Raw genomic sequence first — 71,798 nt, forward strand, 5'->3', positions numbered from 1 at the left:
CAAGCTTCTGGAAAATCCTCTCCTACCAGAAAGTACAGAAACTTTCAAACCTCAAACACAACTTGCCAACTGGTACAACCATCTTGGGGAGGAATGTGGCAACCTGGAAAGTAAGATTCACATCCCCGGGAACATAGGGATTCGACTGCTATGTATAGACTCTAAACGTTTGGCATCGCAGTTTTGACTGCAACCCACGCTATTTTAAATAGAATTTGCATGGCAACTCAGCACACACACATGTGTACGTGGACAGATGTAAGCACATCCCCATGCATACGCGCAAATCTTTGCATGCTTGTAAATGGACGATGCTGGGGAGGAAGAATTTTCTCTGCCCTTCAAGATCCTTCTAGTTGGGCTAAGAATCAAATGGACATGAGACAGATGAACCAGAGAAAATCAAAATTAGTTTCATTCCTACGGGAAGCCAGAGACTGGAAACTCCAAAAAGACAACAGGAGGCTAACGTGAGCTAAGGAGAGGGGCAAGGCCTGAGGATACAAAGGGAAGGAAGGAAGGCATAAAGGAGGTATTTGGGAAACAAAGGTTGCCTTATTATGCAGATACGTTTCTTGTAAAGACGAATCTCTGTTAATAGCTCTCTTCCTGGTGCAAGCTGGCATTTGAGTGGGAGGTAAAGGAGCTTTTTCTTCGATCTGCTTAGTTTCCATTGCTTTTAACTTCCATTGCTTTAAGTCTTTACGCCAAAGTGGCCCGTCTTGGGGCTGCTTGCTCTTATCCCTACAACATTTACAGTGTGGTCTCAGAACTGGACTCATTCCTTCTCACTGTGGAAGTGCAGCCCACCGACATCTGGCCTGCAGGGACATCCGCCCTAGACCACACTGATGCATTACTTCAGTGACACGGTGCTGATTGGACAGGCCAAGGAAAAGATGCCTAGTCAGTGGAGGTCTTGGAAAGACCTGCTCCAGAGGGCAGGAAGCTTCGGGCACCGGGGCTGTAGTGGGCACAGGTGTTCAGGACAGCCTCTGGGAAGTGAAAGGCAGATGATGGAAGGGGCCATTTCCATCTCGGTCACTGGGAGTCTGGGCCGAATTTTCCAGGGCTGCGAAGCAGTGCACGAGGAAAGGAGTTGCCACATAGAATCCCAGGCCAAGGTCCTCCCCTCCTCGTCTTCTTCCTCCTGTACCGCCACCTGTGATGCTGGAAGGATGCTCCACCCTGCGAGTTCTCCCGGCTCCCGGAGCTCACCCCCGAACCGGGTGGCACAGCAGGCCCTGGGCTGCGGGCCCAGGCCGTTGGCAAAGGAAGGGGGGCAATTGGGGAGGGGGAGGTTCTGGAAAGGAAAGGGCACCCAAGGAGTGGGGTGTTGTCATGAGGTGGTGGGGGCGAGGAGCGGCTGGTGGGGTGGACCTGGGCCGGTAGCGGGGCCGGGAGCAGAACTCCGGTGGGCTGGGGGGGCGGGGCCGGAGCGATGCTTAAGGTGAACCTGGGCCCGGAGTGGGCCAAGAGCGAACTCAGGTGCGCTGGGTGGGACGGGGGCGGGGCCAGGGAGATGCTTAAGGTGAACCTGGGTCCGGAGCGGTCCAGGCTCGGAGCTCCTGGGACGGAGGCGGGGCAGGGGGGGGTGGGGGGGGAAGCTTAAGATGAACCTGGGGTAGGCGCGGGGTCGAATACGAAACTGGGGAGGGACGGGTCTGGGGGCGGAGCTCAGGTGGGCTGGCTCTGCTTGGGCCGGATACCGGCCAGGGGCGGGGCGGCCCGATCCGAGGCCCCGGGACTGAAGCGCGGGAGGTGGTCCTGGCGGAGCGCAAGCCTGGATCTCCGGAGCCATCTGGAGGGGGACCCGCAGGGAGCCAGCACGGGCACTGGGGACGCAGGGTGCGCTCCTAGGGCGTCGCCAGGTCGAGGTAAGGCAGGAGCGGGTGGCTGTCGCTCAGGCGCTCGGGCTCGGGAAATTGCCCCAGCTCTCCGGGTGTTCCCAGGAGTAGGGAGCCTGACCTGGAGTTTGGCGACTGGGCGAGAGGGCTGGCCGCCCCGGGAGCGCCTGTGCGGGACTCGTCCAGCCTCGATGTGCGGATCCCGCTGGGAGATCTGGGGCTCTCGGAGCAAGCTTGGCTGGTCCCGAGGATCCCAGGTGCTGCCCCAGAGTTGGGAAGCGGGCAGGACCAAGGGGAAAGTTCCGTGGATTGTCCCCTAGCTTCCCACCCCCAGGCCAAGCTGTGGTACTGCTGATGGGAGCTCCAGTCCTAAACGTGAGGTCCCTGCCCTGCCCCCAGGTCCGTCCATCTGTGAGAACAGACGATGGAGAGAATCGTCCATAACTTGGGCTCCACCGCCCCTTTCCTTGAACTGTGGGGCTGGCGATTTAGGACGAGGAAACCCCGGTTTTTGCACCCCGTTCTCCCCAGCCAAGGGGTCCCAAGAGCCGATCTTGGCCCACGGAGCAATTCACCCCCACAGCGCTTGTCTCTTGCCAGAAATCTAAGATCTCCCCGCGGGTGCGTGAGATTGATTTCAAAGCAATTTGGGGTTGCTGGTGGAGATGGGGGGCGTTCAGAGGGGCTGGTGTCTGGGGAGGTGGGTGCGAATTTGCTGAAACGAACTGGGCTTTCATTGCAGAAATGCACAGACTCTTGGAGTGGAGGGAATTTAACGGGCCCGTAGCGCAGCGCCTAGAACATTCCAGAGGTGATGGGAGGTTAACCGTACCCTGCAGGCGTGCAGTGTCTGCTCCTCTTGCCCCCTCGCTGGACTCCACAGGTTTCCCTGTCCCAGGACGGGCTGACTTCTGAAAGCCAAAAGCACATCATGAGAATCACTTCCTGGGGCGTCTGGGTGACAGTTAAGCAATGGAGTCTTGATTTTGGCTCAGGTCAGGCTCTCAGGGTTGTGAGATCGAGCCCCTGTCAGGCTCCCTCCTCTTAGGCAGTCTGCTTATCTCACTCTGTCCCTCCCCACTCTCGTGTGCTCTTTCTCTCTCTCAAATAAATAAATAAATCTTTGAAAAAATGAGAATCACTTCCTTTCTGCCAGGAGCCTTTCTTCCTGAAGCTGGCCTATAAACGCAATGGAAGGGGCATTGCTTGGTGACGTTTAAAAGTGGGTTTTGCTTTCCCAAAGTCACTAAGCATAGCTGGAAATTCCCTAGAAACCTCCCTTCTTTGAAGCTGCAAGTTCTCAGACAGACCAAATACACCCTGTTTTCGGGCAGATATTCATTCTACTGTTTAAAAATAGTTCCCCTTTGTCCCTGGAACTCCAGGTACCCAGGAGTGGAATGGTGGTGTGGGTGAAGGCGTTTTTCTTTTCTGTTAACTTGAAAAAGCAAATAGATCTCCAGGGTCAACGCGGAAGGAAGCTGGGTGCGTGAATAGTGAAGGACCTTGGGCTGTTTTAGGTGAGGTCCTGAAGGTCCTTGGGAAGGCTGATCTTGGAATAGGGCTGGGAATGAGGAAAAGGAAAGCTCTGGGGCCTTGGAGGACCTGCCCAGCCTGGGCAGAGCTAGTAAAATAGAATAAATCTGCTTCCTGGAGGAACCCCAAGAGGGGCAGGTGGCTGGAGAGGAAGGAGGAGAAGAGTCAGGAGAAGTGGGATCCAGAGCTGGGCATGGAGAGCCCCACAGACACTGATGGACACCTGAAGCTGGTGTCCTTCCATAAAATCCATTCTCCCTTACCTTCCTCACTATAGAAACCTTGATAGCTCAGCACAGTAATGACTATATTTTCTAATTTCTTTGTATCAGATAGCTATGAGTAACTCATATGTCAGGGGTTGTGGTGCCTGAAATTTCTTTGATGTGTTTATAATGCAGGGAGGTGTGCCTTCCTATTGTCTGGTGGCTGGAACATGGGTGTAATGGCCGGAGCCCCAGCATCTATCTTGGACTATGATGTGTCTTCAGGAATAGAAGCTTCACACAGTGGAGCAACAAGAGAGCAACATCTGGGTCTCTGCTGCTAGCCCTGGGCTGATAGCCTCTAGATGTCACCGTAGTGAGGCAGAAGTAAATTTCTTTCTGATTTAATGCTCTGCACTGTGGAGTTCTTCTGTGATTCAGCGCTGACCCTATCTTGTTAGATATACCCAGGGGAAAACCTTCAAATTTTATTCTAACCTTAAGGAAGTGTTTGGAGGGTTTGAAGCCAAGGAATGACATGACTTACCTCATTTTTTCAAAGGCTTGCTCTGGCTGCTAGCAGAGGTTAGACACTAAGGCTCCAAGATGAGAATTCTGTGGGGCAGTCAGTTGACGGCTCTATGGCTCTCCAGCAGAAGACAGTGGTTGGATTAGTTGATGATGAAAGTGCTATAGGTAATGATGGACAGTCACACTTGGGATGGATTTATGTGCTGTGTACTTTGGCTTATCAAACGTTTGGATTTAAAAATTTGCTTTTTGGAGGAATAATTTATATGCCGTAAAGCATGCCCATATTCAATGTATAGTTTGTGTCATTTAGACAAATACACATAGCTATGGAACTATCATCACAATCAAGATATAGAACATTCCTCCCCAAAAAAGAGATCTAGAACATTCCATCACCTCCAAAAATTCCCTCTTTTCCCTTCATAGTCAGTACGTGCAGGAACTGGCAAACCCCAGTTTTCTTTTTGTCACTACCAACTAGATTTGTCCTTTCTAGAACATTGTATCAGTATTTTCATGCAGTATGATGAATCTGGCTTCTTTAAGTCTAAATGCATATGAGATTCATGCACGTTGCTAGGTGACTCTTGTTTACTCCTTTTTGTGGCTGAGCAGTACTTTGTTGCTGGTGATATTCACCTCCACTGGTTTATCCTCTCACATGTTGATGGACCCTGGGATGTTTCCAGGTTTTGAAACTGTGAACAAAGCTGCTACCAACGTTCCCGTGCAAGTCTCTTTGCTGGAGGTGGATTGCTGAGTCGTGTGGTAAGTGTAGGTTTAAGCTTTGAAGGAGCTACCAGCTTTTCCCCAAGTGGTCGTACTGCTTTCTACATTCCTGCGAATGATCTTCGAGAGGCCAGCTTGCTCCTCGTCTTCACCAACCCTTTGTATTATCAGTCTTTTCAATTTTATTCCTTGCTTATGGACCATGGATCGTGTTCCTGCAGATGTGTCTAGCTAAAGAGCCACATTCGCCAGGAGACGGGGTGGCCCCGTGGCAAGGGCTGGGGTGCGAGGGGGCTTCTTGGGCAGGACTTCTGGGGAACCCTTTAAACTGGGCATGGTCTCCTCGCTCCAGGTTGGCAACACAGGAGAGCTTCCCCTGGGAGAGTCGTCCCCTCCACTAGACAGCACGCGAGCGGCGCCCAGCTACGGGATGGGCGTCCCACCGTCCTGTAGTTAGAGGCCCTCTGTGGATGTCTCAGGTGGCTCCTGAGTTCTTGGTCTCCTTGGCTTTGTGGTTCATTTTCAGAGCACATTTTCAGTGTTTGAAGCTCCCCATGCGAGTCTGGGAGGGAACACCTTTGGGGGAGGTAGCCGGTCGTTCCGAAAGCTTTTGTGTAGCTGGGTGCTGGTGGGTCCTGCATTCACAGCCCAAGGCTGAGGGGCCCAAGTGGGGCAGAGAGTTAGGTTCCTCAGCCTGATTTCTCCAACCACGGGGAAGAGAACATAACTAACGGTCCCATGTGAGCCCTGAGTCATGGCTGCTCAGAAAACGCGAAGTCTGAGTGGGAGAGAAGGAAATAAAAGTCCATGTAAATACACCACAAATTATCATCAAGCAAATAACACCTTAAACTCATTTGTGACTTGCCAACTTTCCACAGAGATAATTATATATGGATCTTATACAGTAATTTGTTGGCAGTTCCTAGAAGGAATGTGACATTTCCAACGAAATGAAGTTCAGAATTTATATAGCTCATTTGTAAACTGCTTGTTGACCTAACTCGGTTTCCAAGGGTTCCATGAATGACTTTATCTGTCTTTTTCTTCCTCTGCTTTTTTCTTTTTTTTAAAGTAGGCTCCATGCCCAATGAGCCAGCCAGGCGCCCCTCTTCTTTTCTGCCTTGGTGATAGAGAACCAAGGGGTCACCATCGACAGAGACTTTCCTCGCCATGACCGTATCTTCCTGGAACCTTCATGTGAAACGTGCAGAAACCTCCTTTTCTGAGATCAGGGGTCATAAAACTGCAGGTGTGGGCCAAGTCTGGCCCATCTTCTGTTTTGCAAATGACGTTTTACTGAAACACAGCCCCACATTTTCATTTTGGCTGCTCTACTGCTGGGTAGTTGTGATGGCGCCTTCAAGTTTTCTTCTTCTTCAATCCTGAAAGGATTTGGGTTCTATGATGGGAAGCAGAAAGTAGGTGCTGGCGAGTACTTGTTTAATGAGAGAATTAGTGAGTGTGAGTGCAGGAGGCATGGGCTGGTACGTCAGTGGAATTGTGCCATGAGGGCTCCATTCTTGCCCAACCCAAGAAATCTCCGGGACTGTGTTCTATCTGCTTTGGAAGATCTCTTGTAGTAAGTAAGTGATTGAGGTTGGATGGACGAAACTTTCTAAGTAGGTAGACATTGGTCAAGATATTCAAGAACCTAGGTGATTCCAAACTCAACATTCTCATTCTCTGACCCAACTCTCCATCACAACCATAGAGAAAGGGTTTCATTATGCAACTTGTTGGACCCTGGGGCTTTGGGACCCCTGTGTGTTTGTGTCCCCACTGGAAGTCTCCCTCTGGCTTGCTGGGGGTGTTGGTCAGATGGGCTTTGTCCAGGGGCTGCCGTTGGGCGCCACACTGAAGAAGTCCAAGCAAAAAAGGGGTGTTGGGTTCCTCATGCTGATGGAGACGTGCAGGGGGGCTCCTACCAGGGACATCTGGATCCAGCTGCACAAGCGGCATCCTTAGCGACCTGTCCCCTGTCTTTCCTCTGGGTTGGCAGCATCTCCGGCAGGATCTTCCCTCCTGGTGGCAGGTTGGCCACCAGCAGCTCCCAGTGTCCATCCTGCTTTCGTGGTCACTTCAAGGAGGACGCTGCTCTTTCCTGTCAGGTCCCCTGGCTCTGTTTGGCCCAGCTTGGATCATGGACCCGCCAGAACCAGTCAGTCACTGTGGCCAGCCCACGTGAATGACGTGGGCTTAGAGGACGGGAGATGTTCTGGGGGATGGATGCTGGGGGCAGGGAACCAGAAACGAGTCGGGCCAAGCTATCACCATAGTCTTTCCCATCCAGATACTGTGCCTGAGGGTCCCCATGGGACTTTTCCACCTCTATGCCCTCAGGAAATACTGTCTGGGTACCTAATAGTAATATCTGCGGGTTTTGCAGAGGGCATATATTTTCTTAAACTATTTGATCAAGTAGGGATGTTTTCAAACGCAAAGAACAACACAGATGGTGTTTGTCACATTTGTGAGAATAAATTTCGCATTCTTTTTTAGAAGAGATTGGAAAGATTGCACGAGAAAAAAGGCACGATGCAACCCGAGTTACATCATTAGGAGAAGTTCTCACGCGTCCCGCCTCTTTCCCCTTTCCTGTCTTTCTACCCTTTTGCTCTTTGTCTTGCCGGCGGTGCTAGAAATGCAGAAATGTTTGCTTTGGGATGACAGTGTGTGTCTATCTAATTCCCCTGTAAAATCCATCCCACAATATTAATAAATATTGCTTCTTTTATCCCTTTTGTCGAATTATGCTATCAAATGAGATGTTAAATGCAGGCTCATGGGATGTGTTTGATGGCTGACAAAGTGAATATATGAATATATTCCTAAAAAAAACCATCCTGCAGAAGCTGTAATCTCTGAATTGTGACAACCTTGGGTAGGATCATTTTAATAGAATGTAACACACGAACTGCCTGAAATACTGTGATAAGAATTTTAAAAGCTATTAAATGTAAAGACCCAATGCACTAGGTTAGAAAGGCAGAAAAAGTCTTAATTTAAAATATTTTAATGAACACTCATTGTGAGGAAATGTTGAGTAAATGAAGATGAAAACCACATGATTATCAAGGACTGAAGACAATAGAAAAAATAAGCATATCTGAAAGTGTTCTCTTTTTTTAAAAAAAGATTTTATTTATTTGAGAGAGAGAGTGAGAGAGAAAGAGAGAACACGGAGCAGTGGGGAGGGGCAGAGGGAGCGGGGGAAGCAGACTCCCCGCTGAGCAGAGAGCCCGATGGGGGACTTGATCCCAGGACCCTGGGATCTGAAAGTGTTCTAACAGCTAATGCCAAGCCAAGGGAAATGGAAGTCAGCTAACAGATTTCTTGCATGGAAGCTAGATAGATCCAGATAGCTTGGCAGTGGAGTTTTTCCTTAAACGAACATTGTCGTACCTGTTTCCTGTGTACACTGGGGTGTACCTAGGGAGGCATGACTGGGTGTGTGTATTTCCAGCTGACCCACAGCTGCGCAGACCTGCAGTCGCGAGCTGCTCTGGCGGCCGCACAGGCCAGCGAGCATTACAAGAGACGCTCATTATTTATGGCACCTGCTGGGGTGGTTTGTTACTCAGCAACAGCTGACTCCCACACGTGCCTGGAGCTCTACCTTCTCTCCAGTTGTTTGACCTTTCACTCTATATGCAAAACGCTTTAGAAATAGTTCACCTATGACCTCATCATATCCTCTAGTTTCACTGGCGAATGATTTAAGTCCACGTCACTAATGACTTGGAAGATACAAAAAGCCTCCCACTTCTAAGAATGAAAGCTATAATGACCTGGACGAAAAATACACTGGATGGCTTTCGTGGCAAAATGGATACTAGTAAATTTGACCACATGGCCTGGGCAAGTATCAAAAATAAAACAGAAAGCATGTATATGTATAAAATGTTTTATATATATATTTTATATTTTACATACATATTTTATATACATACATTTTTTCTGTTTTATTTTGAAGATCTGTGTATATATATGTAAGGGTTCTATATATATACCCGAAGTTACACAACTCTGCAGAGCTTTCTGAATATGATTACCGCCAGGACAGTCATTTCTTTCTCTGCGTGAATAACGAGCTCGCCATCAACAGCTTGCATCATTCGGCGCCCCGTGATGGTGGTGAGTTTTTGTGGAGCTGTCTGCATCTTCTTGTCCAAGACAGTTTTTTAACTAACTAGCCAAGGTTAGGAGTAGAACTTATGTTTCAGAATTGGGTTTTTCCTCTGTAAAGCTAATTGCCCCTTCCCCCAGTGGTGATTGGGATTTTAAACCTTGATCTTAAGTGTGTTGTGGTCCTCCTGCCTTAAAGATCCTAAGAACTTAGCTCTTATATATTGAGTATGGCAAAAAGTGATTGAATTAAATAAAGTGTCCATTTGATGGCTCTTCCAAACCTACACTGACCCAGAATAGTCAACTCCCATCTTACTTGGGTAACAAGTAGGTTTTCATGGGTGGAAGGATACTTTTTAAATGTATAGTCCTAATTTGCCAATATTCATGACACTGATATGTTTGCTCGTCGATCTTACCGTCGTAAGAATAGATGGGAATAGGACGTGTTTCTAACGTGATGAGCGTCTCAGAACTCTGCTTCCTCTCACTGTTTAAAAGACGAGGACTCTCCTGATTGTTTATCCATAGCCCTTCCTTCCTTGTGAGTATGTTTCACATTTCTGGTAATCAATCTTCTCTGTATGTAGTTGGGATTATCTAGTCTTAGGGAACCCCTAACTGCATTCACAGGATCATTACTAGGAGAAACACCCAGTTGAAATGCCAACTACTCCTTATTGGAAAGAAAAATTTTAGTCACAACCTACCTAAAGCTTCTGGAGGGATGTAATTAGCAGGAATAGTGAATTCAAGGCTGTCTGTCTTTTTCTCCTTTGGTCACAGATAAACACTCATAATACATGTTCATTGAAATATCCCAATGTTAATGGTAAATCATATTAATGAGAAAGAAAGTGAGCTCCTTCTGCCCCTGGAGATCATCTCTGCTAGGACGTGAGACATTAGAAAAACTTGGAAGAAGAGAGACCAGAGCTGGGGGTATTAGGTTGGCTCCTAAAATTTTCTTTCACTGGTCCAGCAGGCCAACTATCTTCTAGATCCTTGGTCAGGTCACTTGCATATTTTTTTTTTAATAAAAAATTGTACTTATTTAAGGCGTACAACATGATCATATATATATATGTAGTGAAATGATTACAGTCAAGCTAATGAACACATCCCCTGATGTAGTTATAAGTAGTTATAAGTAGTTATAAGTTTTGTGTGTGCGCTGGGACCGTGTGCATCTACTCTCTTAGAAAACGTCCCATATTCAAGGCAGTATTACCACCTACAGTCATCATGCCACATGTTAGATCTCTAGGCTTATTCATCTTGTGATGAATTTCTGATAATCAATCTTCTTTGTATGTTTCACATTTCTGATAATCAATCTTCTCTTAATGTAATTGAGATTATCTCTTTAAGTAATTGGGTGAAGGAGCTAGATTTGACTTCCCTTGTCTGTGCTGTATCTGCTTTAAATATTGGAGTCCAATGATCTTTTAGGCTCAGAGACCATATTTTGTGATAGTAAAGCCTCTTTGAGATTTGGGCTCTTTATAACACCCTTACGCAGTGAGCTCTGCCCTGTTGGACACATGCCACCTGGACGGCCCGTGCTTTTCACAGGCTGGTACATAGGTGTTCATTCAGTCACTGTGTGTTGAGTTAAAAAGCATTGTGCCTCGTATTGCATGGTGCACTGGGTGTTATACACAACTAATGAATCATCGAGCCTTACATCGGAAACCGGGGATGTACTGTATGGTGACTAACATAATATAATAAAAAATCATTAAAAAAAAAAAAAGCATTGTGCCTTTCGTAATCAGGGACAATCGGAGAATACATCAGTTGTTTGCTGCATGACCTGCAGTCATCGGCAGTGTCGAGAGGGCACTGCTCTGTTCTTGTAGGAAGCAGTCAATTGCCCTGAGGACAGTCCTGGACATCAGATGATCCAATTCAGTTCCAGGCAAGACCAGGAGAGTGTTAGCTCAATGCACCGAATTAGCAATACGTCTCCAGGGCATAGCGTAATTACTTATTTTCCTAAATAACACAGACACGCTCGGACTTAATTACAATAGTTTCACTGGGAAATAGAATCGTGGTAATTTCCAAGTTCGTATATCTCATTAATGAGATTTGCTAAGTCTTATTGGCATTTCCGTGAGATGCCTTTATGTTTCAAATCATTTTCTAAATTGCTAATGTCATCTATGGAAGAAAAACATGTCCAAATTTTCTTCTGGAGGTGAAGTCTGTGTGTGGCGGGGAAGTCTTAGTGCTGAACCATCCAGGTGACAAAGCTTGCCTGAACAAACGAAAGAAACCGAGAAAGAAGTATGATCTTTCCCGTGTGTGTGTCTATAAAACTTCAGCATTCAGTTTGCTATCCACCCGTATGGTAGGGCATTTTCCAACAGGAGTCTGAAAAGCGAAGCCCACTGATAGCCAAGAGTCTTCCGTTTGAGACCTAGCTCTGGCTCTGGGAATCTCCATGACCTTGCCTTAGACAAGCTATTTCACTTTGCATTTCTCCAGCCCGTTCACTTGTAAAATAAGGGGGCCATTTGTTTATTGAGTAACTACTGTGTGCTGAGCACTAATTATTAGGGAAACAGAGGCTCATGTGGGTAGGTGAGATTTCTAATTTCCAGGACTTTGTATTCTAGCAGAAAAGTCAACAGACACATAGATGAATAAATAAATGAGTAGTGACCCTAAGGATAATTTGATGATTCCAAACAGTCGGGTGATGTAACTGAAGTAGACCGGAGGAAATTGGAGGGGTGGCTTTGGGAGGAAGGTCAGGAAAAGCTTCTCTGAGAATGGTAACATTGGAGTAGCAATTGGAATAACGAGGAGTCAGCTATAGAAATTTGGGAGTAAGAACCTAGCAGGCAGACAGGATGGCAGAATTCCCTGAGGTGGAAACTTATTGATTGCTTAAAATATCTTCCGCCATAAATTTCAATGATTTCCACTCTTTCCACTTCCACACAGTGACCCACGTGTGGCATCAAGGTTCTTTACCGTCACTGGCTGGATTTTATTTAATGGAGCTTTACCTTTCAGTCAAGGTATCTTGTCGTTCGCTGAATGTGTCTAACTAATTAAATGTGTCTCCAACCCTTCCCCGGATTCTTGGAATTTATTTCCACCATTCTCAGTCTGGTGTATCCCCCCTTCCTTGCTAGCTTCCCGGTGTGACCAGCCAGTTGATGGGGAAGCAGAGAGGGACAAACCTCATGGATTCCTGTATGTAGCTGGACTCCAGGTCACCAGCACGTGTCTAGAAGACGTTCAGTTGAAACGTCATTCATCTAGTATTTACAGCAAGGTATGACCATGAAATGCCCCTGCACTTCCAGGCAGTGTTGATAAGGTCGACACTGATGAACATTAGAACAGGGCAGACACTGAACAGGTAAAGCAGTGCCTCCGATGGGAAGTAGGAAGCGATGGTGGGTCTATCGGGGATCTAGAAATACATCCATCAGTGACTAGGCCCATTTCAACTCCGTGTACTGCTAAACAGTCAACAAGAAAGAGCCATGGCGTCTGGCTGCAGTCCCTCCATACCCGGTGCTGGTAGAGCGTTCCTTCTTTTTGTCCACAATTCAAACAAAATGCTTCAGTGGCAACCCAGCAGCCAGGTACCAGTGGGGTGACCTTGAAAAGATAATTCGGCTTTGTGTTCCCCTTAAAATAGGAGTCAGTAACAGAATCTACTCGCAGGGTTTTACGAGTCGATGCATGCCAAGGTCTGATCACAGTCCCAGCAGAGGACCCTGTGGTCATCACCAATGTCATTGTCTTTGTCTTGTCACCATCATTCTCAATTGTCATCTCATCTGACTTTTCAGTAAAGCATTCTGCGACCACCCTATGAAAAATAACATCCCTTGTCTTCACTCTTTATCCCCTTCTCCTTCTTTATGTGGCTTCTTCTCATTTATGACCATATGACACGTTATGTATTTATTTGATTTGCTGTCCGTTTCTCTCTAAAAAAAAAAAAAAATAGTAATAAGCTCCATGACCTTAGGAACCTCATTTTCCTCTCTGTGGTATCATCAGTCTCTGAATAAGTGCTTGGCACAGCGTTGGTGTTCAATAAATACTTTCTGATTAAGCCAAGCAATCTTCTCCCAGTCTGTTATGCCCTACTGCGGTGTGGCTATGGTTGAGCTTTACGGACTTGGCCGTGGTTGGGTCAATAATGCAGAGAATTTTTAGCTCTTCTCGGCACGTCCCCAGTTGCAGAATGAGCTGAGAAGGAATTGGCATCACTGTTGTAGACTGCCATCTCACGGACAAGCCAGCTTCAGCTCTCTAAAGAGAAAGTCCTTCCGACATGCTAAGCGCCCTATAGACAGATAGAATTACGCTACTGCATGACGAGCTCTGGAGACCCATGCTGTGACATCAGGACACTCTCCCACCTCCTTGCTCTCTGCTGAGCTCAGATGCAGCAAAACCCCAGTCAACACAGGCAGGAGAGATGGAGGCTCGGTGAGATGATGAACCCCCCCTCCTCCATGAGGACGGGGATGTTAGGGAACACCTAGAATCTTTTATTCTGCTTGAGGGCTGATAAATCATCATTGAAAGTGAAAAAAGAGCAGGCAAGTGATGAATTGAGGCAGTGTTCAGGAGTTTTGGAAGTCTTGGCATGGGAATCACTAATCTGTGTCCTAAAGAGGGTGATTAATCAAAGTCCCAAGCAATTAAAAATAATAATATGTTTCTGGATTTAATTTAATAATAATTTGCTGAATTTTGCCTGACCATGGATTCTAATTTGGAAGCCCTTTGTTTTTCTTACTTCAAGCCGTGAAATATCCTGTCTTCTTAAGCCTGAGTTTATTTTCTTATAAATGAACTTATTAAAATGCAACAAAAATTAAATAAGCCTAATTAATTTAACTTTAAAAAAAGTAATATTTTTATGCAGTAACTGAAGGGAGTATTATCTAACACGTTCATACTAATTTATTTCTGTTGTGTGCATTGAGTGACTAGGTTCACGTTCCCTCAGTGGATTAATACTTCTGTTCTAATGGAAAACAGAGTTAATCAGAAAACCCCCTCCAGGAGCATGGGATGAGTAGGTCACAGAAGACTGTCTTTATAGATAATTAAAGTTCAGGTTTAGACTCTTTTTTCCAGAAATGTCTGATTGGATCATTTTTAATTTACAGTAAATATCAGAATATCTGGCAGGTGGATTTCCCTTTCTTTTTTCCCCAGCCCCTTTGCATGAGGGCTTGAGGGGCTTGTGGTTTTCTTAGGCTACCTGAAGAACGCTAGCAGTAATAATCCTAGTAACTATATGGAAGCCTTATGGTGTTCCACACATATATAGATGAGACATCATGGACCATTTATGGTGGATTGGGCACTGTGTGTGGCCATTCAGGCCTTCCAGTACCCATTTTATGGATGAGTAAACTGAGGCACTGAAAGATGGAGTCACATAGACTGCGATCGAGGAAGTGACTGAGCTGGGGTTCATATTCCAAATGATAAACTGTTGTAAACATTTCCTGATAAGTACATGAGTAGGCACAGTAGGGACAGACAGAGAATGGCTGTTTGATAAAGCCCCAAGCAGCAAAACTCAGACTCCCCGAGTAAAAGAGGAAAGAACACCTCGTTTCCAGGTGACTGCTCTGGGGTTCCACGGAGAAGCTGGAGTCTGTGCCTCGCGGCCACTGGCTGTAGCTCCCCGGGGCGTCTTTGGGTCCAGATGCTTGAGGATGGCAGGCAGGCTGGCCTGCCGGAGTCAGGGGCACCCGGAGAGATGCGTGTGAAGGACACATCCGGTGGGAGCTCAGCCACCTCACAGGTGTTGGAGGGAAAACAAATGAGTAATTTCTGTACCGCTCTGCTCTTCTCCCTGGCGGCCCGCGTGGAGCTTTTCCCCAGGTGCCGCGGACACAGCCGCCAGCAGGTGGGCGTGTACCTTCTACAGCGTAGCAAGTCCAGGAGAAAGAAGGTTCGGGGCTGCTGGGGGGCTCAGTTGGTGAAGTGTCTGCCCTCTGCTCAGGTCCTGAGATGAGTCCCGCGTCGGGCTCCCTGCCCAGTGGGGAGTCTGCTGCTCCCTCTCCCTCTCCCTCTCCTCCCGCTGCTGCTCGTGCTCTCTCTTGCATGCTCTCTCTCTCTCTGTCAACTAAATAAATAAAATCTTTAAAAAAAAAGAAAAAAGAAAGGAAGAGAAGCTTCCGATGGTTCCTGTCAACAGCCCATAACGCAGGATGGGATCCTTTGCTGTAAGCACATGATTGTGACATTTGGAAAAAGTGGAATGATGTTTGATTTTTAAATATTTTATTTATTTATTTATTTATTTATTTATTAGACAGAGACAGCCAGCGAGAGAGGGAACACAAGCAGGGGGAGTGGGAGAGGAAGAAGCAGGCTCCTAGTGGAGGAGCCAGATGTGGGGCTCGATCCCGAAACGCCAGGATCATGCCCTGAGCCGAAGGCAGACGCTTAACGACTGCGCCACCCAGGCGCCCCTGATTTTTAAATATTAACAATGTATCAAAATAAATATTAGCAATGTATCCATTTTGAATTTCCTGAATTTTGATGGCTATGTGGAGGGTCTGGCAGTTTTGTTCTTGCTAAAGGAGATCCACAGTTAAAGGGATTAGCAATTAATTTAAAGGGATTGGCAATTTGTTCTCACGTAGTTCAGGGGGAAAATAATTTCTTATGCTATACTTACGAGTGTTATATAACTTTGTGATTATTTCAGACGAAAAATAAATATATTAAAATCACTCATTTATTTTCCCTCCAACATCCATGAGGAGGTCGAGGTCCTACGGGGGACGCTGGCCTTCACGTGTGTCCCTCCTAGAGCCCCTGACACCAGCCGGCTAGCCCGGCCGTGCTCTTCTCCAGGCAATGGTAGAGGCCCGCAGAGGCCCAGCAGAGCAACGAGAATGCCCACAGCCTTTATTCTATTTTTTTTTAAACGAGGCAATACATGATAGAATCAAGGGTGGATGTCCCAAGAACTCTGAGGCTCAGATGTGGGTCACCAACACTTCTGTCTCTTTGTTTTGGCCAAAGCAAGGCTCATGGTTGAATTCCAAATCAGCGGGGCCTTTTAGTGGGATGAATTGGCACCGTCCCATGACGGCAGGTTTAAAAGTTGACGCTGATGATACAGTTCACCATGGCGCTGTAAATAGAAGAGGATGGGGTGCAGGGGGGTGCTGGAGACGTGACCACCATGCCTGCCCGATATACCCAGAGGGAGAGCTCATGGAAGGGTCTAAGTGTGCAGAACGCCCAGCACGGTGTTTGATCCACACTTGGCAACTAATATGTTAGTTCCTTTATTTCAATAACTTCCCATCACGAAAATGCGTATTTCTTTAAATAGACGTTGGACCAGGAAGAAAGTCTGAAGACGTATCTTAATTCTCCCTATACCTTTCTTTGTGATGATGAGAAGAAATTAATGTGTGTGTGTGCGTGTCTGTGCCAAGCAGATGGTGGGAGTTAAACATCCCCAGAGCAGTACGGTGCTGTTTGCTTCATTAATTAAACTTTACGCAATATTGCTTTCATAAATCTTGAGTAGAGAATACCTGCAAATTGACTTAGCTCTGGTTTTGAGATTTGGTTATGTATAAATGTCATATATCTGCATACCTTCTAATTCCACCAGGGCATTTGAGATTTGGACACAGTGGGTAATAAAAATGGAGGAAGAAATATGATAATATGATTCTATTTTTTTAAAAAAAGAAAGGACTAGTATTTGAAAATACTGTTATAAAAATTGAGAGCTTAATCATGCAGGCCGAGATGCCAGCTGACACAGCTACCTTCCCAGAGCCACTGCTGCTTATAGCCCGATTTTCTCACACAGCCCCAGTTGGTAGAAAGGAATCTGAGAATTCATTCAGTCTCATTACATGCACCGTTTTAGGACTTGGAAATGATTTGTATGGAACATAATAAAATTTAATCTTCTTCACCCAAATTTATAGTTGTTGGTGGGTCAGAACTTATCACATGTGGAGGGCTCGGTATATTTCAGAAGACGAGGCCTGCCCACTTATAATCACACTCAAGAAGCCGTGACTTCACTCCAATTTACTGCCTGCTAGCTCTATCCAACCTCATCAGCCCCACACACGTGCTAATTTATGGCCTGAAGCCCTCATCTCCTTATTGCCCATGGAGTTTTGAGTCAACCCTGAATTCATAGCCTGCTTTTTAGAATTATATATATATATTTTTAAAATTTCTATGTATTATTTATATTTACATGTAAATATAAATTGCATATTTATATATATTTCTTTTTTCTAACAATGTATGATTTATATAGAATATATATTGTTTATATATTATATAAATCATACATTGTATATTATTTGTATATATTTTATCTAAATATATATAATTTGTATGGGGTTTGTGTGTATATATATATACATATACACACACACATACACGCACGTATAAAACTGTCATTTACAGGTGACTGTATTGTAAAATGTTTCAAATGTAAAAAACAATCTCCGAATTTGAAAATTTTGTCAGGAGAAAACAGGGCCACCAAGATAGTGAAATAATGCAAATATTCTGATTTATGGGATATATTGTCTCTGGGTCTCACCCAATCCAATCTCTTGCCTTCTGAGAGAGATTTCGGAAAAATTATTTCGCTAAAATAAGTTAACTCTTTTACATCACCTGATTTATGTTTCTTAATAAAAATCCATTTATTTTTCTACTAGGACCCGAAATTATTATTTCTTTTTTTGAGGCAGAATTTATTTGGGGATCTTAAATTTCCTTGACTTAAGTTAATATTGGCCAGCTACTAAGCATTGGGTGAAAACTGAAACACGATTGTGTGGGCATCCTGGATTTTTAATTTGCTTCTATTCAGAGTGAATAGGACAGTAACTTGCTCGCAGGGATTTATGTTGAATGGAGAGCTGGAATAGCACTTTTATGCTGGTGGAGACCGGGAAGAATCGAGAAAGCTCCATGCTTGCCCGAGAGTGGAGGGACAGCTTTCTCTGAGCCCACCCTGGGAGAAGCAACATCGTACTATAAGCAGACCACATTAAAGCATACAAATGGGAAGAGAAAGCTTTCTGGGAAGCAGGGTCTGAAGGGAGAGAGAACTCTAAAGACAGCTGTCCAGATGGCAATCGATCCAAGTCTAAAAAAACCGGACTGGCACCAACTTATAAGAAAGGGGGAGGAATCACCATGAGGGCCAGTGGCCACAGTTGCAGGGAGTTTGGTGCCCATGGTTTGGTTCACTGCGACACCCCGCTCCCTCCCCGCACCCTTGTAGGATGGCTGCTGGGCACTTTCCTTCGGCACGTTGGTCAGAACTGTGAGCTGCCAATTCAGATGGAGTAATGGCCTCTCAGTCTTCTGTCTCCTGACGTCCCCTCCAAAGGCTCCTGTTTAAATTCATATTAGCCTGTTCTTTGCCGCGTCCTCCAAATATCGCTTCCTGGTTCTTAGGGGGCACATGAGACACATTTGATGTTGGCCGCCTAGGTGTACATTCCTCTTTCCGAACCCACCTCCACCCTTCGATCCAGTCCCGAGCTTGAGCTGGAGACAGAGGGGACAGGTGTCTACCTGTCTAGCTTTAGACGTGGCGGAGGCTCCCTGGGGCCCGTTCATTATTTCCAAAGGGTTTGTGAAATGCATTCCATTCAGCAACCTGCAGGGGGTGGGACCCAAGGAGCCAGGCACTCGCTGGATGCAGGTTAGAGAGGGAGGACAGACATGACTTCACCTGTGATGCTGCTTGTTTTTATGGAATTTTCAGCCACTACAGACCGAATTGTGTTCCCCTCTTCCCAAATCCGTGTGTTGAAGTCCTAACCGCCAATGTGATGGTATTTGTAGATGGAGTCTATAGGGTGGTGGTTGAGATGAAGTCCTAGGGGAGGGCCCTAACCTGATAGAATTAGTGTCCTTTTAAGAAGAGACACCAGAGCTCACTCACTCTCTCTCTCTCTCTCTCCATCGTGTCAGAACATGAGAAGAAGGCCGCCCTCTGCAAGCCAGAAAGTGGGCCTCACCAGGACTTGAAATCTGTCAGCACCTTGGTCATGGACTTCCACCTCCAGAACTGTGAGAAATACATTTCTGCTGTTCCCAGTCTGTGATATTTTGTTATAATAACCGGAACAGACTAAATACACTCAGAAAGGAAATGCCTGAATTGACAGGTGGAACCTACATCTGTGAGAAAGAGGTAGGGCCATTGGCAAGTCAGATGCAGTTTCTAGGTCTGTGTTCACATCTTACACATGAAAGGATCAGACCACTGGTACATCCATCCAGCCATCCAGTCAGCCAGCCAGTCAGCCAGCTAGCCAGCCAGCCAGCCATCTTCCTTTCCATCCACCATCCACCCATCCATCCATCCATCCATCCATCCACCCACCCACCCACACATCCAGCCATCCATCCACTTACCCACACACTCATCCATCCATCCAACCACCCACACATCCATCCATCCATCCATCCATCCATCCATCCATCCATTTATTCTACAGATCCCACTTTGTCTCCAGTACCTGCTGGTCACAGAGTTGCTGAGTATACTGACTATAGCAAAGGTTCCAACTCTAATTAGTTTTAACAGATCTTCACAGTGGTCAAGAGCAATAAAGTTTTACACTAGGTAGTGTGATTAGTTCCTGTTTATTAGAACAAGAAATAGGTGCTTATATCTTCAAAAGTTATCTTTGATTAGCTCTTACCTCATAAGCTTTTGTAGGTCTGAATCCCAAAGTAAATTTTAGCTATTTATTTGAGCCTGTCACTGCATGAGTCTGTAGTATGGCTGTTGGTTTCCAGAATAAAGTTGGGGCAAGTCGACCTTCGTGCTTGTGCATATGCTAGAGTGAGCAGCACGCTTTGTAGGCGCTGTGGGCATAGGGCTCCTGCAGAGTGGGGGCCACCCTGCACGCATGTGCTGTGCAAGCCAGCTGCTCCCATCTGCACCTTCTGATAACACAGGAACGCCAGCATGTATCTTGTCAACGTACTGCCACAGTGGCCCTATGACAGGGCTTATATGTGAAGTCATTTCTTAGCACCATTCAAAAATAAATAAATACAAAATGATTGATCCCGGGGGAGCAGACTGAAGTCAGCTAAATGCAAAAGAAGAAGGAGAATAAACTAGAAAAGTATTTGGTTCAATTGACCTGCATCTTTTCAGGAAAACCTTCACAGACGAGCAGTCTCTTAAGGTGAACTGGAAAAACAGACCCAGATAAACATGTCCATAAGAAAAACTGCTGTTTGTCAGCCAGGAATGAAATTCCGGGTGTTTCTGTGGCAAGAAGGAGACATGACAAATTTGTAAAGGTTCTGCCACGATCTCTAGTATTTATGATCCACTTCAAAAGCAGCCACTGTGGCCACACACGCCGCAGGCTGGGTAGTTGGCCTTGGTCTGTGTTGCTGGTGGTGAGTGACAAGGGAACACAGAGTATGAAGTGCTGAGTTCCTGTCTCACGCCTCCTCGAGGGCAGTGGTGTCCGGATGCTGTGTTCTCAGACAATGACGTTCTCTTTGAAGAAATAAGCACCTTCTCTGTCGATAGGTCGACCAGTTATTCATCAGGACATGGAGTCATGAGTACCAAGTCCTCCAAGAGAGACATGACTCTTCCCAGAATTCTCCACCTTCCTCTCATCCAAGTCAGAGATCCCTGCTTGAAAATGCCCGAGCTACTCCTGCCTCCCTGCTGGGGGACAGAGATGACACACGGAGCTAGGCGTTTGTCTGGTAATTCTTCCATGTCTTTAGAGGCATAATAATAATAATGCAATATGTTCAGACTCTCTGAGTTCAAATCCCAGCTCTCCCTTGATTACCACTGTGACCCAGAAATGCATCTTAGGATTATATGACCATGGGGTCTTTATCTATAAAAGGGTAAAATAATTCCCACCAGAAGCATCTCATCAGAGCACGTTGAAGATGAAAAGATATAATTAATAAAATGCTTAGCCTGTAATGAGCACATGAAAATTAATAAATTCCATCACTTTAGGCTTGTATGTTTGAAAAACAAACAGAATGAGAGAGAGGAAGAGGGAGAGGGAGAGATTTAAGAAGTCACATTCAAAAGTTTAACAGAAAAAAGCCATGAGCACTACCAATCAGAGCAGACACCAGTTCTAAGTGTGTGGTCAGCCGTGACCCTGAGCCTGTGGCTGCCTGGGAGAGGGGGGACCTGTTTGCTACACCCGTTCCTGCATAGCATGCTCCTGCTTCTAGCATTTTAAAAAAATGATATATTTACTTATTTGAGAGAGAGAGAGAGAGCATGCATGGGGGGAAGGGCAGAGGGAGAGAGAATCTCAAGCAGACTCCCCGCTGAGCTCAGAGCCCCACGCAGGTCTCAACCTCATGACCCTGACATCATGACCTGAGCCGAAATCAAGAGCTGGGTGCTTAACCAACTGCACCCTCCAGGCTTCCCAGATTTTAGCATTTTTAATCGTTTTTGTTTACTTCCTCTCAAGATGACATTTTAAATTATTTAGTTATTTTTTTAAAAGATTTTATTTATTTACTTGAGAGAGAGAAGAGCAAGAGAGAGAGAGAGAGCACCGAGGGAGAGGGACAAGCAGACTCCCCCGCTGAGCAGGGAGCCCGATGTGGGGCTCGATCCCAGGACCCGGAGATCGTGACCTGAGCCGAAGGCAGACACTTCACCGAGTCGCCCCTGAAGACGACATTTTAAATCGCATTTATTTTCCTACTGTAAGTCTCTGGCAGGCAAGGGCGTCGCCTGTATGTATATTTATATATGCACATATACACACATAGCTCATTAACATGTAATTTGCATGCCATACAATTCACCCATCTAACGTATGCAGTTCTGTTTCTCATATATTCACAGTGGTGTAACCATCACCACAGTTTTACAACATTTTCCTCATCCCCAAAGATGCCTCCCCCCTCCCCCAACGAGCATTCCCTCCCCATTTCCCCAGCCCGCCCCCCACCCAGCCAAGGGGGAACTACTAATCCATTTTCTGTCTCTCGTGATTTGCCCGTTCTGGACATTTCATAGGAAGGGAAACGGGCACTGTTGGCCTTCTGTGGCTTCTCTCGCTTGGCGTGATGTGCTCAGCGGTGCCCGTGTTGTGTATGGCATGGACCAGGAGTCCGTTCCTTTCCACGGCTGAGCGGCACTCAGTTGTGTGGACAGAGCACACGTGTTCATCCCGTTGCTGGTTGATGGACCCTTGGTATTGTCAAGCCTGCTGTGATTCTTCCGTCCTGTTCCTCCGTGGTTCCCACGACTCACCCTTCTGGGTCGCCCGCTTTACTCTCTCCCCCTCTTACCCCACCTCCCCCGGCCCACCACCCGAGTGCGAACCAACGACAGCTCCTTCCAGGAGCTTCTTCAGGGACCTGGGCAAGGATGGGTGTGCAGAGGCTTGCAGGTAAATGTGTGTCGGCCTCCATCAGCCAACACCCCTTTGTGTTGTGGTTACGACTTCAGTTTTCATTTAAAAGATGCTTATGGTAGAAAAGTCAAGCAGCATAGACACTTGAAAACAAGAAAATTCACCTCCAACCACAAGATCCTAAATTTTGCCTTTCCCTTCTCAGAAGGCTGTCATTTCAGCCCTCGCCCTCCAGGGTGGCTATAAATGGATCGCCAGATGAATGGGGATAATATGCTATAAAAATGCACCAGCATTCTGCATGCTGTTTCTGTACAAGCGTGCCCAATTTATTCTTACATAGTTAACCGGAGACGAAGGATCCAAAGTAACATTGATGAACTTCAAAACTCTCCTCCTCTGACAGGTGGATGGAGCCTTTTGTGATGAGGCCCCAAAGATCATAGAGTGTCACTTCTACCAAGGCCACCTGTCTACCCGAGATCCAGGCGAGGAGACGGGCACCTCGTGGTGGGATGACAGGAGCGTCGGTGTCCCAGTGAGATAATGTGGACGGCATCGTCGCAGACATTTTTGGTACATGCGATCTACCGTAAGTTTTGCCCCACAATTAAGGAGCATTCTTAAAACACTAATACCCTTGAGGGGAGTCACCTGTTCAAGGTGAGGCAAAAGCAGCTTGGGGGGGTGGCAGTTAACTGAGAGCAGACAGGGAGCAGGAAAACTTGGAAGGACCTCGGCTGACTTGGCTGCCATTCCTGGTCTCCCCAGCATCATCTCTGTCTCTGGAAATATTTACCTTTGGCCAAGGAGGCAGCTCATTCGTGGCAGGGGATCTCGAGGCCCCAATCTCTCTCCAGGGGAGGACAGCTTGCAGATGCAGGCAGTTACCGCGCTCGGCAATGAACTGCCCGGGCCGTAGGAAACCTAATGGGACAGAACACAGTCTAATTTTCTGGGAGAGCCGTGCAGCCTCCCTGCGATTTTATAGCCAATCAGGGTTCCCATCTGGGGCTCCCTCGCGGGCTGTTCGAAACTCCCGTTTAAGAGGCAGCTCTGTAAAAGCAGGCTCGCCGCAACGGGGGGGCCGGCTGCATCCCCGTAGGTAGGCTGCTCTTGCGATCTGCTCTGCTCCTGAGATCCCAGGTTTGCCCCGACTTCGCTGCCCCACTGAATTGCCAAGGAGCGAAGGCACAGGGGGTCCAGAGCAGGGTCCCGCAAATCTGTGCACGTCTCCGCTATAAGGTGATGCCAGGTTGCTGCAGGGAGGAAGAGACGGAGACATTAAATACATACATGCTCACAGACAGACCCGCCTTGTATGAGAAGAATGAAACGAGCATCTGTGTTACTAACACACAGCTTAGGGAATGGAGCACGGCCGCTGCGGGTCGGATTTGCCTCTGGACGCGTGCACTCTTTCGTTTTCTGTGGTTATTTCCTTTATTGTCTGCGTATATTGTCTATCAAAGGGTTTGAACTTGAAAAGAAATCCCAAGAAAGGACACTATTATAATAGGATAAATTCTTCAAAGCAAAAGCAGACCATTACTTTTCCAAACTACACCATGGCTAAAATGTGGTTTGAACCCAGGTGTCTCCAAAACCAGCGTCAGCTTCGCCGCCACGCCTCCTGTTGCATCAGTGATGAGCCCAACTGTTGGCCAGTGGCCTTCCAAATGTCCTAGGGCAGACATCCTGCCGCTGAAATGGCCCCCCAGGACGGGGCATCATCGCCGACGGAGAGACTCCCCTCTGTGGCTGCCCACGGCACGTGTAGACCGACCGGAGTTTCCACCCCACCTGGTTCAGTCCATGAACCCGAGTCCACTTGTGAGAGAGACAGAGATGGACAGCGTACAGAGTCCTTGATCCTCGGAGTGCCGCGCGTCCCCCACGGGATGGGCAAACTCTGATGTGATCAATGCCCACCTGGGAGTTTGCAGCGGGAATACTGATGAAGATGGAAAATTGTACCCTTACAGCCACTGGGAATATTTTGAGCCAGGCTGCAACGTTTAAACTGAACGGGGTTTCTAACCATAGCGCACAGATACACACAAACCAAAGCGGGCCCATCTGTAGGAGAAACAGCAGCTTCTCGTTAATGGTGTTCCAGCAGGAGCACGGCCAGGATCAGCTGCCTCTGGCTCGGACCCGCTTCATCACTGGCTGCTTCCAAACACTCCAGGCAGAGGGAGGCGGAGGGAGAAGCAGCCCCTCCTGCCTGGGGTGATGTCCGTACACCCGCACCAGGCTGTTGGGTCCTGCATGGAGACATCTGGTCCAGTTTTCATTTGGTCGTTATCTGGCCCCGGGCACGGGAGTTGGGAGAGGTAGTTTCGCCAGACAAAGCAAGGGAGGAGAGGCGCTGGAGCAGAGTGCACACGGACCGTGTTCCTGGTGTGGGCAGACCTAGTTCAGACCCCTGCTCTACCACTTCCTGGCTGTGTGACCTTGGCCCCATCTCGGAGCCTCTCTGAGGCTCTGTTTCCCCAGCTGCCAAGTGGAGGTGATTCTGTTGGGAGAACCAAGGCGGGGTGGCGAGGAGACTGCCCTACGTTTAGTCACCACGTGCTAGGGAGAGTGACGGGGCAGCCACTGTGGTCACACTAGATGCTTAAGGATGTGTGCTTGCCTCGTTCCTCAGAACATGTCACTGCAACCCGTAGGCTGGACAAACATGATGTTTTGGCCCACAAAATGTTTTTTACATTTTTATGCTTAATTTTAAAGATCTGAATTTAGGAATTTTAAGTCAAGCTTGTCGGCTTATACTGGGGGAGAAAAAATGAAGATGGGGCAAAAGCGACTCCACATCACCCTCTGGGAAAAACTAACCGAATCCCAGCAGGTGCCCCATCGTGCAGATGGCACAGCGCCCCCCAGGGGTCATCGTGATAACCACGCCCCTCGGGAACAGGTGCTCGTGGGGTCCCATCTCCGAGAGGTGGACACCGAGTTTAAATAACTTGCCAAGGTCAGACAGCAAGTAAGCAGACGCCTGCCCCGGCACCCGCATTTCAGCCGCTTCTCTGCGGCACCGTGCCTCAACGGGGCCCATCCGCCTCCCCTTGTCGTCCGCATGTTTTGCCCCCCTGCCTCTGGCAGTTGCAGTCCAAAGGCCGAGAGCTCGCAGACTCTCTGACTGGGATGGAGACCATCAAAGCAATGTTAACCTCCGGGTCCTGGGTCATGATCTGTCTCTTGCCAGAGGTCGGAGGGGATTTGCTGGCCATCACTCAGCCAGCCAGGAGCTAAACAGCCAGATTAACTCCTATCGCTAGAGTCCTGGCTCTTTCCTGCAGAACATTGACCTCCCCGCGGGGAGGACGGCGACCTCTATTAGGAGGTCTTCACTGTGTTTAGTGCCACGGGCCATCAGTTGTCTGTGGGCACAGGACACACACCCCGTTGTCTGTGGCTGAGCTCCTTCATCTGGCACGAGGAACAATTAGCCGTTGTTCGGACAGAAGCCACACGGATTTTCTCTAGAAGGCGTATTCCCATTTTACTGCCAATGTATTCAGCTTGCTCCTCGCCGGTGAGGGCTCTGTCATTTCCGCACTTCCATGTGAGTTCCCGTCCAAAGGGCATCGTTTGTAGCTCTGGTGACTAATGTCTCACACAGCAAACGGACAGATGGCCAGCGGATGCGGGCACAGAAACGGATGATCAACATCTTTAGTTGTAAGAACAACACAAATTAAAACGGCAAGGCGATACCATTACACACCCATCAGAATGACTACAATTTAAGGAAGAATAAAAAACAACCCACCATTTCAAGTGCTGGTGAGGTTGTGGAGAACCAGGGACTTCCTTCTGGTGGGGAGTCAAATAGCCACTTTGTAAAACAGGGACTTTAAAAACAACGTTAAACGTGTGTCTTCCTATGATCCAGCCGTTCCACTTCTAGCATTGGCTTACGAGAAACGAACTCGTAGAGCATGCAAGCCTAGTTCATGACCCTTGACGGTGGGCTTGTTTGGACTAGCCCACACCCGGGGGCGCCACAGATGCCCATCAACAGGTGAATGGATGGTCCTGCGTCCCTATAAGGAAATAGCACGAAGCAATCAGAGGAAATTTACCATTGATACACGTTACAGTGTGGATGGATCTGAAAATAATTGTGCTAAATGAAAGAAACCACACAGAAAAATGGGTGATGCCATTTTTACGAAATTACAGTAATGTGCGAACAAACCCACAACGTCAGAAATCAGGGCAGCGGTCCTGTGCGGACGGGGGAGGGGCACAGGCAGGGGTGGCGTGGAGGGGTGACGACGTGGCACAAGTCAACCTTTTCGATCCTGATTTTGATTGCAGTCATGGTTTCCCAGGTGTATATGCAGGTCAAAACTTACAAAATCCTATATATTTGAAACATATGCATTCTATTTTTATCACGTATACTTGGAGAAAATTCTTTAAAATAGTGCCTTGACTCACGGTAGATATCCGGTAAATACATTGGGTGAGGAACTTGCCCTAGCATTGTGGCCGGGAGAACAATTTTACTCCCTTCCAGTTTTTGTTCCTTTTTTCTCTCCCGTTTGCTCTCAAAGAATGGAATGCTTGGGGAGGGTGCGACATTTGTCAGTGGTGACCATAGGCTCCAGGTGCTCTGCTCCGAAGAGGGGAGAAATGTTCTGCGACCGTTCACTGCATGTCTGCTCTGCAGACATCCTGTTTCTGGAGATAAGAGGGAAGGCTGTACAGCATGGGTTGCAATCTGCAGTTTAAAGGAATCTGCTTTATGTGACTATGGCTCCTGAGACACATCCTGCAGGGTAAGCAGAAGGTGACGGTGCAGAGCGCTCCCAGCTGGGGGATCTGTGCCGGTGAAGGTCTGGAGACGGGAGGGAGCCTGTGATTTCAGGAATTAGGAAGAAGACCGTGGGGCTTGTATGCAGTGAACACTGGGAGAGGTTTATGGAAGGAGGTTAGGGAGGTACGCAGGGGCCCAATCATGCAGGGCCTCCCAGGACCGGGGAATGAGCTTGGGTCTTTCCCTAAAGTCACTGAAGTCACTGAAGGGTCTTAAGCACAAGGCTGACATCATACTTATTTGTACTTAAAACAACTGAATCTGGAAATCTGGCTAGTTCATGGCACTGGCTGGAAGGACCGCAAGCCTGGAGGTGGGAGGCAGCTCTGGAGGCTGCTGTCCTCCTCCAGGAGAGGGGAGGTGGTGTGGCTCAGGCCAGCGTGGTGGCAGAGGGACTGGCTAAGGTCCTTCTTGAAGGGCAGCTGTGGGATAGTTCTCTGTGACCTGAGCTGATCCGAGTATAGCACTTGGGGATTCTGGAGCAGACCAAAGGTGTGGATGGTCACTTACATTGACTGTGGCCGGTGAGCCCTTTTAGAGTCGCTCTTGGCCAACAGGAAAGCTAGTCCCTGGAAAGTTTCCAGGAATAGGTCATGCTCTCTAAACTATAAATAGGAAGATGGACTTGGCAGCCCTTTGTGACCCCTTGCTATCGACACGGAGATAAGTAATGCTGGTTATGACAGCAAGCAGCCGTCCCCCAGCTGCCAAGTGGAGTCAAGGTTGACCTCCTTTATTATCGGGCACCTGTCCAGCTCGCTCTGTGGCCCTCCAGCTGGGGGACCCCAGAGTGTGACACCCCCTTCCCCCCTCCCCTCCGGTGCTCCTCTCACATCCTGCAGAGCCAGGGAAGGGTGTCACTGTGAAGCTTTCGTCCACCCCGTCACCAGCAGGGTCGGTGTGTTCCTTCTCTATTGTGGAGAACACGTCAGCGGTCCACTCCTGGGAGACGGACTTCCGCTCTCCCTGCTCCGTGGGGTGCAACACACAGCCCCGTAGAATCTGAATTCCAGACGCCCTGGGTCATCCAGTGGGTCTTCACCTAAAAGACCCAGAGGAAACACTGGTGCAGTGGAAGGTCCTGTGCCCTGATGTGGGAGACACGTTTTATGTCTTGTTCAGTTGCTGACTTGCCATGTGAAGCTGGGACCCTACTAAGGCTCTCTATTTCAGGTACATGTATGGGAAATTCGGATGCAACTGAGCGTAGCACTGAGGATTACTCGGCCCTTTCAAATAAGAGCACCTGTTCATTGGCTGTAGATTCATTTATTTTTTTAAAGATTGTATTTATTTATTTGAGAGGGAGAGCAAGCAAGAGAGAGTGACCACGAGCAGGAGTGGAAGGGCAGAGGGAAGGCAAGCTGGCTCCCCGCTGAGCAGGGAGCCCAAAGCGGGACGTGATTCCAGGGCCGTGGGATCATGACCCGAGCCAAAGGCAGACGCTTAACTGACCGAGCCGCCCAGACGCCCCCTTGGCTGTAGATTTATAGCATCTCGTATCACAGAGGAATAGGAGAGTGTGGTCTATAATGTAGGCCAGTGTAGACATAGGGAGGGGTGAGGATTCGTAGCCAACTGTTTAATCTACTGTTGGAATATACTGCTAGCTTCTCTGACATCTGACTTCACTCAATAACCTTCTGGTCAGGATTTCATGGGCCAGAGCACCTCACTAAATGGCTGAAATATAATGTATTTAGCCAATTCCTTTGTTACTGGATAGTAATAATGCTCTCAACCTCTGTATATCATAAACAATGTTACAGTAAATGTTTTCTTATGTGTCTTTGTCTAGTCTTCTTGTTATTTCTTTAGATTGTTTCTTGAAATCAAATGATTAATTGAATAGGCACAAATATTTTTAAGGTTGTTCTATATATTGTCGACATGTTTTGCAGAAAAGTTGTACAAGGTTGCTTTCTCATTGGTAGGTTTAAAAATCCATCCTTGGGGCGCCTGGCTGGCACAGCGTTTAAGCGTCTGCCTTCAGCTCAGGGCGTGATCCCGGCGTTATGGGATCGAGCCCCACATCAGGCTCCTCCGCTATGAGCCTGCTTCTTCCTCTCCCACTCCCCCTGCTTGTGTTCCCTCTCTCGCTGGCTGTCTCTCTCTCTGTCGAATAAATAAATAAAAAATCTTTAAAAAAAAAAATCCGTCCTGATGCTGGGTACTATCTGTTTGTTTTTTAATTGTTATTTAAATTCTAGTTAGGTAACATACGGTGTAAGATTGGTTTCAAGAGTAGAATTCAGTGACTCATCACTTACATATAACACCCAGTGCTCATCGTAACAAGTGCCCTCCTTAGTGCTTGCTAATGTAATTAGCCTCCAAAATACTTGCTAATTTGACAGTTAAAACATATTGTTTTTATTTACTTTTCTTTGATAAATTGTAGGGGAGAAATTTTTGTGCTTACGGATTTCTGATATTTATTCTATTGGTAAGTGGGACACATGTAATCATTTTGAGCATTTTAGAAATCGTATGCGTATAAAGTCCACATGGTGAACAGTTTTCCTATTTATGTCTCATTAATTCATTTAAGAAATAGGTATGGAGAGCCTGCTATATATATGGCCGTCATGATTCTAGGCACTGGTGATTTAAATACCCAAAACATACAATCTCTGCTCTCCTGGGACTTAGAGTCTTCTGGGCAGACAGAGATACATGGGTAATATATGTGATATGTTAGATCATGAAAAGTACTCAGAAAAAAAAAAAAATAATAAGACCAGGGATAGCATCTGTAGCGGTAAAAGGAAAGCTTGCAATTTTAGAGAGTCCAGGAATATTCTCTCCAAAAAATGAAAATTCTTTCCATCTGAATAAAGATGAAAGGCAATGCGTAAATGGGTCACAGGGATACCTAGGGATTCCTGGTAGAAAGCTCAGCACATGCAAAGGCCCTGTGGCAGGAATATGCCTGGGGTGGAGCAAGGAAATCATGGTGGGTCCTCATGATCATTGAAAGACTATGGCTTTTTCTTTGCAGGCATTAGGGAGCTGTTGGAGGATTTGAGCAGAGAAGGATCTGTTTTGTGACACATTCTCATAGGCTCACACTGAGTGCTGTACTGGGGACATACTAAAGAGGAGCAAAGGCAAGGTTGAAAAGTCAGTTAGGAGGCTGTTGGAGTAATCCGGTCAGTGGATGATGGGCGTGGCTTGGACTAGGGTGTTGGCAACGAGAGTGATGGGCAGGACTCATCAAACAAACAAATAAGTAAGTAAATAAAGACTCTTTAGCTAAATGACCCTGGGTAAGTCCTTCCTCTTCTCTGGGCCTCTTCTCCTGACTAAACTATGTCATTTCAATAAGATTCACGTTTATCAAAGTGCAACAGCATTATCACTGATGGTTTTTAATAACATAGGTGGTACCCAGGGGATGGTGTGAATGTGGTGTGCATACGTGTGTGTGTGTGTGTGTGTGTGTGTGCACACCACGTATGTGTGTATTTCTCTAATTCAGATGCATTAGAAGGAAGTAAAGTGAAGCAGGCACATCAGAAGGGACGTTACAATGCGTATGGCTTACGCAGGGCTTGTCCGGTTAGGTCTGAGCTGGTTTAAAGAAAAGTATCAAGCAGGTAATAGTTGGAAGAGACGTGGGGAGAGTACAATGTGTGTGGGTGGGTGACTGCATCTGGACCGCGGGGGGCGAGGCATGTCTGTGCCTCCTTCAGATCCAAGGCCAAGCTCACCTGTTCCCACTGTTCCCCTGCGGCGTGAGCACAAGCAGGTGAGCGGAGCCTTCCTCAGGGTCTCGGAGGTGAACCCCGAATCCCGGGGGTGATGCTGTGAGGTGAGGGGCAGGGGGCGGCCAGGGGGTGGCCCGAGTCTCATGCTGAGGGAGTCCTCTCCTGTCGCCCCTCCGAACAGACACCTTTTCTTTGTCATCAATGTAATCCATCTTAAACCACCCCAGACATTGGAATCTGTGACTTAAAAAAGCAAACGTAGCAGCATTTGGGTCGAGGGCGACAAAAGCCATTAGAAGTGTCTCCCAGGTCACTTACACCTGTAGGTCCTTGAGCTGTGACAGCTGAGGAGGAAAGTGTGCCTTTCTGGTGGAAACTGTTTCCTTTGACTTTTACAGAAAAGGAGGCGAAGAAAGCAATAAACACCGTCCTTTGAAGAATTAAGCAGGAGAAATGCTAGCTTCCAAGACAGAGAGCACAGGATGGCTTTATGAGGTTGTGTAAGGAGATCGCTGGCAGGATAGAGGGGCCATTCTCTTTCCAGCACGGCTTCTTTAAGATCAGGGGAGCCACAGAGACGTTCTGGGGGGAGGGAAGAGAGACGAGGATCCACACACAAGACAGGACACCATGCAGTTCTGAAGAGGACGAAGATTTAGAGAAATCCATAAAACACTGGCAAGCAGCTGCTGGGGCTTTCTACCAAACATGCATCTGCCTCTGGGGGAGAAAGATGGAGAAGCTTAGCTGAGCCGTGCTATCTAAAAATAAAACCCAGGGGTTTGTCTGTCTCTAGGGCAAAAAGTTCTGGAAGCTTCTGTTTGTGGTTCCGTGGTTCTGTGATATCAGCATCACAATTTTTTAGATTCTTTATGATGTGGAAATGTTGGGGTTGGGAGCTGATGACCAAGAAAGAATTCTTGAGATGTTTTTGGTGCAAAAAGGTGGTTTTATTAGAGCACGGGGGCAGGACTTGTGGGCAAGAAGAGCTGCCCCAGGTTGTGAAGAGCAACTGGTTATATACTCTGGAGTTGGGGGAGGTAAAGATGAGGGAAGTTTCCAAAAGGATTTCCATGTGTTAGAGAAGACTCACAGGATCCCGGAGGCCTAGCTGTTGTCAAGCCGAGGTTGTTTTTCCTTCTAGCAGGGTGTTGACATTAAGATGGTCGGGAGCTCCTGAAGGATGTCATACTCTGCCCGTCTCAAGTATTTGTCAGTGGGCTGCAGGTTGTAAGAACGTTTAATTTTATCTACATTTCTTTTGTTCTCCACATCATTTATAGTTTTTCCTCATACCCATTGCCTCATGGTGCCAAGATGGCTGCCGTACCTCTCCTTTGGATGGGGCTCTACCACCCTTCCCATGGTGGAAGGGGGTTTTCACACAGAACGCCTTAGTTCCAGGTGTGGATGGACACATGGACTGCCTTAGTCCCAGGTGTGGATGGGACATGGGATGCTGGCAGCACGCATCCCTGAGTCAGAGATGACCGGCCTCTCCTTCCTTCTCTCTCTCAGACGCTCTCTCTGTATCTCTGTCTCGTTGTCTATCTGCGCTGCTGGCTTTTCTCTCTGGGTGCTTGGCTCTCTGCTTTCTCTCTTGGACTTGACATCCTTTTTCAGCAGCCTGGCCATGTTCTTCTCTCTCTCCCCTTCTCAGTCTGCACTGATGCTTCTATATTCTGCCTTTCTCCTCCGTATCATCCTGCCTGTCCTTCTGCATCTGTCTTTGACTCCATTGAGACATGTAGGGTGTTATCTCTCTCTCCCTTCCTCTCTACGTCTGTCTGCCTCCCTCTCCCTTCCCAGCTCCTGTCCGAGGGACTGAGAGTCTGAGAGTCAGCCAGACTCCAGCCACATCCCCCACCCCACTGGCTGGACCCACCGATGTCCCGTTGGCAGGAGCCATGCAGCAGGGCCCCTCGTTCTTCGGGGAAGCCCCCGCTGTGGGCTGGGGTTCTAGGCTTCTCTTCTGGAGCACCTCTCTGCACGCTGCGTCTTGTCAGGCTTCGGTGTTAATTCAATGCCCTATATTCGCCTGCTAGTTCTGAGGCAACGTGGTGTCCTATTAAATTTTAATTTGGCCTGCGGTGGGGAAGAAGATTCCTTCAGTCAACAGACACGATTGTATTAGCAGGTCGCAGATGTAATTAGGCAGAGCTTGAGTGAACTGCTAATAGATTCAGGCACCAGGAAGGAATTCGAGACAAACACGGATGATTCCGTGCTGGCGCTGGGGTGTGCGAATGAGCAGGACCCGCCTGCCTGACGGAGCCCTGGGCGCGGACATTGCTGCGTGTAATGGGCATTCTTGTCCCCCAGGCCCTGCTATGTCCCCCACCTGCCTCGCCTTCCCTCCCCCGCGCTGTCTGCCCGCCCCACGGCGGGGTAGTTTCCTGGAGCCGCTGTTAACGGGTCCACAGAAGGGATGACTTAGAAGACTGGAAATGAGTCCTCTCACAATGCTGGAGGTGGAGAGCCCGAGATCAGTCTGAGTGCACGGAAACCAAGATGTCTGCGCGCGGCCGCCCCTCCAAAGGCCCTGAGGCCGACCTTTCCCACCTGGTCTGGTGGCCCCAGGTGTCCCGTGACTTGCGGCTGCCGCCCCACTGTGGACCCTACCCCCATGGACACACCTGCCTCTCCCTCTTCTACCTGCACCTGGCCTTCCTCTCCCCCTCTCTTCAGGGACACAAGGAAGTACATTCAGGAGTTTCAAAGACAATCACCTCCTCTCAAGACCCTGAACTTCATCTCCTCTGTAAGTCCCTTCTCTGCCTTTAGAAGGACCCTGGCACATTCTTGGGATTAGGGTGGCGCTGGTCCTGAAGCAGAAATGAACTTATTTTTCTAACGGACAAGATGGACAGGAGTCTGCCCCCTGAGCTGTGTCTCCTCCTGGCAGCCCTGAAGACAGAGGCTGGACCTTCTGGCTGCCCTGTGCTCCCTCCTCCTCCACCAGCCCCCAGGGAGCCACGGCTGTGACCCTGACCTCTGGGACCATAACAAGCCCTTCTGGCCACAAAGAGCAGCACCAGGCATCAGTCCAGACCTTGCCCTTGAAGCTCCCGGTCCTGCTGACAGTAGATGCTCCACTCTCATGCCCCTGCCCTGGCGTGGGGGCTGCCCGCATCGGCGTGGGGGTGGCGGAGAGGCAGGGGCGCAGGCAGGAGCTCGGTGCACAGGAAGGCAGGCAGCGCGCACCAAGCCTTGAACCTGCTTCCATTCTCTCTTTCTCTTTTTGGCCTCGTTTCTGTGCGTCATTCTGTCTAAAGCCCCTGTGCTGTCTGTACTTCCCAGCCTATGTCGCCGAGTCCAGCTGTCTTCGTGGCTCTGTTTGCACCTGTGTGCTAGTCCGTGTTCCCCAAGCGCGGGAATCCTCTGATGTTCTCTCTCCCTGCCTCCAGATTGTTACCTCGTCTGACCGTCTGCCTGTCCCTCGTTCCTGTCCCTCCCACTCAGTCGGATGACGGTTCTGTTCCCGGGGTCTCAGCTCCTCCTCCTCGGCACAGAACCGGGAGATGGCGTGAGATGCGTGTCCTGATACTTCAGTGTCTGCCTGGGCCGTTCTGTCCTCTCCATCGCCATGCTGGTCTTCAGAGGCGTTTGTCGGGAGACCCCGCTTCCTTTCAGGGTTCCAGCTGACTTTTCCTCTCCTTATCAATATAATAAGTCTCCCTTCTCCCCTCCTGCCCTCCCTCCTTTTCTTGTCATTGTCCGATTGCTGTCCAGCCTGGGGAACTCTGATTGCATGGACTGTGAGCCCCAGTTTTACCGACAAGCCAGTGGACGGAGGCTCTCGCTGGCTTGGCTCCCCCAGGAAACTTGCCACACAGCAGAGCCGAACCCACACCTGTGACCCTGAGTTTAGAGCCTCTCATACCGACTCATCCTCCCTTCCCCAGGAGTGTTTGGGAATGTAGGAGCTGGCGTTTCTCTCCAAACAATAAGTGAAAAGTGTGTACAAGTGGGCAGGCCTGACACGCTTTAGGATTAAATGGAAAATGTAGAGCCTTTGGGCCAGTGACCCCGCAGTGGACTCAGGTGGAGAGGGCATTGGTGTTTGCCGTCATGATGGCGAGTGCCTCATCGACACCTAGCGCGTCAAGGTGGGACACTCACCGCCCCCCCTTGCTTCAGGATGACCTGGAACCAGCCCTGATTTCTGCTGCTCTCTGCAAAGGTGCCTCCTTATTGCTCTTCCTACAGAACAACTCTCTCTGCTTTTCCGTCTTAGGTCGCACAAAATGGCCAACAACTGCTCCTGAGTTTATGTCCCACCCTCTCAAGAAAAGAGCCAAGACAGAGCCGTCGCCCCTCCATCCCGTGTCTATTGCCTCAAGGCCAGGTTTGGGTCAGGTTCACCGATGGACCTACCAACGGTGGCCAGGGTGGGTGGGTCACGCTTCTCAGAATGACTTCTCAGGTCCCCGTTGGTGTTCCCAGCGACATGGATATGAGGGAGAGGGAAATTCCTAATGGGCGTCTCGGACAGCACTGCCTCACAGGTATTTAACAAACATGGGTGACCCCTCACTCATCAGGTGCCAGGCGTGAAAGGTGGGCTTGACCCTCACCGGCTTTCCAGTCACTTCGGTTTCTCCTGGTTCCAATGCCCTCACTCTCTACGCAAGGACATTTATCTTTATTGTTACCTTCCCAGCTTCAAGGTTACTCACCTGTTTTATATTCTGCTCTGCAAGGTGTTCGGATGAAGTCCAGCAAGAACCTGGTGGACGATATGAAAAGCCCTCTGGCTGGCCTGCCGGCCTCCTTGCCGTGGCCCCTGGGGGGCAGGTGGGTGGATGGTATTATCTAGTCAGTCTTGGCGACTGATGGACAGCCTCCATCCACAGGGACAGTGATAATGGAAGTTTCCGCCACTTTCCCCATCTCCCCATATTAGCTATTACCCCCTTGACACCACAAGTGTGCTCCGAGCTGCACTGGACTTTTATTGAATTTTTCTCTAACTATTATCTTATTTGAGATGTCTTTCCTCATTTTCTTGGGGGACCAACAGGTAGCTGGAGTTTGGAAGGGCACACCACCAGGAGAGCGTGTGATCAGAGGCCACAAAAATAGAGTTCAAATGCTGAGCCGAGGCAGACTTCTGAGTTATCTGATGCCCCGCTCGGGAACTGAAAATCACAATATAAGTTGTTGCAAAAACCCTAGTTTTTCTCTGCCTGAAGTTTACTGCTGCCTTGAAGTTTTATAAATCATAACTCAAGGCGTCTGAAGGCAAAAAGGAGGAAAAATGGAATGAAGTGACTGCGAGAGTCGGCTTCCGAGGCTGGCGCTGGGCCTCGGGGTTGGCTGTGACCCCTGAGGCATTCTGGACGGGGGCGGATTGAGGGTATAATAAACCACAAGACTTGTGGTCGGTATTCATGAGCTTTGGGGCTCCATGGATATTTCTCTACTGACAAAACTTCATAAAGTGCAAAACTCATCTCATCTACTTTCGTGGGACATTTTTGCTCCTTTGTTTTAAGCAAGGTATTAGGAATTTAGTGTTTACACGCAAAGGTCCATTTTTAGTTAGATAAGGTGATATTATCATTGCATTTATCGGAGGAGGTGACTAGCAGAGGACACACCCTAGCGGCTGCGACCGTGGTGTTGGCCTCCAAGAGTCTCTGTTCCCACCTCGGCTGTGCCTCTGTGGTCGCCCGACCAGCTGTGGGGGGTTAGGAACAGAGCAGGGGCCTGGGCACCCGCTGGCCGGCGCCACGGTGGGGCCAGCGGGCACGTGGGGAGCGCCCGGGGCAGGTGCCAGGACGCGCAGCTGGGACCTCGGACAGCACCTGAGGTTACAGACCCGGGCGGGATGCTGCTTTCGCGGGAAAACCTCAGCTCTGCTTCTGAGAACATGTCTCCACATCTGTACTTTTGCCCAAATGGGAATGAGGTCTTTCTATCCCAGGTTCCTCAGAGTTTTCCTAATGGGCGTCTTAAATATTTATTTGTGTGTGTTCAATCTTCCTGGTGAGGATAGAGTCTTCCAAGTGGGGAGTCTGTACCATTCAATTGTTTACTTATCATCTTACTGCACAGAATAGAAATACGGTGAAAGTACACATTGAGGTATCACTTGGTGCACAGATGGATGGATGGATGGATGGATGGATGGATGGATGGACAGATAGATGAATACAATTCTCTCCAGAGGGAAAAAAATATCCACATACATATAACATACTAATGCTTCACCCTCCTTAGCTCAATTACTCTGTTTTCACATTTTCACTCCAAATGTTCTGTTTTGTTGACCAGTAGCTGTTCGTTCCAATTTTAGTATCAATGAAAGACAAATCATCAGTATATGAAAGAGAAGGACATAGGGCTTACCACCCTGTGTGTTGAGAAGGTCAAGTTAGCAGTGTAATTGCGTGTGCCACATCCCTTCACACCTGTTCTCTCTAAACCCTGTACCCTGGTATCTGTCAGGAGGGGCCATGAAAAGGTGGGGTGAGTAGGACCAGAATTTCAAGAAAAAACGGTGTCTTTTTTGAGAATAAAAAATGTGCCTAAATAATTCATTGGCAAAGTAAGCGTTCTCTCTGTCAAAAATATAGACTCTAAGACCCATTGAATTAGATTCCACGTTTGCTTTTGCCGGCCTGGGGGTAAATCTGCAGGCCCCTGTAGGATCACGAAGCTTGCGTGTAGGCTTATCTGTATGACTTTTAAGCGCCGTGTGATTATAAGCCCCGTAGGCTAAGCACTGTCTTCACCAGCGTTCATGACACAGGAGTACTCTGTATGTAGGTAGGATGGATGGATATTAGGGAAATGTGCATGAGTCTGTTAGAGTGGCCAACACCAAACAGCACAGGCTGGGTGGCTTACACAGTAGAAATTCATTTCGTCACAAGGGTCGGAAAGCAGGGTGCCGTCGGGGTCGGGGTCTGGTGAGGCCTCTCGCTGGCTTGCAGGTGGTGTGACCTCCTGGCTGTGTCCCACATGGATTCTTCTCTGTGCACATGTACACGGGAGAGGTCCCCGGTGTCTGTTCCTCTTAGAAGGATCTTATAAGGATCTAGTTCCCTTGGATGGGGTTGGGGTCCCATCTTCTAAATTCTTTGGATCTTCACCACCTCCCTAAAGGCCCCCTCTCCAAGCACAGTCACAGTGGGGGCAGGGCCTCCCTGTACAAATCTGGGGAGACACAATTCAGCCCGTAGCTCCATCCCAATTCGCAGTGAGCTCCTCTACCCACGGTCACATAGTCTTTCTTAGAACATCCCCAGGGACGGCCCTGCTCTTGGAAAACTTAAAGGAGGAGTGGACTGGCATTTGGAGAGTCTCTGTCGGAATGATCTGACTTGGGCTCGAGACCGTAGGGGCTACGATTCAGTGTGCTTTTGCTTCGTGCAAGGATTCTGCTCTGAGCACACTGACGTGCAGAGGAGTTTGTCAGCTACCAGATGGGATATGTATGTCTCCTGCCCGTGGAGGCTAATAGCCAGCCTCATGGAGAGAGCAGCTGACGTTCTGGAGCTCTCGCTAAGTGCCAGGTGCTATTATACGCATGTTGGGTGTATTTGCTCGTTGCACCCAGACATGGTTTTGAGGTAGGTAAGACTACTCATCACGTGATGTTATAGGTATGGAGCCAGAGGTCCAGAGACGTTAAGTAACTCACGCCAGGTTGCCCAGCTGGCAGGTGCCCACAGGTGCTTGCTGGCTCCAGAGCTGCCCCTCGCCACACTGCACGTTCCTGAATTTTCCATGTGGGTCTGCAGGCAGAGGCCATTCTCAGAAACTAGTAGCAAAGTACCCTTCCTTTTGTTGTCCCATCAAAAGGATCTCTTAGTCGGAGTGAGCTTTTGTGAGTTTTCAAACCACCTCTGTGTTGAACCGCATCCCCTCAAAGCCTTGCTTGGCGTTGTGTTTCTTTTTCCTTTCCCTTGGTTTCTTTGAAGGTCTTTCCAGGAAGGAAGAAAAATGTGATTTCCAGGGTGTGATTATATTGTGACCTTTGAGAACCTATCTTTCCGGCTGAACGCTGGGCTCCCGTTTTTACGTTGCTGGTAACCATATTGTTTGCCAACACTCCTTGGCTTCCGGAACACCAGAAGCCAGTCACCCCTCGTCAGCTGGGTGGTGGATTGTTTTCTCGTTCTTGGAGGGAAAGAGCTAGAACACCACTGCTGCTGTGGAAGGCAGTGCCAGACGACTTACTCTGCAATAATAAACTGTCCAGATTCCCAATATCCGCTGGACTGAACGCTAATGAGTTGCTAAAAGACTCCCCAAAAGTTGCAGTAACATTTTAAAGGCTTTCTTGCCGTGGGGAAGCGTCTGTGTTCCAACTTCGTTTACCGGTGGGTAAAGTAAGGCCAGTGTCTCCTGATGGATGTGCTGTCAGAGGAAATCTGCAGTAAGCTGCTCTGTGCTCAGAAACGTGCAGGAAATCGGTCACTGAGTAGAATCTGATATCACCTCTGGAGAACATCAGCAGCCCCGTGACAGCGGCTGCATTTCCTGGGTTCATGTGAACTCAACCCAAATCCAGATGAGCTCTCCTACTGACAGCTCCTGAAATGGGTGCATTTGTAGGACGGATGACCTGGTTGGTGACGACGACCTTCTTGATAGTAGACCCTATCGAGGGGCTTGCTGGAGGCTTAGGAACTGAGGCGAGGACATTACAGAAGATGCTACCAGCAGGTGCCTGTACCCGGGAGGGAGGCAGTGGGCACTGGCAAGTCTGCCCTACGTTCTTGGATTAATTACGATATTTGGGGTGCCTACAGTAAAAACGCAATCCAGCGGGCTCAACCGTACTGTCCTCACAAAGGAAGTGTCCTGGCTCAGGGAACTGAAAGTGTCATGATCCCTTTATGCAAAGTGGGGTCAAGGGTCTCTCTGGTTTAACCAGACTTTGTCTAGAATTTTTCATTCCTGAGAGAGGCCCTCTGTCCGTGGAAACACCGGGCCACCCTTCGGTCCCAAGCTGGCTCAGGAGCCCTGCTCTGCCAGGGGGCTTTTCCTTCTGACCTCCCCCACTCCACGGCTGTCCTGCCCTGGCTGGAATCAGCCTGTGCAGACCCCTCGGTGGGCTTCCTGGGTCTGTTTTATGAGGATGAGCTTGGGAGGGGCTGGCCCTTCCCTGCAATTCCACCATCCTGGAGGGAGGGACCGTGTCCTATTTACCTCTGCATTGCGAGCTCTGTGTTACTACCGCTGTTAACAATACTGTTCATCTTACTACAACTCGGAGCTCCCATGAGGTCGTGCTAAGGCTTTACAGCAAGCGTCTCGATATGCACACTAGCGAGCTCACCGGTGCACGCAGAGTACGCACATGCCTGGAAGTCCCTTTCGTATTAGCAAGCACAGGACGTCAGCACTGGTTAGTTTTAACCTTGGCTCTGTCACTAAGTACGTGTCTTAGGGGATTTTGCGCCTCCTTGGCCCTACTTGCCAGCTCTTCCTGCGAATGACTGGGCGTGCGTGTCCTTCCCATGGTCCGTCCCCGTGAGCGAGCATCTAAATACAAAAGGTCAGGCACTTTGGACGGTGCTGCCCAGGTTTGTTTTCCTTTACATCCGTAACTTACCCTTTGTCACTGCTCTCCTGTTGGCAATACGGCATCTACTTGTTATCTGGACTGGAGGGAACGCTTCCTCCGTAACCTGCTGCTGCTGCTGTGTAGTTACGATTTCAGTATTAATTAGATTTGTGGGCTTTTTTTTTTTCACTACGTTTTGGCGACCTCTGGTAAGAACTGACATTCCTAATTGAAATCCTTCAATGTGGCAGCTGGAAGCTGCAAGCTCCCCAGCTTCTGTCTGGGTCCAGGGCTTTGCCGGGGCTCCTGAGCCCCTGCAGCTCCTCCTCGGGAGAGCCGTGCTCAGACGCCGCCTACCCCTAGCCCGTGCTGCCTTGTTCCCTTTACAGATGCATTCACTTCGTGCTCCATGAGAGCAAAGAAAACCTTCATTTCTGATTTGGTGCTTTCCTCGGAGTTTAAACGCCTGCCAAGTACAGTCAGGTCCCCGTCCTTCCTCCTGGTTCCTGCAGAAGTTACCGTATTAACTCAGATGCCTTCGGTCTCGTGAGACAGAAATTCAACTCGAGCCGGATTCAGGGAAGTGATGAGTCGCTGGTTCGCATCACTCAACAATCCACGCGTCAGGATCTTGGTTCACCAGCCGGGCCTCCCGGGCGCCGAGGGTCTCCCGTGTTCGGGTCTGCTTTCCTCTTGGCTAGAATCACCTTCAGGAGAGGTCACCCCTCAGGGGGCCCAGGCGAGCCCAGACTTGCAGCTTCTCCATCCAGGAAGTCCACCACGCAGGGACTCTCCGTTCCTAAGAGTTTCAGCAGAAGCCTTGGACTTGACTGGAGGGGAGTAATTCACGCCCCATCTGGTCTCCGAGGTGGCTGCTTTGCTCAGGGAAGGTGGGTGTGGCGAGTGTCCCATCTCAGTCACCAGGCCACTCATGGACCTGGCAGGGACTGAGCATAGGGAGGTGGAATGCTGTCACTCAGAGAAGCAGGAACGACTATTAGGCTGACAACAACAATAATGAATCCCACTCGACATGCCTGGTCGGAGTGAGAATTTATTATGCCCACGGTACAGGAGAAAGAGCACTCGGGTAATGCTAGTGGCCAATACCAGTGTGGCAGTGATTAGGGGCTAGCCGCTGTCCTAAGAAACTCCTGTGTCCAGTTCATTTAAGGCTCTGTAGTTCCGAGGGAGGTAATGTGACTGTGCCCATTTTACCGACGAGAAAACTGAGACAGCAAGGTAAGTAACGCTCTGCAAGTCAGTTCAACCCCAAGAACCTCACTTTCTTCCTCTTAACAGAAAAGACAAGCTCAGGCTGCCTCCCCAGCCCTGATACAGGAGTATGATAGATCGTTATTTGTCAGTCAGTCAACAAACGTTGACGCCTTCAGGTGCTTCTTGAGGCAAAATGGGGAGCAGCCGTGAGTAAGGCATTTCATATAATTGAAAACTTGTAAAATGAATTTCAGGAAACAAATAGAGGTTTGTTATTACCATTATTGCTGCTTCTGGGAATAACTCTGTGGGCTCCCGGGTTGTGTCTCTGCAAAGTGAAAACCCTAAGCACGAGAGCATTTTCTGGTGTGTTGAGGATGGTAGAGGCCACAGCTCAGCTGTGGTCAGCCCTTGGCGGGTCCTGTTACTAAACTTTATAAGATGCTATTAGTCACAGCATCAAGGCTGTGAAATCCTCCCTTCGTGACGTTGTTCGAATGCACCGTGACGCTCAGGAGTCATGTGGCCAGAGGCCTGCAGACACCGCAGACCCCAGCCCCGGCAGAGGACACCGGCCGATTCCTGAGGGCACCTGCTCTGTTGCCCCCTTGGCTCCACCTAGGAAAGTGATCTTTCCACCCAAAGCCTTCACGGTGGAGTGTTTGCCTTTGCAAAGGAGAGAGCCAGGTGCGTTCAGAGCGGTGTGCCGCAGCTGAGGTTTCCCACCCGAAAGTCCCCCCCAGTTGGCCCTTTGCTCAGTGTGGCTGAGGGACACATAGACTCCTAAGCTAACCAGCCGCTCCCTGACAGGTGGCCTGAGAGCCAGGGGGCCATTTCCACTCTCAGCGAGTTCCAAGAGGGAATCGTCCCTCCTCTGCCCTGCTTGCTCCACCTGGAGCCCAGGGGATTGTATATTTACTCTCTACTGCCCTTGGACCTGCCTTTTCCCTCCTAAATCTGATTGTGTAGACATCCCAAGCCTGCCCCCCCCCACTGTCTGTCTGCTGCCACGCCCCCGGCCTCTCTGTTTCTCCCCTAGTTCTATGCCCATATTTTGACCTCAACGTTGAAACAAAATACTCTATTCCTTTCTCTTTCATCTTGCTGATGATGCGTTTCAAACACTCTTTAGAATCGTGATTATAGGTGGGTTAGATATCCTGTGTAGACGTCTATACCGCACAGTGCAGAGCCTGGTCCACAGGGCATGGGTCTGAGTCCTGGTACTGCTGATGTAGTTTTTGAATGTTGATGAGTGAGGCCCGGAGCCGATGGCCAAGAAAGAATTCTCGAGACGTCTTTGGTTCAAAAAAGGTGATTTAGTGAAAGCACAGGGACAGGACCTGTGGGCAGAAAGAGCTGCTGCCCCGGGTTGTGAGGGGGGCTGATTCTACACTTGGGAGCTGGGGGAGGTAAGGACAAAGGGAGGTGTCCGAAAGCACTTTCATAGGCCCAAGAAGACTCTCAGGATGCTGGGGGCCTGGTTATTGTCTAGCTAAGGTTGTTTTCCTTCTAATAAGGCACTGACAGGAAGATGGTTGGGAACTTTCTGGGGGAACCTTATACTCTTCCTATTACAAGTCCTTGTCAGTAGGCTGCAGGTCGTAAGGAAACCTAACTTCGTTTACATTTCCTTCTGCCTCTGTTTCCCACATCACTCTGGAGGGGAGGGTGACGTTAAGGCTCCAGGAAATTGACATGTATGGGTCTCTGGAAGTTAGGCTATTGATAAGAACGCTTTATTCCTCGTAAATCACTAAGACATTGGTAAACTGAGGGAGACTCACGTCCTGCAGGACTGTGCTCTCTATCCGTTAGCCATTTGTTTTTCCTTCCCTTGGTTTTAGGGCAGCTGGGAGTGCCTGAGGAATGTCACACATGTCCCGCCGGGGAGTGGGGGGCCGGGGAGGTCGCGGGTGTCAGCTTGTGCTTTTTCCCCAGCTTGCCTTCTGTTCCTTCATCACTACTGCACTTGACGTGACCTCGGGCAGGTTGTCCCATCTGTCCAAGCCTTGGCTTCTTAATCCTCCCAAAGGACTCATTCTATTCAGTTGAAGCGTCTTCTTATGTGCTTTTAATTTTTTATTTACTGGTTAGTTTGAGGACTGATTCTCAGGTGTCTGGTTCTTTCCCCGAGTCCTTTTCATCGGTCAGTTAAAGGGAGGGCTGCCACAGTCCTTCAAGATACAAGGGATAGTATCCCTGTTTCACAGTAACTAAGGCCCTGGGGGTAGACATGCCCACATCTGGGTACCAAGCACATAAAAGGAGGTTTGCCTCCCCATTCACCCTACTCCAGAGTCTGTGTTGGTCGGCTGGGACCTACCACCTGGGAGGATACAAATCAAGAAACACCAGGTGAACCTCAAGGATTGTTTCATCGGGGGTGTATTCGTGGAGGGCCCTGTGAATCGGGGGGCACCCCAGCGTCATAGGAGATCTGGAAGGACCACAGCGAGCGTGCTAAGATCCATCAGAGTCTCTGACCCTCCGGGGAAGCGTGTGGAAAGCCAGCGCACGCGGCCAGACTGGTGGCACTCACACGGGACGGCATCTCGTGTCAGTGTGTGCTGAAGATAAGGGGTGCCGCGAAATGATACAAAAATGAAACTGAACAAAACTGAAATCAAATGGAACGTTTAGAGAGGGCCTTTCTCTGTAAAGACGGCATCCCTTGAGACCGAATCAATATGAAGCTATCATATGCTGCATTGGACATGGGTTCATTAAAAAATCCGTGGCCGCGCCGATCGATGAGGCTTCGGGGACCAAGGCCTGTCAGCACAGAGGCTGCAAATGGTGGAGAAGACGACTCCTAGTCTGTGGGAAGAAGGAGTTCTTTCAAGTCCGATCGATAGGCCCACCTCTGCGGCCGGCATAAGCCATGGAATGTTGATAGAGCTGTTTGCAAAAGCCAGGGCTAATAAGCTTTGCTGTGACGTGATGTAACTTCAAAGACTGGCCTGTAACGTGGACCAAAAAGGGGCAAAATCAAGAAGGAAAGGAAAGTGGCTTTTATGTGCGTTCCAGGGAAGACAAGGTACAGATGCAAATCGACTCTTTGAACACGGAAACTCTGGCTTTGTGGGACCGGTGTTTTGTGGGCTGACTCGCAGAGGTAAGAGGGTGGGTCTGCCTCACTGGGTGGAACGCCGCTGTCAGCCTCAGGGCGCGGCCCGTGCAAGTCCTGTCGGGATTCTTGCAAGTGGGGGGTTTGGACTAATTCAAGGTTTCTCAATCCTGACAGGTGAGGTCTGTAACTCTTTGTTGTGAAGGTCTGTCCCGTGCATTGTAGGGTGCGGGTCATTGCTCCTAGCGTCCACTCACTAGCTAACAGTCCCAACCACTTGCCTGGCTTGTGATAACCCAAAATGTCATCTCCAGACCTTGCCTAACATTCCTGTTTACACTAGAGGTGAAATCGTCCCTGGGTGAGAACCACTGAATTCCACTTCCGAAGTGGCAAGGAGGGGACAATAGCAGACCTCATAAGCCCATCTCTAGAAGGTTGGGGTGTTGGGAGTGATAGGAACCGGAGATGATTCTGCGACCAGACACTTCCCGTGTGTCTCTTGTTTCTGTGCGTCAGTTTTACCTCTCCGAACAAGCTTGTCCGTAAAGTAAGGACCGTGGCCACCAGTAGCTTTAAGCTCTTATCGGTGCAACTCTATAATAGGGAAGGAAAAGGATCTTTTCCAACCAAGTTCAGTCTAAAAGCTCTTGTGAAGGGCTCTGGTCCGGCTTGGGTAACACATCTCCCTGCAAGGGACTTCTGAGCTGTCTGTGTTGGGAAGGAGCTGAGGGACTCCGTTGGCTCACAGGCTCTCCTGTTGGGCAGGGCTTTCCTGCCAAGGAGAGAGGAGGAAGCTTTGCTTGTTCATTCGTTCATTCATCCATCCATCCATCTACCCATCCTTCCATCCATCCATCTATCCCGCCATCCATTCCTCATATACTTTGTGCCATCCCTTGTCCTGCGTGTGGAGGATGTGAAGATGAGCAGCTCCCTTGGGTTCCGCCTCCGACAGGTTTTCAGTGTGCTTTATACGATGTTCGGCTAAAACTGGGACAGAGAGCTACAGCATCTCGGCAGGTGGTGACAGTACACTTTTTAGTGGTTTGGGAAATGACAGAAAATGGTCTGGAAGTAGATCTAGGAGTTAGGAGGGAGCAGAGGGAATTTGATTCGGAAGACAATGAGAAATAAGGCATTCTCGGCATTGAAAAAGCATCAGCTAGCGGTGGTGGTTTTAACGCCTGATGTGCTCCGGCAAATTGGGAGATGCCAGTTTTCTTGAAGCACAGTTAGCAGGAGAGGTGCTGGGACATCGTGTAGAAGGACACACGTGAAGCTGAGCAAGGGAATTTGGAGTTTGCCCCCTGGTCAGAGAGGAGTCACTGGACCTTGGTCATTGGGTGAGAGTTTTTGAAAATGAGCTTTGGAAATAATGAAATTCAGGCAATGAATTCAGAGGAAAGAGTATTTCTGAATTTCTCTTGCAAGGATCAAAATAATCATTGGTGACAATATTGTTGAAGAGTTAAGGACTCAGAAGGACGGGGCACCCGGGTGGTGCAGTCATTGGGCCTCTGCCTTCGGCTCAGGGAGTGATCCCGGGGTCCTGGGATCGAGCCCCACATCAGGCTCCTCCGCTGGGCGCCTGCTTCTTCCTCTCCCACTCCCCCTGCTTGTGTTCCCTCTCTCACTGGCTGTCTCTCTCTCTGTCAAATAAATAAATAAAATCTTTAAAAAAAAAAAAAAGGACTCAGAAGGAGACATAATACCCTCGAACCCTCTCTTTCCTCCATCCCATGACCTTGAGTGCAAGGGCCATGAGATCGGGATCCTGCCCGCTTCTCCCACCCCCTGCCCAGCCACTACACTGCTCACCTCCTTCATGGCACTTGCCACCAGCCGACGTTCCCCTTCAGCTAGTTTATTTGCTTCGTTCTGTCCATCTCCCACCACAGAGCGTGACCTTTGTGAGCTCTCACGTGTGTCTTGCTCGCTCTGTCTCCACGTCTGGCACAGCATCTGGTTCCTATGGGGTGTTCGGTAAATATTCAGTGAGCTTGTTCATTCATCCATCTATCATGCATTTATTCGGTCATCACCCAATCATGCATCTACCCCGTCGTATGTTCACTGCACCGCTAATGACTGCCGACGCCAGCTGGTTCATTAAGAAGAGCATTCTCTGTTGATATGTGGGTATTTGAAGGAAGTGACGTCGGAATTGATCAACAGAACCTAATCGATACTTCAGCTGGTGCTTCGGTGTCACCAAAGATTCTGCAGGAGGTCCCTGACGTGTAATGCATCCTTCCCAGTGGAGAAGTCTTCCTTTTGACAGATAACCCAGAGAAAGAAGATACTGGAATGTTTTCTTGTGGATGGGTGGAGAAGTCTGGAATACAACAGCTCGTACTACGTGTGAGGGTTTGTTCTCAGAATCATGGCTGTCGAGGGTGTAGGAATTGGGATACCCAGACATTGCTGCTGGGAACGTCAATTGGTGCTACTCCCTTGGAAGATGGTTTCACAGACCCTCGGAATCTTCAAGGTAGAGTTCTCATGTGACCTAGAAATCCCACTTCTAGGTATATAGCCAAGAGAAATGAAAATAGAAGTCTGCACAGAAACTCGTACATAAATGTTCATGGCAACATTATAATATCAAAAAATTAGAAATAACCCAAATGCGCATTTTCTGATGGTTGGAGAAGCACATTCGGTCTATATCCATCAAAGACACTGCTCAGCTGTAGAAAGAGCGAAGCCCTGATCTCTGTTACAACATGAATGAGCCTTGAAAACGTGATGCTACGTGGAAGGACCCAGGCACCGAAGGGCACATATTGTAGAATTCTATTTACATGAAATGTCCAGTATAGAAAAATCTGCCGAAGCAGAAAGCAGACGAGTGGTCGCCAGGGGCTGGTGGGGGAGGGGAGTGCGGACGGAAGAGTGCCGTCTAATGAGTGTGCGGTTTCTTCTGGGGGTGGTGAAAGTGTTCTAAAGGTACATGGTGATTTTTACACACTGTGGATCTACTAAAAACCCACCAGCTTGTACACTTCACAAGGTGAATTTCATGCTATGTGAATTTTGTCTGGGTTTTTAAAAAATCACAGCTGACTTCTCATGAGCACATAAGCAGATTCCACGAGAGGAAAACCATGGAGGATCTGAAGCCGCGGTCCCCTTCTGTCCATGAGGGGAGATGGGTGTGCAGATAACTAAGGATTACTACCTCAAAAGAGAGAGAGTTGGTTTTCGGGAGAGTAACAGATCCTACATTACTGGTTTGAAATACTGCTTCTGTGATTTTTGGCTCGGGTAAAAGGGATGAAGACGCCAATCGTTGCTGCCGAGAAGCATCTTGGAAACTTTGTGTCATTAGGATTTGAAGAACCTTCAGAACCTTCTAAGGAATTTGGACTTGAATTTGTAGCAGAAATGGTAGAGGTGAGACACACATGTCATAGCTCCCTAGCACCCGTCCAAGGAAGACATCACTCATTGATCTTTGCACACCTCTCCCCAGAATCCAGATTCTTCCCCAGGGCAAGTGCCCCGCCCCCTCCCTCCCCAGAGCCTGTAAGGATCCAGCAACATTCACCAAAGTGATGAAAACTTTCCCATTTCTGTTACAACCTGTGGGAGCCCGGAGAAGTGTCTAATAAGGATTGGACCAGCGTATCAATAAGGTGCACATTTGTACCAGATAGTTTCATACCTTGAAAAAATAAACAGTTTCCTTCCTCAGTTTCCTTTGCTGGGCATTGCAGTCACACTGTCAAGGAAAGCATATGCTCAAGACTGGAAAACAGCAATTCTTAAGGCAAATACAGTCCCAAGACTTGCTTTGTTTGGCCAGGGTCACGTCTCACTGTTTTCCTATTAGCAGCCAGTGTCGAAATCTGATAGATTTCACTCTCAACCTGGATGTCCTGCCTCTTTTGAAAAAAATCGGGTGCCCTCAAAGGGCAGAGCCAACATGCCTCCATGGAAGCAATTCGTTCTAGGTATGCTGGCTGCCTTTCTTGGGTGAGATATGCTCATTCCAGTTTGCCTGGTCTCGATATCCCCAGATGCATCTCAGCAGACCTGGCGCTGTGTGTGGCTTGGGGCCATGCAGGGCTGTGCCGCGTTGTGTTGTGTTGTGTTGTGTTGTGTTGTGCTGTGTTGTGCTGTGTTGTGCTGGCTTACCTAGTCCGATCAGTACCTCATGCCACTCCTTTATTCATGAGACTTTATGGTCAAATTACCTTCTTGTGAATTGAATCACAGGTTATGGCAACGGAGGAGCTCGGTGCTTGCAGACAAATGTTCTCAGGCAGCTCAGAAAATCTCTTGTAGGCAGGGGTGTCATGAGTCTCTATTCGTGGCGGAGAGAACACAAGCTTCATCAATGGTACCGCATTTTATAATGCTGAGCATGGTGCTTATGCACCGAGAAATCCCCCCCCCCCCCCGGGACACCAGGGCTTGGCTAGATCCTGAATGCCTGGTTCTTTTGTGGAGATACGCAGTGAGAGTGAGAGTTTGGAGGGCCGGCCTTCTCCTGGCAACGAGGGACATGTCTTGTGTCTGCTGGGTCTGTCCACTTGGGTCTTCAAAGGCCCTCTCCCAGTCTCTTTGTAGAATGGGTGGTTGAGAGGCCACTGGTGGCACTTACTTCGGTCGGTCCCGGGAATCACAGAAGTAGACTCTCTGCTCTTGATGCCTCATACCGTGTATAAACAATGCACGAGTCTCCTATTTTCCAAGTGCTGTTTTATCCTAATAGAAATTTCCTGTGTAGCTTTAATAGAAGTTGCAAAATGCTCCGGAACTTTCTCTCTCTTATTTTCCCCCTTGAAAATCTGTTTATCCTGCCAAAATACCTTATGTGTGTTTGTGTGCGTACGTGTGACTAATTTATGTGCAAACTTCGAACGTCTAAGCTTTGGCTTCAACATCTGTGCCAATGGAACCTCATTACGAGCGTCTCTGTGCAGCAGGCCCGGTGAGCGCAGTCGGGCGGGCGCGGGGAGCCGGGCAGCGCCATATGCTGGGCTTTCTCCAGATAAACAGCTCCTGATCCCTTCTGGGGCACCGTTTGATGAATGCGAAGGGCTTGGATCTTTTCCTAAGCTAACAAGCATTGGTGGTGCTTTTAAAATCCCCCGAGTTCAGAGATGAGATGCTCACATGAAAACATCCTGCAAATAAGCATCTGCTAAACTTTGTCCTGAGCTGTAGTCCTTGGCCCGGGATGCTGTGAAGTTTCGACGAGGAATAAGTGTTGGCAGATACTTATCTAGAAATAGCGAAACGTTATCGAAAGTGTTTGGGGGCTGAGCTTTTACCTTGGAGGAAAAAGACTAACATGTCTTGGGTTTCTCATAGTGAGGGCCCATCACACAGAATCCAGAAAGATTCTGTGCCCTCTAATGGAGGTGGACTGAGCGAGGTCTCAGGAGTCTCTCGAAGATGTTGTGGGTCTCGAATTAAGGTGAACAGTGGACCCTTCTTGCAGGTTGGAGGTGAAGACCGCCGGTGAACATGTTCATCCCCCAGACCCCCGCAGGCCCCACGGGAGCTTTAGGGAAATATGATTATAAACAGTATCTTCCACCAACTCAGAAAACCTCACCAAAAAAAGTAGGGGAGAAAGAAAACAATGGCATTATGGAGTCAGTATTAAACCAGAATGGGATGTGAATCATAGTGGTTTGCTCAGAAATTGCAAAGACAGAAAGAAATTCTACCATTTTACAGAGCCAAGCAGATCTAATCCATTTCATACACGTTCTCCAAATAGATCAGTTTTTCTTATTTTAAAATTGTATTTGCCCATACCGAACCCCGATGAGTTTACTAATTGTTGCGTACTCTGTATGTTTAGTGCTCAGGAGAGTAAGTGTCTGACCTGGGGACACAGGCAGGCAAGGGAGAGCCAGGTGGGCTCAGTTTCCCTTGATCCAAGCTGCTGCACTGAGCTGGTGATCCTGCCCCCTCACCCTGGGAGTTTAGTTGGAAGACCGTGGAGATCGATCGCAAAGTTCTCTCTGCATGCTCATTTTCCTGCGTCTCAGTGGGTCCACACTGCCTGAGAGAGAAGGCCATGGCTTCTGTCCTGTGTATTTGTGCTGAGCTATTAACCCAAACTTGTTAGGAACACTGGTTTTGCATCCAGGTGGCAGGAGCCCAAATCCTGACTCAGCCTCTTGCTAGCTCTGTACCCCTGACGAACTGGCCTCTCTGAGCTTCGTTGGGTGCATAATGAGAAAAGAATACTTGACCTTATACAAGTACCATGAGGATTAAATGGGTACAGTGCACATTAAGTTCTACGAACAGTGCCCAGTGCATGGGAAGCGCTCCACGTAGAGTGGCGGCTTTAGCCCTGCTCGGATTTCAGTGGCTATTTGAATAGAGGCAAAACCAAAAACTGATCTCAGTGCTCCTTAAGTGGCAGAGGCTAAGCAATCATTTTTGCAAAGAATATTAACTATCCTTTAGGTTTGGATGAAAAAGGACCATTACATTTCTTTTATATAGTTTGCACATCTTCATATAGGGATATGCATTTCTCGTGTGTGGGTGAGAAACATACCATCGGATTCTGTAGCTTTTCTTCCTTGACATGTGGCTTCACATCTGGCAGGCTGCACGCGGGGTGATGGGAGGAGCTGTAATAATGCATGGCCAGGTTCTTGCAACTGAAACAGACAGATGGATACAGTGGCAAACTGGGGGGAGGGGGGCACACAGATTAAACTCCTGCTTTCTTCCAGATAACCGTGTGATGCTGAAAGGTGCAGATGCCGGAGCAGGCGTGCAGGTGTGGGTCCCGGCTCTGCCACGCACAGCTCCGTGACCCTGGGCTCATTACTCGTACTGCCCGGTCCTGAGTTTCTTCTTAGGCAGCTGAGAATGATAATAGCACTTCCTACTCGTGTTCTGTAATCCAAGGACTTTATCTATACATAAACCTAAATATGGATAATGCATGTACGGTAAAACATTTATGTTCTCTAAATATAAAATATACATGAAATACACAATAACCCATAAAGCATACATAGACTTATACCTATGCTATATAACATAAATATACATAATGAATCTGTAATTCATATAATGCATGCAAAGATCACATTTATATGTCATATAAATGTAAAATACACAGGAAGTGCACAATAATTCATTAAAACATACATACAAATTATATACAATACATATATACTGTATATAGCGTGTTACTATATACAATATGTATCATTATATCTTCCATTTTGTATTTATATATGTCATTACTATACATGTGTACTACACACACACAGAGTGCATAAGCAGTACCTCCCCTCTCCGGCTGATGATGGGAGGTGACAATTACCCACGTGATGAGATGAACGGCATAGACCCAGCAGCTAGGCTAGAAGCCAGAGGAGGATCACCTGCTGAAATGCAGGAAGGGGGACAGATGTACTGCCTGCCCCAGTCCTACAAGCATCCTTGCCTCCAAGAAGCCCGGCCCCTTGTAATGAAGAAATGATACTGGAAACCAAAAGAGCCTGGAGAAGTAAAAGGAAAGCAGTGAATGGGATTAGAAAAATGTGCAGTGAAGGGCAGAGAACCTCAGTGGGGATGCACACGTTACACGTATGAACACACATGGAAACAGTTGTTGTGGGGGCAGGGGAGGCAATGGAGAGAAGCCCAGGGTCCTCTTCCAGTGGGGGAAGCGTCCGCCCTCCCACCTGCAGGGTGTGTGGGCCTCTGCAGGACCCTGCCCCTGAGGCTGGGGGGGGGGATCTCTCATGAGGGGTCAGGAGGCTCTGGCTGGGAGTGGGGGTGCCCTTGACCGCGGGAAGAAGATCCCCTTCCTGTGGTCTGAGCGTCCTCTGAAATACCACCTTCCTGAAGACACACGTCTCGCTCTGCTGAAACTGGGAGGGACCCAGTACTTACTATTTTTCAGGGTCAGGAAGAAGTCTTGTTTTCTGTGTGGTTTGCTTTTGTCTTTTAGACTGTCACTAATGGAGTACTTGGAAATCAACTTAGAATCCTTTCTCAGACCCTGGGCTGAACCTGGGTGACTCATTCTCTCTCCCTACCTGTCCTGCGCCCCACCTAAGGCCAGGGGGGGCTTGAGACCTGCAGTGAGCGCTTCCTGTGGGCTGCACTGATCTTAGCAGGTGGTACAGCGACTGCTCTGAGGAAACCAGAAAAACATCGGTGGTGGTGGTGGGGGGGTTTCACATCACATCCAGGGGAGAGTCACGACCTGAATAGTCTGCGAGAACTTCTGGTGGGGGTGACCTTGAAGCCTGAATTCCCAAACCTCTTACTCCTATGAGTGAATCTGTTCCTTAAATATGTTTCATTTGGTCTGGAAAACATATGTGTTATTTATTACACTTAAAGATTTAGAAGGGTAGATCTCATGTGAAATGTTCTTACCACAAAAGTTATTGTTATTATTATTATTTTTTTAAAAAGGCCAGATTTCTGACCTCTGCTGACAAATTGGGAGCCTTGGCTTCCCTGGGGCTGAAGAGCGGGGAATAGAGTTTGGGAGTGAGTGAGTGAGATTCCGAGCTCCCTATCCCCGCTGCTCCCCTTCCCAGCTGCTGGCCTGTGCTCCCTTTATCCAAACATTTGATCAGGAACCGGCAGTGGCCCACGTTAGAGCAGCGTGCTTGCAGCTCCGTGGTTGCTAACATCGTCACAAAGCAAAACACAGCAACATACATTTGCTTTTATAATAGCTCGTCCGTAACAGGTGTAGCGGAGTCTGTAAAGAGACACCCAGTATAAACACCCTGGGGGGAGAAAGAAGAAAAGGCAACTTTCCCAAATATCATCATAAATAAGTGATTTCCGTGGTGGTTTTTGCCTTGACGTTAGAAACAGCTATCAGCTCAAGGAATCAAGCGTTTCGGAGGCAATGAATTCCCCAGCATGGGGGCCTAATGAGGGAGCTGATAACTGCCTGGGGCTGAGGATCTGATTTTTTGAGGCAGAAGAAAAGCTGAAATGAGGGGATGAAGTGCCTATCCCGTGTGTAAACAGAAAGTGGATTAGAGAGGAAAGCGTTTATGTCCTATGAAGTCTGACAGCCCTTAAGTGGCTGCTATTATTTGACGAGACAGTGTGGGCCGCTAATGGCCACTCTGCTCCTTTCCCCGCGCGGCCGTCGGGCGGATTTTGATGCTAGACGAGAGCGGGGTCCTGCGTCGTGAGGGAAGGGTGCCGGGCTGTGCATGCTGGGCAGCTGCTGATGCCCCGCTGGGGACGCTGGGCAGCTGGCAGGAGCCCCGTGGCTGGAAACCAGGTAAATGTGCGAAGTGACCGCAGGGATGGTGGCCGTCGCTGTTCCCCCGAGAGCTGACGCCACGTGGACCCCGCCAGTGATACCGTGATTTACAAGAAATGTGTGTTTGGGTCTTGGTCTGTGGTTCCTGGCTCGCGGCTCCCCAAACCCTCGGCGTTTTCTGAGCGCTAGGAGCAACTTCGAGCATCTTTTGTTGTCATAGTTGCTCTTCTGTCCTCAGTGGAGGGTCAGGAGGTGGACCTTTGTGTTTTGTTGCTCGTAATGAGCCCCTTTCAACCACACCGATTCCGGCCTCCCCTGGAAGCAGAGCTGAGCTCCGCTGAGATGTCCCCTAGCACCTGTCCTCGCAATGTTAATAACACAATCTCTCTCAAATTCTGTTGCTCGGGAGCTGGTCTCAGGCCAGCCAACGTGGCCCGTGTCGTTCCCTTTCCTGCTCCAACCGCAGCAGGGGTGGGCAGCCCCGATTTCCCAGGGGAGGAGAACGAGAATCTGCGCGCCCACGTCCCTAGTCTGAGGGAGGGCGGAGCAGGGCAGTGGGGCTAATTGTGTTACATGCCGGAGCTCAGACTACTGGTTCCCAAACGGCTGTCCATTGGAATCGCCAGGGCCCTTTGAATTATGTGGATTCCCGGCTCGGACCCCGAGTCACCCTGATTACATTGCCGTGGGCTGAAACGGGGCAGCGCAATCACCCCAGGGCGATGCCACAGTGCAGGGAAGTCTGGAACCGCTGACCCCCTCTTCATCCTGCGGCCTCCTCTCCGGCTGGCTGGATCTTGCCCTTGAGCAAAAACAGGTTGAAGGCAAGAGACCGTGTCTTTGTTTCTGGAGTTCTGGGCGGGAAGCACACAGCTCTGGCACCGGGAAAACACCCCTCTTGCCTGATGGCCGAAGACGTTGTGAGTGAATCCGTGGACACACACGTTTGGCCGGGAGAGGATCCAGGTCCCATCATTTCAGAACCGCAGCCCCACGGTTGCTGGAAAATTGAGGATATTTGAAACACCCCTGATGATGAGCAGATTCGTTTGTGCCCCAGGCCCACCTGCGAGAGCGAGGACGAGGAGGACGAGGAGAGGAAGGGCAGTACCAGCACGCCACGGTGCGCGTCCTCACCAGTTCGTGGCCGAGGCGCCCGACGTGGGTCAGCTGAGCTCCCTGCTGGGCCCCGACTGGCAGTTCGACATCACTGACCTTGTGGCCGGTCTCAGGAAGGTGGAGGAGCCGAGGATCGCGCAGCTGCAGGGCGGCCGGACCCTGGTGGGCCGGGAGCCGGGGGTAACCACGGTGCGGCTTTAATGCACTGCTGGACGCTTTCCCCAAATACTCAGCCCGTTCTTTGCTTGTGTCGGACACGTTCGTGTGAGGCCTCCTGTGCACGTGTCTGTTTGTACATGGGCGGGAGGCATGGACACAACACACAGAATCCATCAGCCTTTAGACCACATATTCAGAAATTCATGTTTACTTAACCACAGAGAAGCTCCTGCAAATTAGAGACGCTCTTGAGATCAGAGTCCTCACCCCTTCACCAGGGGATGCTGTGTGACGACAGGCAGTGAAAGCGAACTTCTGTCCCTGGTCTTAGCGGCTGTCAACCTCAGGGCGCTTGGCGATGTCGGGACACATTTGGTTTGCCGTATTTATTTACACGCACACGCATCGTTCCCTGATGTCATGCTTTCTCTTTTCTTAGACGCTTATTGAAAATATTTCACAGTTAATTTTACTAGGATGGCTGTGGAGAGATTATAGAGCAGATCATTATCTTCACAAAGTGTTTAAATATTCCTTATCACATCACAATTTAGGGATCGCCCAAATGTGATTTTGCAAAAGCTGCTTTATTGATATTGCATTAGTCCAGGTCTGAATCACTCTGGTTGCAAATTGATGTTTTATGAGGTGAAATGACTTTCTAAGGCCATTAAGATTCCTTTTTGCACTGAATTTTCCCAGCGAGCTCAATGGTGCTGCCAGGATCTACAATTATGACGTTATAAACATCGGACTACTCAAAGAGCAAAAATTAAGCAGAGGAAGAAGGCGAGACACCATTTCTCTAAATATTTTTAGTAAAAAGATTGTCAAAATATAGCTATTAGTTTTGAGGAAAATGTTACATTTTCTGTGCTCTAATGGGCCAACACCAGCAGGGAGGTAATATTCTTTAATTTGGGGGAATTATCACTAAATTAAATCAAGCTCTTGGAAGAAAACAAATGACTAATATTGTATAAATCAAAGGAAGTAAAATATATTAGGTTGATCTATTTATAGTTCCTTGTTTTTTAATGGGGGGTGTAATTAAACATTAAAAAAATGCTCTTCTAAGCCATTTGCATTTCAGCAAGTTGTCCTAGCTCCAGACCATCTGTCCTCAGATCACCGGGTGCAAATCTGTTGTCTGACAGAGTCAGGTTACTGCCCTACTGCTCTTAGGATACCACACTCAGAGGAAATGTGGGAAATCGTATTGGACCAAAGAGATAGAGTCTGATAGGAAGCCGGCAAGGGCTGAGGGCAGGTCAGATTCTAATCCAGCAGAGTGTGGGTAGCTCAGGAGATGCGGAGCTGTCGGCATCAGTCCGGACCCGCCGTGGACCCAGGGTCCTGCTTGCTAGTGCGATGCGTAACTCACATGCGTGGGGAGTGTTGCATTATCTGAAATCCTGCCCGGGTGTTGGAAATCAGGTTTGCTTCTCTGTGTCAAAGTGACTTAGGTCCTCAAGGCAAGAGAGAGAGGTTCATTCTGGCTGACGACAGGATTTCAAAGAGCAAAGTTTCTGATAATCTTGGATTTTAGAGCACAGTGTTTCTCGGGGGCTAAAAAAGGTAGCAGTCCCCCAAAGAAAAGGGTGGTTCTGACACTTCAGCCATAGCTCGTCCCTGGGAGGAAGGTTTCCTGCTAATGTGGCAGCTGACTTTCCCTGCATCTGTCACCACAGCTGGATAAACGGAAGGGCAGTTTTTTGCTTTTTTTGCTCTGAGTTAGTTCCTACTTTTTAGAGACTTTCATTTAGCACCGAGAGTGCACTTTGGGGTTTAAAGGGTGGGTGACAAACAAGTGATCGAAATGAAGTCATCATCTGCGTACAAAGCCCCACTTTTTTCGGTAATCATTCTACGTTTTTCTTTCCTTTTCCCCCTTTAATGACGTGTGCAGCAGAGACTGGAGCCTGCTCGCTTCCTTTGAAGGTGCTCTCACCTCTGTCCGACTCCATCCTGGCTGAGAAGACGGCGATCGTGCTGGATGACCGCGTCACCATCGCGGACCTGGGCGTGCAGCTGGTGGCCGGCTTGTCCCTTGCCCTGCAGCCTCACAGAGCGGACAAGAGAGCCATCGTCTCGACGGTGTCTGCCCAGGACGTTCTCCAGGCCCCGCAGCAGGTGGGATTCCAGGGTCCTTTTGTCCCCGGTCAGTTGAGACCACATCCCTCCCTCTCACACTGCGGAGGAGATCAGGAGAGCGCTTGTAGCTAGGACGGGGGGTCCTTGAAACTTCTTTCTGCTTTCTCTCCGGTCTGTCTTGTCTCTGAGAAAAGTGCTCAGTACTTTGGATAAATTGTCCTCTTATATATTTTACACACTAACCCTGGGTCCAAATACCACTTTGCAGTGGGTTATCTGTGATGGGGGACTCCTGGTAGACCATGACCAAAGGATCACGTGTGTTCTCCTTTCTAATATAAGGAATAATTGATACTGGCAAGTTCTATTTCTGCTATTTAAAGAAGTATGGCTAAGAGGCCCCAGACATCTGTTGGTTTATATTCATTATGGGCAACTTTAAACCTCTGCTCCATCTTTAAACTTGTAGCAAATCCAGTCGAATTATACCAAGGTCATTGTGTCTCTCAAGCATGCCAGTCCCCATAATACATCTTTTCTCAGATACTTCAAATGAGCATGTCTTTCTAATAAAGGATGCTTGAAGTGATATCATCTCGAGCCGTAGCCTGACTAGTTGCACCTGAAATTGATTCAGATGTGTCATGTGATCTTCCAAACTCTTTGGAAAATTCAGAGTCAAATTCTGTTCTATGACATTCACTAAGCTGATATACACAGGACTGCGTTCACTACGGTACACAAATTTGCCCCTCACACCAGTGCATTTACAGCCCATTATTTATGCCAGTTTAATGTATGATAGCAACCGATCCAGATTTTAAAACATATTTATTGTTCTCTGCCTGTGTATTGAAAACATATCTCATAAGAAACCACATGTGTGGTTTATAAATTTGTGTCCGTGTTTACAGACTTGAAGGAAATAAATTACAGCATAAGGCTTAACTTCATTTTTCTGAATCGCGGAATTTTGTTCAGTGATGGTTCGGTGACACCCTTAGACATTTACGATCCCAAGGATTTTTCAGTTGCTGTGTCATCATTGCATGAAATGGTGGTGTCTGTCCAGGCAAACCTTCCGTCCGGATGGCCGATTGTGGTCGCACAGGGTGAAGGGCAAGGGCCCTTGATTATATTAGAAATGATGGTTAGTGAGCCCTGTCAGAAGACCAAGAGGAAGAGTGTTCTTGCCGTGGGGAAAGGAAATGTCAAGGTCAGATTTGAACCAAATATTGATGAGCACCAAGGAAGCAGCAACTATATTGAGGGCATCAGTCGGGAATACAAAGACCACTTCAGCAATTCCATCGAGCGTGAGGGAAACCAGGAGAGAGCAGGTCAGGAGTGGTTCCAACATGGCGCCTCTGTTGGCCAAGAGGAACGTAGCAACAAAAGCACAACCCCACAGTCTCCCCAGGAAGGAAAGGATAAGAAGTCACTCAAGAGTGGCGGTCCAGATGCCTTCACAAGCTTCCCCACTCAAGGGAAGTTACCGGAACCCAGTAATCCCAGTGACCTGACAGTGACCTCAAGGGGGTTAACTGACTTGGAGATCGGCATGTACGCTCTGCTCTGTGTCTTCTGCCTGGCCATTTTGGTCTTCTTGACCAACTGTGTGGCATTTGCTTGGAAATACAGACACAAAAGATTCGCTGTGAGCGAACAAGACAACATCCCCCATTCCCATGACTGGGTCTGGCTTGGGAATGAAGTGGAACTTCTGGAGAACCCCATGGACATCACCCTCTCATCGGAGGAGTGCACGACCATGATAGACAGGGGGCTGCAGTTCGAGGAGAGGAACTTCCTTCTCAACGGCGGCTCCCAGAAGACTTTCATAGTCAACTGCTTAGACCCTCTGACTATGTCTATGAGAAAGACATTAAAAGTGAGCTTATAAACCCATCAGGCCCAAAGCGGAAGAGAGTCAAGTTTACTTCCTACACCACCATCCTCCCGGAGGACGGCGGCCCGTACACCAACTCCATCCTGTTTGACAGTGAGGACAACATCAAGTGGGTCTGCCAGGACACCGGGCTGGGGGGCCCCCGGGACCTTAGAGACTATATGGAAAGGCTGCAAGACCACATGTGAACTCCTTTCTTACGTCTGTATTCACCTTTATGCCTTCTGTTTTTTGAACGGTGGAGCAGTGAGTTTGTTCAGCAATAGGGGATGATTTAGCAAAGCTTCATTTGGGGCCGTCTGGGGGGGGGATCCCTTTGTGAGCAGGTGCAGAGGCCCGGAGAGCTATAGCAGCCGGGTTAGAAGCCCGGATGTGATGTGCCTCTAGGTCAATTACAAGGAGATACTGGGAACCTCCTGGGACAACATTTTTACCCACTTCCTGGGACCAGCTCAGTGCTAATACAAGGACCCTAGAACTTATGGGTGTTACTCGTTGTCTCAGGGCACACTGGAGTAGGAAAGAATTGGGGAGTTGATATTTCTATTCTTAGGTCTTTCTAAATCACAGTGGACATTACTTGTTCACACCCTGAGCGTAGACATATGTGAAAGATAACTGAATGTAGCCCCTCTTTGCAGTGAGCACTGCTCTTGATGCATGTATGCAAAGGGCTGGGACTGAGGTGCAGCTGGATGCCAGGGGCACGTACTGCACAACAGTGACAGTGAACGCCTGTACGTTTGGCTCCTCATTCCCCTCACCCTACTCCCTGCCCTGCGTGTGTTGGGAAACTAGTTTCTTTGGCTTCTGGAATTCTTTTACAAACATGAACAGGGAATAAAAACTGGTCCTGTCTTCAAGATCATTTTTGACTGCCGTGTAAGTTTTATTGCCTGGGATCCGTCACGTCTTGCTGTTTACTGAGTGTCCATCCTGGATGTCGGTTTACCTCACCTGTCATCACGTCACTGTTCAGAGTCAGTATGTACATTCATACCCCTACTTTATCTGTCCCCGTTTTCCTTATGGAAATGTCTTGTATCTGAATGGGACAAGAGGTTTTACTTAATGTAAGAGTGTCAGTAAAGGAGTGCTATTTAACAAATAAGTTGTACGTGACGCTTTTCTTTTCCACATGAATTCTGGGGAAGTGTTGACATCACCAACATGTTTATTTTGTTTCCTCTGGTCGCTGTAACTTCATGGGGGAACTGATGGGGCTTACTTCTCGGGGGTCCCGTCTCTCAAGCTACTTTGGGCTGTGTTTATGAAGCACTGTATATGAGCCTTGATGTTTTGCACCCCATCTGAACTCTAAAAATAGTATTTATAGGTACAGAAAAGGAGTTGCCAAGGAAACAGCCGCAGATGAAGCTTGCCATTTGTGTGAATAAGAGTAAAAAGGATAAATAGAATGATCGTCCAATGTCCCAGTGTGTAGACGTCCACCCATACGATGACCAGTAAGATATTCAAAATCGCTTTTGTGGTAGAGACAACACACTCACAGGATATGCAGGGGAGGGAGGTGAATAACTGGCAGGGGCGTACACACACACACACACACACACACACACACACATCACAAAACCAAACAGCTATTCCAAGATCAAGCCATTGTTAGGAAAAACATGGCGGCTGTAAGTCAGCGGCAAAGAAGAAAGAAATTGCCTATTGCATGGTTCTTGCATAACTTATAAAATGTTACTGGAGGAACCACAGGAATGGTCTGAAGTAAAGGAATTGGGGGTAGGAAGATTAAGTACAATTTTTATTACGAAGCTGGGATAGCTGCTGAGATGGATTTGGGCTGAAATGGCCCTTCTTAGTCTCTGCTCAGCCATTTATCTCTAAGAAATAAACTTTCTGGAAGGTATAATAAAAATTCTAATTTTTCTCATTCTTAATTGATGTAACAGATAACAATCTGTTTAATAATAGCAGCAACAACGTACTCGATTCTGTATGCTTCCATACGAGAGAGGTGAATGGTAGCAATGGTCCGAGGGCGGAAGACAGGAACTCAGATTTCTTAAAAATTTTACTTTCCGGCTGAACCTGTAATGTTTTCTTTCTTTAAAAGAGGCAGATCTTAAGCGGAAATGACAAAGCTAGCATCTTAAATACCTGCGGCCTGTACGTTGGCACCTCATTATTATTCTATGATTTCAAATTATTTTGTCATACAAATTTTAGCATGAAAGAAGGAGTTTAGGGCAGCACCCAGCAGAGAATGGCTGCCCCAGAAACGCTATTATTCTGACACTGTCTTTCAGATGCAACCCTCTTATCCTAACAGCGGTGCTCCCTCCCGCCTCTGCCCCCTTATCGGTGGGATAGACGATGTCTTGTCATTTGCTTCAGTTGTGAGAGCCTTCCATCCTGGCTGTGCTCCCAGCGAGCTCACAGGACAGCAAGAGTGGACTTGCACATCTGAAGACTAGCTCGAGGAAACGGAGTCTGCAGGAGCGGGAGGGGGAAGGTGCTGCAGAGCGGTCTGAGGTGCTCTGTGACCCCGAACGCCGATGACTCGGGTATTCCTAGTAGAGCACGGCGTGCTCTCCATACGGTCATCCCTGGGAGGGACCATCTGCACCAGCTTCCCCTGTGATCTTCCTGTATCTCTTGTCTCTAGCATGCCTGCGTGTTTATAAACAGGGGCCCATCGCTGAGTCTGTCCCCAGGAGCTAGAGTTCTGGGTCCTGCTCGTGTTACCGCTGGGGTCAAGAAGTGAGGCTGGCGAAGCTTGATTTTTTTCAAAAATTGAGCTGAAGAATGAAGCCAGGAGCCCAGAGTCATTTGGTGTAAAATTAAAAGATGCTGCCCTGTGGGCATAGAGCCTCTAAGGCATTGTTTTCACGATTGTCAAGGACATGGCTGTCTATTGTAAACTATTTAGAAAACATATGCGTGTATAAAGAAAACAAAATGCAATGGTCAGAAATAACCACTCACAACAACAACAAAGATGTTTGAAAACGGTGGCTCGCACTTGTAGGAAGGGCTTGTTCATTAGCCTTGGGGTAGCTGTGCGGTTTTGCAGTGTTCCCTGGAGAGGTGGCCCCACCGAGCAGAGAGCAGTATATGCTAATTCCAACATCATTATTCAAATGAAGTCTGCGCCTTCTCAAAGTTATCTTATCTCCATTTGGATCCTTGACTTTTGGCTCAAGCCGGAACGGGAATTTGCTTCTGAAATAGAAGCATCTAAACTCATGTTATCCGATGAGTCATGCACAGTCAGCCAGGCATGTCCCCTGGAAAGGGGACTTTGTAGGGTTGGGGGCTGGCGGGTTTGCGTGGTGGGTGGAGAAGCAGCAGATGTCACCTCCCAGGTGAGGAGCCTGTTGCAAGCAGCCCGGCGAGCAGGCTTGGCTTGGTCAGGGCAGGCTCAGAATGTGGACCCGGGACAGAGGTGGCCATCGGAACCGGGATCGGAGCCACCTCCCTGAAGAGGGCTTTGTGGGGAGAGAGGCTGTGCGGAAGCTCAGTGAGACACAGTCGCTCCCGGTCAGTCACATCTGCTGCTTGTGCTAAAACCCAGGCAGCATAAAGCCAAAAATTGGACGGGGGCTGGGATCCCCTTTTCTCAACTGCCCCCCTCTCTCCTATGTCTGCGGGGGGTGTCATATTTGTTAAGAAGCAAAAGCATAAACATTTTGGTATGAAACCACAGGGACTCTAAATTTCGCTGAACTTTGGCATCAACGCTCATCAAGTTAATAAAATTTCCCTGGCATTATATCTGCTCTGGAAGTTTCTTGCTAATTAGAAGCCATGGGCTATATTCACTCTTGTTTTCCATCCGCGTAACAGACGTCGCATCCTGAGAAGCATAACCCCGCATGGAGAATGGACATGAATGATTACTTCTGAAATGCAGCTCCCTGGGGTCCTACACCATTTGCCTAAATTGAGCAGGATGTTAGTGGTTGAGATACTCAAATTGGGGGTCCGAAGAAACAATTCCACCCAAAGCGTGGTATCGATAAAGTCCCTTCCATTACTCCGGGATGGAGTGGCTCAGGTTAATCCTGGTTAACTCACCTTGACAGCAGCCCGGTTTCGTGCGTCCTTGAAGCGTGGAAGGTACAGGTGCTTCTATGAGACAGTACCACCTCACCTTGACAGCAGCCCGGTTTCGTGCGTCCTTGAAGCGTGGAAGGTACAGGTGCTTCTATGAGACAGTACCACCTAGAACGCTGTGCATGCCAGAGGTCTGTCCCCCTGGTCTGGATGGGGCGCTGTTTTGGAGACCGGAATATGGGAATGGGAAGCAGCAGCCACATGGAGACAGTGGAGTTGAAATCCACAGACGCACTAAGTCAGGAGAGAGGAAGAACCGAAGACACTTGACCTTTTCCCTGGGGACAAACAGCACCCAGAGGCCCCCCAGGAAACACCATGTGTACAGAGAGAAACGGATTTCCTCACTTTCGCTTTGCAAACGGACCAAGTTAATCCCAGACGGAAACCATCCTTAAGTCTCTCCAGGACCGGGAAACAGAACATCGAGGCAAACAGAAAGGGGCTTATTGGTTTCACTGCCACGTCAGTAGCCAAGTTTTATTGCGACAGTGTTAGGTGACGTGGAAGTCTGCCCTCTGTGTCTTTTGAGCAGAATGCTGGTTTCACCCTGTTTCACCAGCAGAATGTGGGGGTGGCAGCACAGATGGGGCCATCAGGGTGCAACCCCATCCAGTAGCAGTGGCAGAGGGACATGGCCTCCCATCTCAAGACAGTAGTGAAACCGTTTTTTTCTCCACTCAAAAGCCTCAACCCATTTCTCTGTCCCTGTGAACGCAGCATGAATGCCTTCTGAACTAAATGGCCATCTCCCCAGTCCAAACTACACCTGACTGAAAGCATGCATCAGCCCGTAGTCTACAAAGAATGCTAATTTAAAAGGACGGGGAAGGGGAGTCACGCTCAAATACTGACTTCGGAGTCACGATCTGGGATGAAGTCAGGGCTCAGTAGAAGACATTACTGGTCAGGCTCAGACCTGCAATGGAGGCGAGCAGCTGGTTTGGCTGCCGGTGCTGCTGTCCAGACCCAGTTCCACGGAGTCCTCCAGGCTCCCTGCAGTGCTGACCACACACCCAGTGCCCCCCGCTCCCCCACCGCACTGGGGTTTTGGCAGATAGGACTGACCACATCGGATAGATGCAGGTTGTCTGGGGTCAGTAAACTGGTCCTATGCTTCTGGTTACCCAGGTAGTTGGTGTGGAGGCCAAAGCAAACATCCCTATGATTTGACAATATTCCCATCTAAAAAATTGATGATTTTTTTTTCAAATCAGAAAATATAAGTGTGAACTTAAAAGTCTTAAAAATACTGGGAAATTTCACCTTTAAGAAGCATTTTATTTGGGTCACCTGGGTGGCTCGGTTGGTTGAACACCTGCCTTCAGCTCGGGTCCTGATCCCAGGGTCCTGCTCGGAGGGTAGTCTGCTTCTCCCTCTCCCTCTGTTGCACCCCCTGCTTGTGCCTCACTCTCTCACTCTCAAATAAATACATAAAATCTTTTTAAAAAGAAGCATTTTATTTATTCCTGCAGCCGCCCAGAGAGAAGTTTTCTGTAGCTAGATGACCCAGTGCGCTAAAGGCAGGAAAGGTCCAGGTGTTTTTCACATCCCTCTTGGACCAAACCAAATTTAAACTCAGATGACGGGAATATTCAGTGTCAACCTGATAGTAACCTTTGTTTCACTTTTGAGCTGTGCTTGTGCACGGCTTGGGTGTGTGCATGCATGTGTTTTTGTATGTGTGTGTGTGTAGTTGTGTGTATGTGGGTGTTTCTGCATGTGTCTCTGTGTGTTCGTGCGTGTGTTTGTGATGGGGACAGGGCATGGGTCCAAGATCCCAGGGAGCCGGTGCTGCACGGTGGACAGAGCTCTAGAGGCAAAAGAAAAACGCGAGACAGCTGGGGATTCGGGTCCAATCTTTGAAGACTGTGCAGATGTCCCAGCTGAAAAGATGGGTGGGTGCATTTGCCAAGGGCTCTCAGCCATATGTGCACTTTTTGAAATTGCCGGTGTCACCCTGGACATTTTGGCAAAGGCCACACTTTGCTCTCAGGATGAAAAGAGAGATCTCCCTGGAAACCCAGGGCTTGAATCGCTTGCTAGGTCTTAATAAATCCCCTCAGCCAAGCCTGCCTTGGCTCTGCACCCCACAGGAGCCCACGAGTAAATGGGCACTGGTGGTCGAGGGTCTTTGAGAACGAGTCTATGAAGCATCGTGCCTGCCGCTTCAAAAGAGCTGGCAGGATATGAATCAGAAAGCTCTCCCAAATTCCTGACTCCATTCTTCCCACCAGCATTATTTCAGACTTATAAAAAATATCTTTCCCTAATAGCTTCATCCACTTTCCATTTTTCTAATGGAAAGCAGGAGCGCTGAGCCACCACTGAGTTCCTCCCAGACCTCAGTGTGCACATAGGATGTTTAGCAATTGCATTCCAGAATGGAAGAAAGTTTGCAATGAGACTCACAAAAGAACAAGCATTTTATTTAGAAGTTTCTGTGCCAACTACAAATACTGCATTTGCGATTTTTCTTCCGGTATTGAAGTTCTTAATACCTCCTGAAGATTTCTTGCTGAATCTGTCTAATTTATGTGCATTATGGTGGTAGGAGAGTTGTTTGTTTTTAGAAATCTTAAGATACAGAGGAAAGTGCAGGGAAGAGTTTAATATAAACCCTTCCTTGGCTGGAGACCAGTAGGTGGGAAATAGTCATCCAAGGTCTTTAAACTTTACCAGGGAAATACACGTTCTCAATCTAAGGAGGCTGGAATGTTATCAATGGATAAAACCAGTCGATGTCTGTGTTTTAGGAGAAGCACGGAAATGACTCTGGTTTTAATGGTTCATCTGGGCCATTTGTTTAGATGAAATGTGTGTATTTTATTTAAGGCTGCAGATTGTCTCTCTAGAGGCAGCTGAGGCTGGGAGTGGAAATCACCTCTTTGTTCACTGGGATAAATTGCACTTTACAATGACGTGGGTCTTGCTTTGAAATCCAGGCACTGTGTGAGGCTAACTGTTCTACCCATTTAAAAATGTTCTATGTGTTCAGGATGGCTTAGGTCACCCCTGACTTGCCACTGCTCCTGTTATTTCGTCAGCCCGAAATCACATAAAAATGGGGGTCCCTCACAATTCTGATATAGTATTGCAAGACTGGAAAGGACCTACCCTTTCGTTTTATGATGAAGTATGACCCAATGAATGAAACGTACCGAAATGGCAGGTGTCGGCACTGCTTATAAAGAGTCCTTCATCCATGCCTCTCCCGCTTCCTGACAGAGGGCTTTCCTCCCCCCTTTCAGTCCTGTTTTGGAATGTCCTTGTTCCTCTGGGTTCCACGGCTCCTCGACTCAGGGCAGGTGTTTCCCAACTGTGAGAACATCGTGGGTGAGCGCGGGTGGGCCAGAGCGCGGGGCTGTGCACACACCTCCCACTCCCAGGCCTTTCAGTTCTTTCTTCTCTTTTGAAGGTTGTTACCTGCCCGCCTGTGCAGGGGAGCTGGACGTGCCCTTCATGGCTGCAGCCAGGCGCCCGACTGGGCAAAACCCCGCCAGCCGAGCAACGCGCTGAGAGATGCTACGGTTTGCCCGTGGAAGGACTCAGGTGCTCCTTCGTGGCACAGGACACGAAACCATCGTGTGGCCTGTGCTGGTTTCTTTCTGGTTTCCACACCCTTTTAAATATGTATCCTCCACGGGGAGCCTTGTCTTTGAGTTCTGGAGGTGTCGTACTGCAGACCCCTTCTTGAATTCCAAAAACAAGTTAAAGGTTCCCCACTCCCTGTGGGTGGTTTTGTGGTGAGCCTCCCGGGCTTCGAGGTAGGCACAGCCCCAAGACACAGCAGGGGCGGGATGGGAGTGCAGGATCAATTCGCACAGAAACGATCAAACCCAGGGAGAGAGGAGTGATTCTAACACACTGTGCAGGACACTTCATATTTTATAGATGATCTGTGGTCTTGGCAGAAAAGGGGTTTATGCCGTATTAACGGCACGTTCATGCTGACAACGTTGCTTCTCTACGATCTGTGTGTAAACACCACGCTGTCTGACCACGTACTGATTCGCTGCCGGCCTCAAGTGCTCAGCTACCGTCTCAGCGCAATGGATTGGTTCTGGGCTCCCAGGGCGCACGGGGAGGGGTCCAGACGTGGAGCTCCTGCCGACCTCTCCCTGCAGAGCCCTGGACAGCGCACCCCTCCCAGCTGTGAGGTGTGACCACACACACCGAGCATCCCCAACAAGGCGGTTCACCCGCGCTTCCAGAGTCTGTGTGGGGCGTCGATACACGGGTTCCAACGACTGAACCACACCAGTGGGCTTGAACCTCCAGCCTGGCCCTCGCTGGAGGCGGGGCTGACGTCACCAGGCTCCCACCGCCCAACCTCTAAGCAGCTGGTTGGTCCTTCTGGCCTGGCCACGCCCCGTCCCGTGGTCTGATTAGCATAAACTCTCAGGTGTGATCCAAGGGGCCCTATGCACGACATAGACAGGGCCATCACTGAGGAAATGTTAAGGCTTTAGGGGCTCCCTGCTAGGAGCCAGGGTGGAGGACAGACCTCACTTGGGACAAAGTGAATTCTTCCGTACACAGTGGTTTATTATGTAAACCTGAACAGAAGAGCGAATTCACGGAGGGTCAGGGGGACGTTGTCTTCTCTGCAGAAATTTCAAAGAGGCGATGGGAGACAAATATTTGGGTGAAGGTCCCATGTCACATGCAGTGTGCATTCTTGTCAGTCAAACGTGGAATCGGGGGGTGGGGGCGGCTGGGCTTGAAGTGGATTCTGTGCTGTGGACAAAGTTACAGTTCCGATATCATTACCGTGTTTTCTTCTCTCATCCATTGGCACCCCAGGGTGTCAAAGCGCGGGGTTTGGCCTCTGTCTCGCCGTGGGACCTCCCAGTCCTGGGGCCTCCGCAGCCACAAGGAGGAGGCAGAAGTCGACTTCAATTTGCAGGTGCGTCTTATCTTGTCCCTTTGATTCCTCAAAAGCCATGGAGGCAGCTAGGTCAGCCTATCGGTATTTCGTTTTCCAGAGGGGAATCCGAGCAGTTAGAAATCGCCCACCAGCCCAGCACTCTGGTGGATGAACCAAAACTAAGATTCCACACTTCCTCCCATCCCAAGGCTCACTCCCCAAACCCCAAATCGGGAGTCTGTCACTGCCCTTGGGACCGTGACACAGTCCGTGGGGCCCGCTACGCTCTGAAACAGAGTGCAGGGGACCGCTGGCCGTCTCCCCCTGCGCCGTTCCAGAGCTCCGCCCGAGTAAGGCTGTGGTCATCTCCACACGTGGAAAGCGAGCCATCTAAGTCAGTCCCTCCGGCACTAGAAGCGTGAGCCCGCACCATGCTGCTCAGCCCACAGAGAAGGAGGCGAGGAGAGGCGCTGGGTTTGCGGGGGAGCGGGAGCTGGGCTCTGCTAGCGACCCCGGACACGGAATCCAGCGAAGAGCCAGCGCTAGTAAACGTTCATCCAGCAGCCCTTCCAGCGGCCCGTCCACTGAGCACGATGTCGTGAGCTGGAAGACCAGCACCCAGGAGCCCGCCGGGAAAAGTTCGGAGCAAGTCATTAAGACTGCATTTGAATAATGTGATGAACGCGCTGATTTATTTATTGTCGGGGAGCGGCTTCAAGACGCCCGACAACGTCCCCTCCCAGGGGTGCCTGGCAGCAGTGGGGCAGCTGATCGGCACTTGGAGGAGGAATTAGAAATGTTATTTTTAACTCCCCGTTATTAGAGGAAACACGCACATCTGGAGCCTTGCGAGGAGTGATTATTAGCTGTTCAGCTGAGAAATAGGCTGGTGTCCACAATGCATCGTTTTCCAATTATTCTGTTATTTTTCAATGCCTTAAATGCTACAGGCATATAAAATTCAGCTCATTTAATCTCTCCAAATTATAGTTTCTCCATCTGCCATGGTCTTACAATTTAATAAAATCATTACTTTTTATAAACCCAGTAAAATCATAGAAACTATTGAGAGGAGCTAGGATTCACCTTTTTTTTTTTTTAAAGGAAGAATAAACATATCTAAACTGGAAAGTAATTTTCATATTTGTCTGCAAAGGGAGTTAGGGGATTTTTACAGGGTCACTTATCAAGCTGACAAAAAGAAATGTGCTTTTTAATTTTTCTTACGAGATACTCGGGAAGACTGTGGTATTCAGTAGTGCTTTCCACTGGAAATAGAAAACAAGCCAGATTCTCTGACCCCGTAACTCAGTTCTACGTCCCTATGGCTTTGACTGCACTTAGCAATCTTTCCTTATTGAAATTGTCTGCCTTGCACAGCCACCTCAGGTCTCTGAAATGCTGAACAGAGGCATGGAAGGGGTCTGTATACTTTGCTGAGTTTATGTCATGAAGTAAGTCAATTCTTACCTATGCACGGAAAAGCGTTTGACAGTGGTACGGGCAAAGAGAAGGTGGTGGTGCTAAGGTTACTTTCATGATAAAGCAATAAGAAATGTGCGGCCCTGTTGTTTTTTGTTTTGTTTTGTTTTTTAGGACTTCTGGAAAGCTACGTAGAAACCCAGAATATGCTCCTCACCTATATAAAATAGATTCACCTATGTATTCTAGAATTTCACCATCAGAATCTCAGGTTCATTAGGAATCATCCAATGCAACTTTGTATCCGTGCCCATCAACTAGTAAGTAGAAGGATTTACAAAATAGGGTTTCTTATTTCATAGAACAGGAGGTCTAAAGCTGAGTGGTCACATGGTTGGTTCAGAAGCTCTCAGATGTCTTCAGACACCCAGGATTTCCCCATCCCTGCACTCCAATTTCTTTAGTCTATTAGTTTGTTTGTCACCTCATGCCCCAAAATGGCTGCTAGAGCTCCTACCATCACATCCTATTATGACCATATTTAAAAGCAGGACAATTCAGGTGTCTCTGTAATTAATGAAAAATATCTTTATAGAAGTTATTTCAAGCTTCTCCCCTTTCCCCCATCAGACTTCCTCTCTGGTAATTTTGGCAAGGATTCAGTCACATGCCATTGACAAAGGAGGTCAGAAAGACTCTCAAGGTAGGGAATTCTATCAGCAAAATTGAGAAGTAGAGTAGCTGGGCCTCTTTTAGGTTTTGGGATCTCTCTAAGTAATTCTCTAACCCTGTACTAATTACCCATAAAATATAATTATACACACACACACACACCTCCCAAGAGTCAGACATTCCAGAATCATATCGAGACTTTGGCCATAACCACCCCTTCCCACACACATCCCAACCACCTTTCTACAGTGTAGTGCTTCAGATCACCTCCAGTTTCTGTTTTTTGCTGTTGTGGTAAGTGGAAGTTAAAAGGAAAAATATAGAACAAATAATCCATGAGGCTCACTCTATTCCTTGCCAACCAAAAGGCTTCTTTCCTCTTTCCCTGTCAGCCAATCCCAGTTTCGTACCGAGGACCGCACATCTCACTCCCAGTCCTGAGGAAGGAAGCCGAGCACCTGAGCCCGTCAGGTACCATCACCCCCTCCCCCCTTGCCTGTGATTGGTGTACGGATGTGGGACCCAGGAGAGGCCAGAGACGCAGAAAGGGAAGTCAGGGGTGCAACTTCTCAGAAAGCAAATACACAAAAGTGAAACAAAAAAAGAGACAAGCCAAAAAAAGAAAGAGAAAAAAAAAACTTTCCAAGGTAGAAAAAAGCTTTTCAAAAAGAAAAGACTTCTTGCTCACCTCCTTCCTGCTTGGAAGGCTGACGTGTGAGCATCTCATGAGAGAAGCCCAGACACCACATGTGTCCATGTAAGAAAAACCACAAGTTGTGCACAGGCTCAGATCCAGGACCCCGGGGCCTGTGCCCCCCCAGACCACCCACTGCGTGAGCGAATCATCGTCTGTTCCTTCAGATGTTCGTTGTAGCCACCCGTTCCAGCTGGTACAAAGGAGTGTCCATTTCTAGATTCTGATTCTCACCCAGGATGCTGTGCGTGATGCTCGATCAGTCTTTGACTAATAGGAAAACCGGTAGGTGGTGGAGACGGTGAAGACATTCCATTCTCAGGATGAGATGTTCTCCTCGACGTAATAACAAGCATTGTTGGAAGAGAACCGACATGAAAAACCCGATAGGAAATAAATTTAATGTTTTCTGGGCATCACCTAAAGTTACATCACGCGTCACTGGTGGGGCAAGCCACACTCTGGAAAACACCGATAAGATGGGTGCTCACCAGAAGCAATACTTTTACGCCTCTGAGCCTGGCTTAAAAATATGGGATGAAGCCGGTTTTTCTGGGTGGGAAATACTGACGTTACTCACCCTGATTTTTAAAATAAGTTTTGTTTTTGTGCCTCAGAGATTAAGAAACACTACTGAAACACTGTGTGTGTGTTAAGTGTGTGTGGGGGGGGGGGCGCCTGGGTGGCTCAGTCGTTAAGCGTCTGCCTTCGACTCAGGGTGTGATCCTGGTGTTAAGGGTTCGAGCCCCACATCGGGCTCCTCCGCTGGAAGCCTGCTTCTTCCT

The 71,798-nt window shown here is 48.6% G+C and overlaps 1 protein-coding gene across 1 annotated transcript; it reads left to right on the top strand.

Moving 5' to 3' along the window:
* Window positions 1-1,441: 1,441 nt before the first annotated feature.
* On the top strand, window positions 1,442-59,454 carry LOC113266805 (transmembrane protein 132B-like). Its single transcript, XM_048221274.2, is given in 8 exon segments — window positions 1,442-1,488; window positions 1,953-2,192; window positions 55,046-55,089; window positions 55,092-55,118; window positions 55,121-55,297; window positions 57,203-57,396; window positions 58,280-59,189; window positions 59,192-59,454. Coding segments are annotated over 8 exon segments (1,902 nt in total).
* The last annotated feature ends 12,344 nt before the right edge of the window (window positions 59,455-71,798 follow it).

Source organism: Ursus arctos, unplaced genomic scaffold (genome assembly GCF_023065955.2).
Source record: "Ursus arctos isolate Adak ecotype North America unplaced genomic scaffold, UrsArc2.0 scaffold_34, whole genome shotgun sequence".
NCBI lineage: Eukaryota > Metazoa > Chordata > Mammalia > Carnivora > Ursidae > Ursus > Ursus arctos.